The sequence below is a fragment of the Python bivittatus genome, unplaced genomic scaffold, assembly GCF_059951505.1.
Source record: "Python bivittatus isolate LINGU-HERP-01145 unplaced genomic scaffold, Pbiv_v1 ctg000430_np1212, whole genome shotgun sequence".
Taxonomy (NCBI): Eukaryota; Metazoa; Chordata; class Lepidosauria; order Squamata; family Pythonidae; genus Python; species Python bivittatus.
In genome coordinates, this window is record NW_028277071.1 from 3,938,349 (window position 1) to 4,010,172 (window position 71,824).

Below are 71,824 nucleotides of genomic sequence, written 5' to 3' on the forward strand. Positions count from 1 at the left end.
CCATTTCAAATTTCAGCAAGAGTTTATACATTATAGGAATTACATACCTTCTGTTTCTTTTCTATAAAATGCTTTTTGTGCTGAGACCCATAAAGGCATTTTTGGGCACTGCCTGGGTTTATATCTATGCCATATTCTCAATATGGCACTTCTAAGATAGTGATTTCTAAAATCGACATTAACCTTAACTTTATTGTGCCATAGAAAATCTTGCCATCCAAAGCTCAGATTGTGCCCTTCTAGTTCTAAATTTATTTTATTTCTCAGTAACACCCACTCTTTCATCCAAACCAAACAGCAGGCTGCAAAATACAACTTCAAATGAGGCAATCCCAACTGTCCTCATTCCTTTGCATCTTGGAGGACTTCGTTTTTAACTGTTGGCTTTTCCCTTGCCATACAAACCTAGTTATATCTTTCTGCCATTGCTTCAGTAGTGCATCGGTTGTCAAAATAGGTATTGTTTGAAACAAAAACATTATTCTAGGCAATACATTCATTTTTATCATAGAGATTCTCCCCAATAATACATCATTTATTTGTTTGTTTGTTTGTTTGTTTGTTTGGTAGGGTTTTGGCTCAGAATTACCAACATATCCTGGCTTTGACATTTGCTGTAAAAGAAATCAATGAAAACCCACACATTTTGCCAAACATCACTGTAGGCTTCCAGATCTACAACAGTCATTTGAGTGCAAGCTGGACTTATCTTGCCTCGATGGAACTTCTCTCCACCTGGAAGAGGTTCATTCCAAACTACAAGTGTGATAGCAGGAACAATGCAGTTGCAGTCATCGGGGGACCTGACTCAAATGTCTGCCTCCATATGGCTCCCATCCTAGGAATCTACAAGATTCCACAGGTAGGTTCTTTTAGGTTTCCCTGGGCTTTCTCAGTGCCCAGCTTTGCTTCCTCAGTAACTGTATGTCACCACTCCTAAAAACTTAATTTTAACTGTTCTGTATTCATGCTTTTCTTTCCTTTCTCATGCATTGTTTGATTATGCATTGCTAGTTATACATGTTAATCATTACACTTTAGCAGTTGCATTGTGGATTTTTGTTTTGCTGTAATTTTTGTTGCTATTACATTTTTTTTTAAAAAAATTGGTTACTATGTTCATTTTGTACGTATAGTTATTTGACTACATTAAGTGGAAAAGCAGGATATATATTTCTGGAATTCATTAAAAACATAATTAAATAAACTATGTTTCATCACAAGCTTGCCATCTGAGCTTTATCTGAGTGGACTTTAAATATGAAGTGGACATTTGAGTTGGGTTAATATGTTCTGAATGCAAGGAGTGATCTAAAAGAGCAGGAAAATCTAGAAGGCAGAGTATAGTTCCACCTTGATCTAGTCAAGCAGTGTTTTGTAAGTAGGATTTTTTGACCCAAATATAGGTCCTGTAGTGGTGGGTTGAGGGCTGGAAAGCTATTCTGGGAGTTTTTTGTCCTGACATGTGGAAATATTCTCTTTGTCTCTGTCTCTATTTAGACTAGGAACTGCACTTACTATTGAGCACTCTACCAAGGATCACATTCCCCAGACTAAGACATAATGTAGTGTAACTTTAATTAACCATAATTTTAGTACAGTAATATGATTGCTTTCCAAGTAGTTAATAATCTCTCACTTAGTAGTTTTCCAAGTAGTTAATACTTTCCCCCTCTCTCAGTGAGTAAATTTCTCACAATCACATTTTAAAAAATACAGTTCAGTACCATTTTCTGAAGTGGTTCTGAGTATTGCAACCAGGCTGTTAAATTCCTGGTCTTCAATGCAAGAACTGCAGTGAAAGATTATACAACGCTATCAGTTGATTTCAGTCAGATTGGCATATATATAAATATATATATCAAAATTATTCTTCCAAACTTTGGAGAGGTTGTCAAAAAAAAAGGGGGGGTCATTTTTTTTTTTTCATTTGTGGTGTTCATGCTTTTGATGTAACAATTTTGGGGAAATAAGTATCATCACTTAACAAATAATTGAATGCTCCCCAGAGTTAGGTTTACTGCATTTATTTACAGGACCACACCACAAGCTTAAAAATAATTAACTTATTATCTATTTAATTTCAGCAGCTAAAATAATAAATGTCCAACATTGGAAAACTTTAGATAACGTAACAGTTGAGACGTGGTTTAACAAGGCTTCTTTAATTGCCACATTAGGGGAAAAAAACACAGATAAAGTTAAAATAATGAGACATCAGAGGGAGACACCACAATTTTATCAAATTTGGATGGATTTTATGATTTACCTCAATAGCAATAGATTATAATATGATCATACTTTACATATATGGTAAATGTTTACATGTACAGTACCTGCCTCTTTATTTACATTTTAGTAGATTTTTTTCAATTTTTTTTCTCTATGCATCTTGGATAGATGTTAATTTCTGTATGTGTGTGCATATATACATACACACCCACATACATACATGTGTATTTTGCAAACCTGCTCTCCTTTTCAAATCTCCTTTAGCTCGTGTATGGTTCTTCTCCAGTGTTGGACAACAAATATCAGGAAGCTTTTGCCCAACAGATGTTTCCAAACTGGAGCCATCAGTACAATGGGATTCTTCACTTACTTCTGTATTTCAGGTGGACATGGATTGGGGTGCTTTATATTGATGATGACAATGGGAAGAGGTTTGTGAAGAATGTCCTTCCCTTTTTTTCTCAGAATGGCATTTGCTTTGATTTCATTCAAAAATTCCCCAAACACAGTTTTTCTAGTGACACACTTAAACTTGTAACAAAGGGGATTGAAACATATAAGATAACTGAGCGAAACACCTACAATGTCTTGTTCATACATGGCGAACTACAGACAATGCTAGTTTTCAGAGTCCTGATAGCATTTTCAGAATATGATAGATCAGTTAAGTCTGAAAGTAAAGTTTGGATCATGACAGCCCAGATGGACTTCACATCCCTCCCTTTTCAGAGGAATACAGACATAGACTTCATCCATGGTGCTCTTGCTTTGGCAATTCACTCTGAGGAGATATTGGGATTCCAGAAATTTCTTCAGACCAGAAAACCTAGCTCAGAAAAAGAAGATGGTTTTCTCCAGCTATTTTGGGAAAGTGTATTTGGATGCTCCTTGTCTACCCCAAACCTGAAAGATATATCTGAGAGCACCTGCACCAGGGAGGAAAAACTGGAGACTCTCCCTGGATCTGTTTTTGAAATGAGGATGACTGCCCACAGCTACAGTATCTACAATGCGGTCCATGCTGTGGCACATGCCTTGCACGTCATGCATTTGATGAATTCCAAACAGCACACATTGTTAAAACAGCAGAAGCTTCTCAATCAACATTCATGGCAGGTAAAACCCAAAGGGGAAATAAATGTGTAACACATTTGAAGCTATTTAGAAAATAAGGTGTTAGAATGCATGAAGGTCTTTCTTCCCTTCTATTTCACCAACAGTCTTCCATGGCTTTGGACTTCAAATGCTTTGGTGATGCCTGTTGACAGCATTTGCTGTTGTATTGCTTTTGATTTAATTTCTTATGCCTAATGGATGAGATACGGTTGAGTACAAAGAACAGTTCACTCCAGTTCTCAGATTCATGTTAAATGATGAGTAGAATGTTTATTATGTCTACTTTAATGGCTTAATGAACATTAGCAATTCTAGCCCTGTTAGGAATGCCATATTGGGTTGGCTTCCTTCATGAATTGTTAGGATCAAGAAAGGTGACCTGTTCAGTTTGTTTGTTTTTTTCCTTCTCTCTGAACTTGATATTATTGAATGAAAGCTAGAGCGGAATTGCAACCCTAACCAAACCAAGGATAAAGTTTGCCATTTTTGTTTAATGGAGAAATATTAGCCATTGCATCATCATCATCATCATCATCATCGTCATCGTCATTGTCATCATCGTCGTCATCATCATCATCCCTTAATTAATATGCTGCTCACCTCCAGATGGCTTTAAATTGTTCACAGCAAGAAAAGAGAAGTTAAAAACAACAAAACAGTAACAAGCAATACACATGATCATGGCAAGGGTAGATTCTAACCAGCAGAGTAGATCCTAAAGCAAAGAAGAAGAAGAAGAAGAAGAAGAAGAAGAAGAAGAAGAAGAAGAAGAAGAAGAAGAAGAAGAAGAAGAAGAAGAAGAAGAAGAAGAAGAAGAAGAAGATGATTTTAATGCACTGCCCAGGATGCATTCCAACTGTAATAAAATATGATCAGATAAGATGTGAACAGCAATGAAAATTACATGAAATAAAACAACATGAAATGAAACATGGAATGAAAACAAGAATAAAATCAATCTGTACCACAATATATTTACAATCACGACTAATATAATCTTTTACGATTATAAAAACTTAAACCTACCTGCCATATAACTTTTCTAATAACATTTATACTAAAACAGCCTTACTGTGATGGAATGGAATTATGAAGGCCAGGCTCAGGGAAATAAACATGTTCTTAGTCCCCAGAAGAGCATGGGAGGAACAAGAGGATGAGACTGGCACCTCCCTGAGGAATTCACACTGTTGTGGCTGGCTGACTTGGGAGATGGGGTTTGAGTCTGGGAAGATTGATGTCAGGCCTAGCCCAAGGAACTCCAAGAGACAATCCAAATTCAGTTCATCTATATTATTAGTTACAACCTTTTGCAAGAATCTTCCCAGACTCAAACCCCATCTCCCAAGTCAGCCAGCCACAACAGTGTGAATTCCTCAGGGAGGTGCCAGTCTCATCCTCTGGTAGCTCCCATGCTCCTCTGACGAGCTAAGAAAATGTTTATCTCTCTGAGCCTGGCCTTCATAATTCCATTCCATCACACCTATCACCATTCTCAGCATCTATTTTCAATCCCTTCCCCCCAAACGGTATGCTTGATTGAATAAACACAGTTTCAGATCCTTCTTAAATATGTCTAGGCATATGTGGAGCCAAATTAACCTAATTTCCCCTAATGCTGTCTCCCAAAGCAAAAGTTTTACTTCTTTATGGAAGCTCATTAGGGAGAAGTAGTTTTTATATATGAGGGCCAATTGTTCCATGATACAGGGGATGCCACTGAGAAGGCTGTGCCACAAGATCCCTATATCTGAAACTCCTTTGGAAAGATCCTTAGCAAGACCTGTCTCCCAGATCTTCCTCAACTGGGAATGAGAACACTTGAAATGTTTAGGATTCAGAAAAGCTACAAGTTTTATCTAATTGCATGGATCTGATATCTGTAACAACTTGGATGTCCTTACAGTCATAGAGACTTCCGGTGCTACAATATCAAGACAGTTTAGTAGAATGCATCTCATATTTGCCTGACAGGCTCAACCCATCCCTGGATTAGTTCCTGAAAATCCCATACTGAAACCTCCTCAACTGGAAAATCTGTCAGAATGACACAAAACAAGACAATGTGGAAGCTTTATTTCACTCTTTAGAAATGAGAGGCTCTGTGGCTTCAAAAAGGGTGTTTTTCTGAAAGCATAACCAATGCAAAGGACCCCTTCAGTGTTTTCAGTAATGAAAGATTCAGTAAAGCTATTACTATTGATCATGGAGACATGGTTTCATTAATGAACAACAGTAGGTGATCACCTCTGTTTGTACCTCTTGCATTTATTCTTTCTTTCTTTCTTTCTTTCTTTCTTTCTTTCTTTCTTTCTTTCTTTCTTTCTTTCTTTCTTTCCTTCCTTCTTTCTTTCTTTCTTTCTTTCTTTCTTTCTTTCTTTCTTTCTTTCTTTCTTTCTTTCTTTCTTTCTTCCTTCCTTCCTTCCTTCCTTCCTCCCTTCCTTCTTTTGAAAGAAATAGTTAAATATAGCATATGCATCTCTTACTAAATAATGATCCTTATGAATTTTCTTGCTTTATATCCTAGTTGCATCACTTTCTAAGAAAAGTTTCATTTAACAACAGTGCTGGAGAAAAGATTTCTTTTGACCAAAATGGTGAAAGAATAGCTGCATTTGATATTATCAACTGGGTGACATTTCCAAACCAATCTTTTCTTAGAGTCAAAGTTGGAAAGATAGACCCACATGTGTCCTCAAATATGTCATTCACTATCAATGAGGAAAACATTGTATGGCCTAAGAAGTTCAATCAGGTATGGGTTAATGCATTTGTTCTGGTGTTTCCAGATGTTTTCACCAAAGGGAAAAAGTGGTTTGCTCAAAGCCCGCCCTAACATTAGTCAGCGTGACTGTAGTAATATCTCCCAAGTGTCAGTCCTGAGCTCCCCAATTGTTAGTTGAGGACAAAACTGGTTATTCTTTTTTCCAATAGTCCTAAAACAACAATCCATCTTGGTTGCAATAGACAATATTATCTCATTACTAGGGTTCAACTATATTTTCCTTGTGATTTTTGCTGGCTTAGGTACCTCAAATGGGAAATTGAGGACAAGACGCTGTCACAATCTTTTCTCAAAATGAAAATGTCTTGGGCTAGCCCTGAGATATGAATCAAATCTGGTGTTGGTAATATCTCTCAGACTTGTCAATTAAGCAATATTTATTCAGGCCATGATTTTCTATTTTTAATATTCATCTAGCAAAAGAATTGCAGCTACCCTTTGGCATCAGATTCCTCAAGATTTTCAGAAAGTAAAAAAGAAAAAAATGCAATGGCAAATTCTAATGGGATATAGTTTTAAAAAATGAAAAGTAGTATAAGATGAGGAAGAATAGCAAAACAGAGCCAAACTATAGTCAGCAATAGATTCAAAAAACACACCATTATTGTGTTGTAGTTAAGCCTTTGGACTAGAACCAGGTTCTAGAGATAAAGGTTCAAGTCCATACTCAACCACAAAACCCCACTGGATATACTGGATATTCTCTCTCAGTCCAATCTATCCTACTGGCTTGTTGCTATGGGGATAAAATGATGTATGATCCACATGTAAGTCACTTTGAACTTCTGGAGAAAAGGTAGGATATAAAAAAATGAAGGTAGATAAATCCTTGAGAAAATTCCTGGAGTGGAAAATGGATTTATCAGCATGTAAAACTCAAACTACGGCAGAACTATCAACACCCTGCTACATAAATGATACACTTTTAATATTTACTACATCCAGTTCCTAACTATACATCTGAAAATACTACACAGGCTCTCTACACATATCATTTGCATGTTACTGCATTCTACTTTTTTTTTTTTTTTTTATGCATAGACCAGCCCTATTTCAACATGCAATGACAACTGCCTTGAAGGTTTTAGTAAGAGAAACAAGGAAGGGCTGCCATTTTGCTGCTACGATTGCTTTCGTTGTCCAAAAGGGAAGATTTCAAATCAGAAGGGTAAGACCCATAATGTTTGATTTGTTACAAATATTTGCTGTGTGAGACTGAGATAGATACAGATACAGATGCTCAGGGAGGGGTAGTACCTCTGGTGGAGGGGCCTGCCATGCCCTTTTTAGGGCTGGTCGTTCACCTTGGGTCCCCATCTGGTGCTCAGATCCCACCTGTCGCTCCAAGTAGCTGTAACATGCACAGCAGCCACACCATGGTACACCGTTTCAGCAGATAAGCCAAACCAGGTGAGGGTAGCCAATGGTCTTTGACCCTCTCAAAGTAGAGGATTTGTCTAACCCGGTGTGTGAAGTCTGGCCCTGGCAGATTGAGTGAAGGAGACTGATCAATAGTCCAATAGTCAAGAAGGCCGGCCAAGCAGGTATTGTAGAGTGCTAAGAGCACAAGACCCTTAGATGTCCTGGTCATGCACTGCAGTGGAAGAGGACCCCAGCCGTAACAGTTGGCCATGCCACTGGCCTAAGATCTCTTATGTTGAGAGAGTGGGGCTACTCCTGTGCAATGACTCCTCCACTTAAAACTCCATCACGCACAGGTTTCTGTTGTGCAATTCATCTTCATCTACAACCCATCTGCAATTCATCTGTCCAAACCTATTTCGCTGAGCCCTGTGGAGATGGTGGAGTGGCAAAACAACAGGTAGAGGTGATCACTGGTAGTTGTAGTCACAAACCTGCACATGGCAACCTTTGGACCGGTGGTCATTCGTCTGAGTTCCCAAGGCAGCAGAGATGTCCGGCAGCATCCAAGGTGACTGAGCAGCCCTTCTAGGATAGTACTGTCCACCCTAACATGAGGGAGGGGATTAGAAAAAGTATCCTAAACATTGCCTGACCCACAACATCTGGCCAGCTAACTACAGTTGGCAGATCATCTCCTTGGCAGTTGAGTATCAAGAGAATCAAATCAAAGAAAACTCATCTTTGGAGCTGGAGCCTGGAACGTCCACACCTTGCTGGATAGAGACCAGGTGTCAAAGACGAACAGCACTCATAGCAGCCAAACTTCACTGTTATAGCATTGACATCACTGTACTCAGTGAAACCAGGTTTGAAGATGAGGGTTACAGAAAGCAGCAAGTGAATATATGTTCTTTTGGAAAGGGAAAGCACAGACTGACAACAGTACTCATGGAGTAGGTTTTGCAATCAAAGCTATTCTGCTAAAGAACATCTCTACTGTTCCCACTGGAATAAATGAATGTATTATGAAGTTCTGCTTTCCTCTCAGCAAGTCCCGGTACATCACCTTTGTCAGTGTCTATGCACCAACTCTCATGAGTGCAGACAAAGACAAGGAAGGTTTCTACAAGTACCTGGGCCAGATTATTTGAACGACCCTCACCAGCAACAAACTCATCATACTAGACAACTTCAGTGCTAGGGTGGGGACAGACAGTGGCAACTGGAATGGAGTCTTGGGGTGGAAAAACTAAACAGCAACAGCCTGCTGCTTCTGAGCAAGTGTGCTGAGCACAACCTGTGCATCACTAACGTGATGTTCAGACTTGCAAAGAAGTACAGAACTAACCCAGGTCCAAACTCTGGCACCTATTTGACTATGTCATAGGACATCAGCGTGACCTTAAAGATGTCACCATCATCCAAGCCATGCGAAGTGCTGAGTGCTGGACAGATCACAGGCTGGTCTGGTTGGTCCTCAACCTGCACATAGCCCCTTTATATCGTAAGCAACCAAGAACTGTCAAAATGTCATTCAACATTGGCGGAATGCAAGACCCCAAGCCAAGTCTAATGTTTTCAAGATGTACTTAATGAAAAACTCTCCAGCAATTTACCACTTGTAGGAACCTGTTCTGAAAAGTGGACACAGTTTAAAGATGTCATCATGCAGACTGCAACAACTGTACTTGGACGAAAAACATGGACACGTCAAGACCGGTTTGATGAAAACCACAAGACCCTTTCAGCAGCCCTCCAGTCCACGAACAAGGCCTAGGCAGTCTGGCAGAATGACCCATCATCTGACTCAAAGAAAGACAAGTTTAAATACCTGCAGTCCAAAGTACAAGCAGAACTGTGAGAAATGCAGGACAAGTGGTGGCAGAGAAAGGCTAGTGGAATGCTATGCAGACATGCCTGCCACCAGAGAGTTCTTCAGCACTGTAAAGTCAGTTTATGGCTCTTCTAAATCAGGATGCTCCCCCTTGCTATCATCTGATGGGTAAAGCCTGATCAAAGACCAGGAAGGACTGAAAAACCACCGGGTTGAACACTTTTCCAACCTATTCAATAGGCCGTCTACAGTTGATCCTGATGTCTTACAGCAGATTCCTCAGCTGCCAGTCTTGGATGCCCTAGACCTGCCACCTTCTACTGATCAGATCAAGAAAGCTATCTTGTAGATGAACTCAAATAAAGTAACAGGGCAGGATGGCATTCCTGCTGAGATCTACAAAGCACTAGACCCAAACACCTTACAGGCATTCCAAGACATCTTGGAAGACATCTGGTTCACAGAGGAGATGCCTTTCGACTTCCACAATGCCCTAATCATGGGTCTCTATAAAAATAAGGGAAGCAAATCAGACGGTGGAAACTACAGGGGTATCTCACTGCTGTCCATCTTAGGCAAGATTTTGCCCACATTCTCCTGAACAGACTTGTCACTGTCTCTGAAATGAACCTCCCAGAGGCACAGTGTGGCTTTCAGCCAATACAAAGTACAGCAGACATGATATTTGCCATGAGACAAGTTCAGGAAAAGTGCATTGAGCAGGATAAACCTTTTTATTCTGTTTACATTGACCTGAAGGCATTTGACACTGTAAATAGGGAGGCTCTCTGGACTATCCTGAGATGTTATGGATGCCCAAGGAAATTTGTGAAGTTGATTCAGCTACTGCATGACGGAATGACAGGACAGGTCCTTTACAATGGTGATACGTCAGTTGTATTTGCCACTTCCAATGGGGTGAAGCAAGGTTGTGTGCTAGCCTGTTCAATACATTCTTCACTTGCATGTTGTCATGTGCTGTCCAAGGTCTAAAGAAGGGAGAGTATACCAGGTGCTGATTGGATGGCTCTCTCTTTGACCTTCACCATTGGAATACTGGGAGGAAGTGCCTCCATACAGTCATTCAATAAACTCTCTTTGCTGATGATTGTGCACTCCTGTGATTTACAGTTAATGCTGAACAATTTCTCAGATGCTACTATGTTCTTTGGCCTGACTATCAGGCTGAACAAGACTGAAATACTTTACCAGCCTGTGTAAACAGCTTCAGATACTTGGGAAGCATCATCTTGAGTGATGGGTCTTTGGACAAAGAAATTGATTCCAGGATCAGCAAGGCCAGTCAGGCTCTGGGGCAGCTGTATACTAGAGTGCTCAATCAACACAACATTCATATCTCCACAAAGCTGAAAATCTACAGAGCTTTGCTTTAACTCTTCTCTCCTATATGGATATGAGTCCTGGACTCTGTACTGATGTCACATCAAACAATGAGAAATTTCATATGTGCTCTCTCCGCTCCATCCTTGGCATTCATTGGCAAGATTATGTCTCCAACATGGAGGTCTTGGATATGTCAAAGTCCATCTGCATTGAGTCCTTCATTATCAGAGCCCAGATGCGGTGGGTGGGACACATCATCAGAATAGACAACCACTGTATGCCTTGCCAGTTGCTCTACAGTGTACTGGAGGCTGGGAAGAGACCTCAAGGTTGCCCATACAAGTGCTACAAAGATGCTGTGAAGGAAACCCTATGCTACTGAGACATCCAACCAAGGGAACTAGAAGCTATGGAAGCTGACAGAACCCACTGGCGAGCCCTGTGCTATGAAGCCTCCACCAGCTTTGAAGACAGGTGCTACCAAAAACTGATAGAAAACTGTGAGCAGCATCACAGAACAACACCCACAGCTATTACAACAATGGACTTCCAGACTGCAGCTGCAAAGCCACCTCCATGTCCACAGACGAACTGCATAACAGCGTGTCTTCTTTGAACCTGGAGGACTACAGATAGATAGATAGACATAGACATAGACATAGACATAGACATAGACATAGACATAGACATAGACATAGACATAGACATAGACATAGACATAGACATAGACATAGACATAGATGTAAGAGCCAGTTTGGTGTAGTGGTTAGGGCACCAGGCTAAACCCCAGGAGACTGTGAGTTCGAGTCCCACCTTAGGTATGAAATCAGCTGGGTGACTTTGACTCTCTGAGTCTTAAGAAGAAGGCAATGGCAAACCTCTTCCAAAAATCTTTAGCGACTAGTCCAGGCAGTCACCAGGTGTCAACACTGATTTGAAGATACTCCCCCTCTTTCACACACACACACACAACGCACACACAAATACATACAATATATTGATAAGATATATGCAAGGTACAATGTTGACCTTCTATTTGAACAGTTGTTCAGTTAAATCATGCAGATGAAGATATAGTCCTATAACCTTTGACATATGAATGGTTTTGTTTTGTGTGTATTGTTAAAGCCAGGTTACAAATATAAAATCAAGAAAATGCATAATATAAAACAGACAGAAGAAGATGTCAAGGATATATGTCCTTAAGAATTCATGAATTTTCCCCTGTGGCATTGCAGAAATATGATAGTGACTCATACAATGGGGTTACTAAGTATTCAAATTTCTAAACCAATAGTTCCCAGCCAATAACATGATTCAGTGATGGAGAAGGCTGAAGATGTCTGTTTTATATGCATCCTAATTGATTTCATTAGGACTTTTGCAATTTTACACATTAATTGCAGCCATGAATTCTCTTTCAGACATGGTTGATTGTGTTCAGTGCCCAGAAGGACAGTTTCCAAACCATGACCAGGATGGATGTCTTCTGAAAGAAATAACTTATCTGTCTTACAAAGAACCTTTAGGCATTAGTTTGGCCATTCTTGCTCTCTTCCTTGTTTTAATCACAGCATTGGTGCTTGGAATTTTCATGAAGTACCAAGACACTCCCATTGTCAAAGCCAACAACCGGAATCTCACTTATGTTTTCCTTATTTCTCTCCTGCTCTCATTCTTTTGTGCTTTACTCTTCATTGGCCAGCCCAAGAAGGTGACATGTCTTCTTCAACAAAGTGCTTTTGGCATCATCTTTACAATTGCTGTGTCATGTGTCTTGGCCAAAACTGTCATTGTGGTTCTAGCTTTTAAAGCCACCAAGCCAAATTCCAAAATAAGGAAGTGGGTGGGGAAACCCCTGGCCAACTCCATTGTGTTTTCCTGCTCTTTTGTTCAAATAATTATTTGTATGACATGGTTGGCTACTGCTCCTCCATTCCCAGATTTTGACGTGCATTCTTTACCTGAAGAAATTCTACTTGAATGTAATGAAGGTTCAAATGTCATGTTCTACTGTGTCCTCAGCTTTATGGGTTTCTTGGCTGTTGTGAGCTTCATAGTAGCTTTTTTAGCCAGGACACTGCCTGATACTTTTAATGAAGCCAAATTTATCACCTTCAGCATGCTGATTTTCTGCACTGTTTGGTTGTCTTTTTTCCCAGCCTATTTAAGTACCAAGGGGAAATATATGGTAGCTGTGGAGATCTTCTCCATCTTGTCCTCCAATGCTGGGCTACTGATTTGTATCTTTCTTCCAAAAATCTATATCATTTTGATGAAACCTGAGTTAAATAATAGGGAACAGCTAAGAATAAAGCATTAAAGACTTTAATATTTATGGCATTCAGCTAACTAATTCAAAAAGCATATAGATTCTAACCAAGGAATGGGATAGATCAATCATAATTAGTTTTTTCTTTAGCTTCAGTGAGTTTTTGACAATAATTTATGTAGTCAGTTCTATGTATATAGATGCCACTTCTAGCATCTAGCTGCCTATATGAAAGTTTAAAATTAATACAAAATGGGATGCCTGTACTAGGTTCACCTCTTTTACTCCCTAGCCTTAGAGTGTTTATATAGCAGGTATGCAGTGGTGGGAGGATATAATTGTCCATAGATACAGTTTCTTATGTGAGTCTAGATTTAAAGTCACAGATCATGTGAACAGCTTCAAACTGGATCAAGTGACTGTGGCTACATTGGTCTTATAGACTTCCCAGCTAAGTACCTGGAGATCAGGGGAGGAAAGAAACAGACTTATGTCCTTGGATCTATTATCTGTGCAGTTTTAAATATTCACACAGATCAGGTCTTATGAAGTCAATGGGCTTTACTCCAGGAAACTATTGATAAGACTGTACCTTCAGCATGTTTGTCCAGTGTCCATTTTTTTCCTGTTGTGGTTGATTATTGATAGCTTGACTGATTCATTCATTCATTCATTCATTCGAGTCAATAAGTGACTCATTTTGCTTTATTGAAATGTGACACTCAATTAACAATCCTGTATTTATTTATTTAGACTAACAAAGTGTTTAAATCCCAGGTGGCTGTAAGTGGCATATACTCCAATACAGTAATAAAAAATTAAAACAAAACAGATGATGATGATGATGATGATGATGATGACCATCACATTCAGCACCATGCTGAGGAAATACACTCTCAGTAACAATCAACCACCCACCATTTTATCAGTGCCCAAAGGCTTTCTGAAATAACCAAGAGTTAGTGGCTTTCTTAAATGCCAGCAGAGTTCATGCTGAGTAGGATGGAATCCTGTTCCAAAAGAGAAGGGTTTTCTGAAACTATTCCTGGAGGAAGGAGAGAACTATGGCAAAAGAGTGTCCCCATTCTTAACTCCCGGAGGTGGTCCAAAAGGCAGCTAAGAGATCAAGTAGGCCATTCAGAAGAACAACAAATGTGGTCTTGGTTTAATACCCTAGCCTGATTCCCAGACAGAAATTGGTCCTGATAATCTGTGTCTTCTAGGGCTTTCATAACTGCATATCTACAACTTTCCTCAGAAAGAGGAAGTTGGAGATTCTTTTATAATTATCCAAAACAACTGGACTGAGCAATGGCTTCATGAGGAAGGGCACATATTTACTTTCCGTTCTCCACATTATGTCAAAAATAAATGCAATAATAGATCAAAAGTTTTCCTCCAATGTAACAACCATAGACCTTCTGCCACCTTTATATTTTGTTTCATAATTCCATCAAATTTTATACATTTACTCACCATAATATTTATACAACTAATGCCTAACTACAATACAGCCAAGCAGGAGATGCCATGCATTCTGCACATACACTATTTGCTTCCAAAGAATGTAAAAGACTAGATATAAAATGAGGAGCTGACTATCTATAATTCCATTAAAATATAAAGGAACCAAAAAACAACCAATGCCAAAGAAACAAAGAATAAGGTGATAAAGGATGAAAAATACAAGAGTCCAAACCAGAAAAAAAAGTAAGCTTGCACCACTAGAAGATCTGAAGGACCAGGTTTGGGACAGATCATTATGGAGAAATTCTATTTATGTAACCGCTAAGCGTCAACACTGATTTGATACTGCATCATCATTATTAATCTTAAATGCCAGAGGCTATCAACTGTCAAAAATAGCTTCAGTTTTAGTATTATAATACTTTACTGAGGAGTTTCAACCAGGTTGGCACTCATTTTTTGGCAATATATAGGGGCTTGCAGTTAGTGGGTGAGTCTGAAGTGAAACGGTTGCAAACCAAAGATTCTTAGGATTGTAAAACTATAGATGCTGTCCCCTTCACCTGAGAGGCAGGCATGGGAGTCAGAAAGGGAAATACTTTCTTTGTTTCTAGAGATTCTTGGTTGGAGGTCCTAAAAGAAGTAAGCAATTTATATAACTGGAGTTCAGTTTCAGGCCCTCTGCTGCAAACACCTGAGTGAATGGGAACCAACAAGAGAAAGTTGGGATGAAAAACCATAGAGAGACACACTGAGATTTTGCATTTCTTCTCACTGCAATCTTTGTCCCACTTCTTGGCTCCTCTGTCCTCTAATTACATGCTTTCTCCCTTCCTCAGAGAAATGATTTAAAGACTACCACTTTGATGTCAGGTAGCTGACATCATAACAGCTACCAAAATGTGAATTCAAGAGGTTTCCTAAGTGCCTTTCTATTATTTAAATTTTCTTGCGTTCTTATGTTGCTTTCAAGAGCATTTTTTTCTTTTTCTGGACTAGTGCAAAATTATTGCATGGGAATCAACCCAGGAATGTAATTATAAATCAACTCTGTAATTATGAATTGTGAATTGGCCTGCAGCTTCTTTAGGTCTATGGAGAGTTCAGGTGGCTGTTAATGACACTACAGGTCAAAGTAAAGAATATCCCCTGGGCACTTCAGAATTAAGGATGCTACAGAGAGAGACTGTATTAACAGGCTAGTAAGAGATGGTTTGCCTGATGCTTCCTGGACTTAGGATCTGCAACTTGAGGCTACCTGAACATTAATGGGCCAGATGGAGAAATGTCCTTTTACAGGGAGATTTTCATTCATGATGATAATATTCAGATTATTGGTATTAGGGCCTCTTCCTAAGAGTGTCAGCAGGGTTCCAGTGCTAATATGCCCCAGGACCCAGCCCATTAGTATCCTTCATAAATATTATCAGCCAGGAGACCAGATCATTGGGGGCATCTTCTCACAGACTTTCATTTCTATTATCGCAATGGAGTTCAGAAGACACCCATTCCAGGACGTAGTTTCGGATCACATGTAAGGAGCTGTGTATTTTAAAAGTACACACTAGTTTTCTTTTCTCCTTTTCCTTTTGAAAAAGATATTCCACTCCTTCACACTCACTAAAAACAAATGGCATGAACAGTTCCTCTTGAAGAAATACTTTTAACTTTATGGAGTCTACCATTCCTAGTAAACTTGTAATACAGCATAAACATACAAACTGAAAAGAGCTGAATGACCAATATTACGATTTAAATATGTATCCTCAGTAAATATTATATGCTGGAGAGGGGAAAGAAATGGTCTTTTAAAACCAAAAGAAAAATGCAGGGTAATACTCACTTGAGCTTAGCCAAAAGACTGAGAAGTCCACTTTCTTGAAATGCATCTTGGGAGTGGACAAATGTACTCCAACTCCAGCAGTAAGGGCAGAGCTGGCTATATCCCCTATACAAAGCCATTTAGTAATTAAAGTATTCAACTATTGGCTGAAGATCTTATCTATGGACCCAGATAGATTACCCAAGCTTTGTTTTGAAGCGCAGTTGTATAATATGCCTTCTTGCGCTTGAGTTGTCCAACTCTCAAATGCTGTATCACAATGTGGATTCTCCATCCAATTCCCAGTCCAATCAGATCTGAAGGCCAAGAAAAGTTTCAAAAGATGTGGCTGCCTAAGAGGATACTGTATCCCTTAAAGTCCTTGAAGTGGCTGGCTCAGCACAAATCAGCCTCCCAGCTAGAAAAGTATTTAACAGCTTATATCCCCAACATCTTAGGAGAGCTTTTTCAAGCACTCGTGTTGAACAACTAGATTCCATGGTTGGAAATGGTAGATTCCATGGAGTTCCATTGCAAGAAAGATTGTATACCTATGGTGCACCAGTTGTTGAAGACACTGCACATATCCTCTTTAATTTCAAACTATAGATAACAGAAAGGACTGTTTACTTAGATTCCTACTTAAAAACTAAAAATCACTGGTGAAACCAAGAGAAATTGTCTTACTTTTTGCAGGGGATGAACCTGCATATCACTAGTAAGACTGCACTTTTCATATGAAAGGCGATTTTGAAGAGGACAGAATATTTAGATCACATTGAGGTTAACTATAAGGCTGATGACTTATTATGAAATTGTTCTATTGTGTGTGTGTGTGTGTGTGTGTGTGTGTATCTATCGATATAGATATAGATAGATATAGATATACATACACACATACTTGTATTGGTTTTATACTTTTGATATGGTCAGATGACTAAATCAATTAAGTTTATGTATTGACCTGTTCTGTTCTGCAGCCTAATATGTCATTTGGAAGAACTCTATCAGTTCTGCTAAGCTTGCATATTCTACTCTAATAACACTAGAACTTCTAACCCCAGAAATGATTTTAGGATTACTTTAATAAAGTATAAATAAAGTGAAAAAAGGTTTAATGACCAATATTACAATTCAAATATATATCCTCAAGTCAATATATGCTGGGGAGGGGAAAGAAATGGTCTTTTAAAACCAAAAGAAATATGTCATTTGGAAGAAGTCCATCATTTCCGCTATGCCTGTATATTCTACTCAAATAGCAAAAGCACCTCTTACCCCACAAAAAAATTAAGGATTAGTTTAATAATAGAGAAAGGACATAAATATTCATACTAGAATCTATCACTCCTCATAAACTCATTATACTTCATTAACAGGGAAGAGGAAAACCTCTCCCTCTGCAACAATTGCCGAGAGAATCCTACTGTAGTGATTTTCCATTTTCTTCCAGATTGCTGACTCAGAGCTATCAGCACGTCTTGGCTTTGGTGTTTGCTGTAAAGGAAATTAATGAAAATCCCCAGTTCTTACCCAACGTCAGCCTAGGCTTCAACATCTATAATGACTATTTCAGTCCAAGGTATACCTACGTAGCTGCAATGGAACTCCTCTCCACTCCAGATAGATTCATCCCTAACTATAAATGCAGTCTCCAGAATCATCTGATCGCAACCATTGGGGGACCAAGTTCTATTGCTTTTCTTGATACAGTCACCATCATGACACCTTACAAGTTTGTGCAGGTAAGTTCTTTGTTACCAAAAGAAAAAAAAAGGGAATATTTTTTAAAACCTTGTACTGGGTTTCTAACATTCCATTTTGTCCAATGACTTTTCATATATACTTTGGAGACTCACAATAAAATTAGGTTGGATGACCTCACTTGAGGTTTGGAAGGTGGTATTGAAATATAGCAAGGATATTAATGCAAAATAGACAAAGAGAGAGGGAGAAAGAAAGAGTCACAATTCACAGAGGATTTAATTGTTTTCCTTTCTCATTTTTTTCTGTGGTCTAGGTTGCATATAGCTCTGCCCCAGAAATCGATACCCAAACTCAATCTCATTTCCTTTACTGGATGCTCCCAAATGCAAACCATCAGTACAAAGGACTTCTCCAGCTTTTTTTGCATTTTGGATGGACGTGGATTGGGGTATTTTACCTTGATATTGGCAATATAGCAGAGAACTTGCTGCGGAATATTATTCCCACGTTTTCCAAACAAGGTGTCTGTTTTGAATTTATAGAAAAACTACCAGATGGATTTCTCAGTGAGGATGAAAAAAGTGTTCAAAGATCACATGCAATTTTAAACACCGTTTTCAATAGCACCACGAATATTGTGTTGTTTCATGGAGAATTTCAGAGTATTTTAAATTTAAGGTTTATCCTCCACATTTTGGAATTTGGTGATGTGACAACTGACACAAAAGTCTGGGTTATGACAGCAGATGTCGATTTCTCCTCTGTTATCTTTCAAAGAACTTGGGGTGTTAATTTCATTCATGGCACTCTATCTCTTGCAATTCAATCAAAGGAAGTATCAGGATTTCAAAAATTTGTTCAGATAAGAAACTTGATTTTGGACAAAGGAGACCGTTTTTTAACAGAGTTTTGGCAACAGACATTTAATTGTATTCTTTCAACTTCTTCCAGAGACCAAGAGGATGAGAATATCTGCACTGGGGAGGAGAAAGTAGAGACTCTCCCTATGACTGTGTTTGAAATGAGCATGACTGCCCACAGCTACAGTGTCTACAATGCTGTCTATGCAATTGCACATGCTGTGCGTGCCATGTACTCACCTCAAGGCCAGCAAAGATCAGTGATGAGACAGACACTTCTTAGTCAACAGTCATGGAAGGTGAGCAACGAATATAAGATATCTCACCATACATTAGGATGTAATGATAAAGATTATCTGTCAGCCTTTTCATCTTGAAGCCTATCAGATACTTTATGATATCCTGTAGTTTCCAACATTTCTGACCAATGGCTATTTTTTGTGGGTATTTTGCTAGTTACAATCACAGTGCATTGCTGGTCACCAGCTATGGAGGAGGGTGGATGGGCTTTGTGACTTTCTTTCAACATAGAAAATGGGAATGTGTGATGGAATGTATCTAAAAGGAGGAGAGTGATGGTTGAGATCAAGGCTATCAGGAGAGAGGGGGTGCATTCCAGCAGGGGAAAGGAGATGCAGTCCTCAAGGGGAGCGTGAAAAGTGAAAGAGGTTCAGGATAGACACTCCCTGGAATCTCCCAAGGTACATCTACTAGCTGCTGAGGTATAAATTTAGTTTGGCTACATTCTGTCTATAAGTTGTAAGCCATTAAAGGAACTATATTCAACTGGACTGTTTCATGGTTGCCCTTGAGCTGGGCCTGACAGAATGTTTGCTTATCTGCTCCAGAGTTTATCCCAGTTTCTAATTAATACTGTTCAGAATAAGTAAATACATTGATTAAACATGATGTCGTATCTCTTGGTTATACACATTCTAGTATCGCTTCTGCTGGTGTAGCAATGCTATTTTCTCATGTATTTATTGCATTTGTTGCATTCATTTTCAAATTAGCAATTTATGGTGATTGCATCAATAAGGGATTAAAATTGTGAAGCATAGTTTTAGTTTGGAAAGGTCAAGCTTGGTTATTTATAAGTTATTGTGGACTTGATTAATCATATAGGCTTTTCTGTTGCAACATAAAGCACCATATACTAAAAACAATGTCACTATTTTCATTGATGAAATATGGAATTTTTTTTTGGTAATTGTTACATCTGTAGAAAAAGTTATTTTCTTTTGGTTATCTGTATACGATATTATTCACTAGTAATAAAGTAAATGGCTTACCTCGTTATTGGATATTTAGTAAAATTTACAAATTATATGTAGAATGATATAATAATGATTGTTCCTAAATATTTTACCAGCTGTGGCATAAATTGATTGGGTGTTTTATTTGCTTAATTGCCAGCATCCATAAGGGTGGCATACCAAAAGCATTGAGAGACAATTAAGTACAGTTTGGACTTGGAAGTTAATTATCTGAATTTCCATTATTTTAACTTTCTGTATCTTTTTTTCAGCTCCACCACTTTCTGAAAAGCATATCATTTAACAGTAGTGTTGGAGAAAAGATGTTTTTTGATGAAAATGGGGAATTAGTTGCAAGATTTGATATTATAAACTGGATCACATTCCCAAACCAGACGTTTCTTAGAGTCAAAGTTGGAAGGATAGATCCAGGAGCAGCCTCTGAGAAACAGTTGACTGTTTCTGAAGAGATCATTTGGCCCAGCCGATTTAATCAGGTGAAGTTCATCTCATTTTAAAATGGGCTGATTCACTTTCATTATGGCCATTGATGAATATTCAAGTTTATACATCAATAGACAACCACAACGGTGTAATATATTGTATTCCCGAATTTCTAAGCATATTTGCATTTTTGATCATGGAAATGCATTGTTTTCTAACATTTTTGCTTTAATGAGACTTCCTACTAAGCAAATTTAATAGGATACATTGAAATATTCCAGGTAGGTAACTAGTAAGTTAGTTCTCTTTTGCAGCTATCCTATGGTACACATGTACAGACTTGTGTAGATGCAAGATTTGCCTTTCTCTCTCAGAAACTTCAAAATTACTTATAATTTTCATTATTTAATGTGGCAGAGAATGGAAATAATCTCAAACTGGGTGAGTGATGATCTTTGTAGTTAAACTTCAAAATGAACTGAATCAAAGAAAATTCTTGGCTTTAGAGTAGAACGGGAAGCCAAAAGCAAACAGATTAACATAATATCAGTTCAAAGCACTGGCAAACCACATCAGCATTTTAACTAACAAATCAAAAGGTGTAGGGAGTAAGCAAGATGACCTTGACAAAGATATGCAGTAGCTGTTGCCTACACAAAAGGGGCTGAAGCATTTCTTAAGTCCAAAACAGCCAGATAACGTTCAGAAGTGCCTCAAACTGATCCTTCCCTTACTCACTGAACTATAGGATGAAGAAGGAAGTACAGCATAGTAAGATTTGCAAGATGCTGTTGTTATAGCCAATCTCAATAAAAGCAGTTTTAGTCTTCCTACTGAACTGATTTCCTGGTGCGATCCATCTAGTGGGGCTGAGAGGAGGCCCATGTAGTCATCAGGCATTCAGCTTGATTCCTTAAGTGAAGAAGAGAGGAAATCCCATAAGATTGTTATATCCAGAGTCTAAATTCTTCTAATTGCACATGACCTTTAACTGCTCTGCCAAACAGTTTGCTTCTGTCTTTGACTATAGGTGACCAATCAGGCTTAATTTCTCTAACTGCACATCCACTTTTTAGTTCATCTGTTTTGCCTCTTCACTTGATTCAAGAGAAGTAATAGGAGGTAATAGGAGCATTTTTCTCCTCTGAGGAATCCCAGTAATGTAAATGTGTGACCATTTTCAGCTAAATAAGAGAGAATGGGGAACTTTCTCATTTAAATGAGAGACAGAAAGAGAAACATACATACCAAAAAATATGCACAGCTTTACAGACTCGACCTTTGAAAACTCATAATGTAAACGGCAGGCCATCTTCTTTCATTCCTGGACAGGAACAACCTCTTTCGCTCTGTAATGAGAAGTGCCATTCGGGTTACAGGAAGGCCAAGATGGAAGGGCAATCATTCTGCTGCTATAATTGCACCACATGTCCAGAGGGAAAGATCTCAGATCAATTGGGTAAGAGATGCTAAGAAAGATAGACGAGAGAGAGTGACAGATAGACAGACAGACAGACAGATCTTTACAAGCTGTTCTGATGAAACGGCAACATTTGGATGGAGATACACCTGAGGGACTGTCTGGTTTGGCTTGGCTTGGCTTGGCTTGGCTTGGCTTGGCTTGGCTTGGCTTGGCTTGGCTTGGCTTGGCTTGGCTTGGCTTGGCTTGGCTTGGCTTGGCTTGGCTTGACTCAATTCAAGGCAAAGGTATTCTTAAAAAAGGAGCTTGGGAAATATCATTTTGCAACTCAAGTTAGAAATGATGGTCCTCTTCAGATGTATATTATGGATGAAATATTAATGCTATGAATATGATTATGGTAGTTTTATTAGAAAAGGAGGGTGGGAGGGAGGGAAGGAGGGAGCATGGAAAATTGAATTATACAGTCATGCTTTTCCTAAAAAGCAGAAAGTAGTAGACAGTATACAATATCATGGTACCATGTTCATCTTCAATAACTGTGTGTTCCTCTGTATGAAATTTGGGGTCAAGAAAAAACCATACTAGTGCACTCCACCCATAACTTTTACTCATAAGAATAATGTCAGCAGGGTGCACGATTCTACTCAAAAAGAAATATATATATATTAAGAGCTCTCTGGTACATCTTCACTTAAATATGTACATCTGGTTTTTCAGATATGGATGATTGCTTCCAATGCCCAGAAGATCATTATGCAAACTATGACCACAATTTATGCATCCCAAAGAATGCAAGTTACTTATCCTACAAAGAAATGTTGGGGACTGGCTTAGCTACCTTGGCTCTTGTGCTTTCTTTCATCACAATATTGGTGCTAGGAATCTTTCTGCAGTATCATGACACTCCGATTGTCAAGGCAAATAACCGCAGCATCTCCTATGTCCTCCTCATCTCTCTCCTCCTCTCCTTCCTCTGTTCTCTGCTTTTCATCGGTCGACCCATGAAGGTGACATGTCTGCTTCGACAAACTGCTTTCGGTATCATTTTTTCAATGGCGGTTTCTTGTATGTTAGCCAAAACCATCACTGTCATTCTAGCTTTCATGGCCACCAAGCCAGGATCAAGGATGAGGACATGGGTTGGGAAACAACTATCCCTCGTTATTGTTGTTTTCTGTTCTTTCATTCAAAGTATTCTTTGTGCCGTGTGGCTTGGCACTTCTCCCCCCTTCCCAGATTTTGATATGCACTCCATACTCAACGAAATAATTGTTGAATGTAATGAAGGATCAGTTGCAATGTTTTATTCTGTTTTAAGTTTTATGAGCTTCTTGGCCCTTGTCAGTTTTATTGTAGCTTTCTTAGCTAGGAAGCTACCGGACACTTTCCAGGAAACCAAGTCTATTACCTTCAGCATGCTTGTTTTTTGCAGTGTGTGGCTGTCCTTTGTCCCTGCCTACATGAGCACCAAGGGCAAATACATGGTGGCTGTGGAGATCTTCTCCATCTTGGCCTCCAGTGCTGGGCTTCTGGCTTGTGTCTTTTTCCCCAAATGCTACATCATTGTGGTGAGGCCTGATCTCAACAGAAGGGAGCATTTAATAAAAAGAGTGAATTAAACTGTATTGTCAAGAGACTTTTCTTTGTGTTTTCCTTTTCCACTGATGAACTAAACTATCATTTGAAAATTGCAGAGAATCACCCCTGGCAGCAAATTTGAGAGTGACTTTAAGGATCACAAGACGAGTCTTTATAATTCCTTTCGTTATATGAGGGTTTAAAGACAAACTGGTATAAAGTTTTAATTGCTGCAGCAGTTGATGATGAACTGGTCGTTCTGAGACGAGTACATTTGGAGTCAGGGCAGCTACACTAAATACTGTAAATTAATTTTCAAAGCTGGCGGTGATGATTAGAGTAACAAAGGATATGATTAACACAATTTGAGGCACCCCTGCTTGAAATCCCCTTGTTCATTTACTGGATCTCTTGCTTAGGAGGGCATATGTATGTAATAAGTGGTGGAGGGAGCAAGGGAGGGATATCCTATAAGGATAAGTATAGAACACTAATCAAATATGTAGACTAGGGATATGCAAAACTTAAAAGAGGTGTTAAGATTTTATGGTTATACAAAAGAATTCCCCCACTGAAACAGATCTGCAAAATGGGATTGTGTAACGAGCTGCCACCTGTTGATCCCAAATCCAGTAACTTTCCTTGCAATCAATATTGATTCAAAAGAAAGTTCATTTATTGAGAATAAGTGTACAGTTCCAAAGCATTGCTAAGACTGAGCAAAAGCGTGCCAAAAGTTGTTTTTCTTACTCCCCCCCCCCCCTTCACCGCCCTTAATTCTTGGTCTTCTGATTCCCTCACTGGTATGACCTTGCACATTCAGTGCCTGTGATAAGGAGCCATCTGGTTTTAACGGTTTCTCATTCCTTCTCCCCCTGCCCCTTTTACAATGGCAGAACCGCAGCATGTAAAAAGCAATTTCTAAACTAGCCATATAATAATCTATTATGAAATCTTGTGAGGATTCTGACAGATTGTTTTTAGGCTGTTAGGCCTACACTCCTCTTTGCTCTGGGCAGTTCTTTGGCTCTTCTATGTGCAGAACCACCTGCCTCGCCTATAGGCAGACTACAGTACAGGAACTGCCTTCAGCATTCCCAAATGGAATGTCACCTCCAGTACTTCCCTTTGAGAAGACTGATGAATTGTGTCACTTCTGATTTCCTAGGTAAAATGCTGATGCAGATCATAACCTGAACTCCCAAAGGAAATAGGAAAGCAAGATCCATAGGTAACCTTGGTCAAACTTTTGACTATTTCTAAAGCTGACTTTGGCCCAACCAGTTCAATCATTGAGTCCACATCATTTCAAGTTTTGTTTTCTTTCTTTACCCAGTGTTTCAAAATAGTTATAAAGCTTGATGATTTATTTATTTAATGTAAAGCATTGCAAGGTTGCTTGGTGTCAGAGAAACAGAAAGAACAATTCTGCTTCTTTGCATGGAGCATTCAGGATATGTGTGGACATACATATGTATGTATGTATGTATGTATGTATGTATGTATGTATGTATGTTCCAGAGGATAGGTAGTCCTCGCTTAGCAACCACAATTGGGACTGGCAACTCTGTTGTAAAGTGGCATGAGTGCTAAGTGCAGAACCAGATATCTGCAACAGGTTTATGACCTCACTTCCCCTTCAGTCATTAAGTGAACCATCCAATGACTGCGACTTATGATGTTATTTCTACCTTCTTTATTAATTCTGTTTATTGCAAGCCAGCTCCCCACAAGTGAAGTCAATGGTTTAGCCAGCAGGGTAGGTTGCAAATCACTCTGGTAAGTCCCCCTGGCTTTCTGTCACTCACACCCCACTGGAATCTCCATTCCCAGCTTTCCTGTGCTAGTGCCCCACCCTGCCCCACTATCCATCCTCCGACCTTCCTGCACTCGCTCAGGGCCTATGGTGGGCCTTCCAAGCCCTCCCCCAGCCTCTGCCAACTCATGCAGAGGCTGGGGAGGGGGGTGGGGGAAGCCAGGAGAGGCCCTGGGAGGCCACCCCTTGTGAACCCCAGTCTCCTTACCTGGGACTCCTGCCACTTCCTGTTTCATGACTCATGCATCATGGGGTTACGATGGCAACCTGGAGTACCAGGATTGCCAGCTAAGTGATGCAGTCAGATGGCATGTTGGTTTATGACCACATCGTTTAGTGACATCAGTCCAAATCCCAATTGGCATCCTAACCTAAGGAGTAATCCAGGATAGCAAATTCAAGACATACAGACATTCTGTACCAAAACATTCATTATATATTTTATGTCCTCTTAAAATACTTGAGCCCCACATATTTAATTTGGTTTTCCTCAAATTTCCATTTTTAAATATTCCCCTTACTCTCCCCCAACACTTGCATTTGACTCAAGGTGGATGACATTTTGATTTTGTTGTTCACACCTTAGATGACATAAAGAGAACATCAATACATATAATTTATTTTTGATTTAATATCCTATTCTAGGCAAATGGTTTTCCCATCTCAGTAAAAAAAAAAAGGTCTCAGGATCCCAGGATTTTTCATGTATTGTATGCCTTGTTTCAGTTAAATGAGAGAGAATGAGAGGGAAGGAAGGAAGGAAGGAAGGAAGGAAGGAAGGAAGGAAGGAAGGAAGGAAGGAAGGAAGGAAGGAAGGAAGGAAGGAGGAAGGAAGGAAGGAAGGAAGGAAGGAAGGAAGGAAGGAAGGAAGGAGGAAGGTAGCGGGACACTGGCATTTGACAGAGGGACACTGGGGGCTGGGTGAAGCTAGGGTTTTCTTGTATTTTCTCAATTCAACAGGAAATTGAATTGTGAAATATGGGATTAGGGAGATACCACCTCTCAACTGGACCTAAGAGCAATTCTGATTGTTAGAATAAAGCAGTTCAACAGTGAAGTTGATTATGCATAAAATTTGGTTCTCCTTGATTACATGTGCAGAAGCAGGGGATAGACAGCTACCTTACAGATATGTGTTTATGTGAATTCCTACTCTGAGCAGGGTATGGATTGGCCTATACTCTCCCTTCCATCTGTGTTAGTATAAGGTTTTAACAAGCTGATGATCCACAGCTCACCTTCCCCATAACAGTTCAATCAAGAGAGGCTGGGAATATTCAGTCTCAGTGCCTAAATGCAGTGATTGGTTGGAGGAAACTCAGATTGAATCCTGCAAGACAGAGACCTTGGTACAGGAATTATAAGCTGTGTCCTAAGGGATTTCCTTGGTCTTGGAATTGAAGGCTGACCATTCTAAATAAGGTTTCATGCTCCAAGAAAGGGTAGACATGTCCTTTTGATATTCTATTAGATTTATTGATGCCACTGGAGGTACGAGTAATCTCTTTGGCCAGGATCATTTAGTACCAGCTATTTTTTGGTATCCCAGTCAGTGCTATTACCATTGTTCAGACACTCAAGCCCTGAGATATGGATTCCTGTAATGTACTCCATCTGAGGCTTACTTTTCAATGGATTCAAAAGCTGCAGATAATGAAGAGTGTGAGGATCAAATTGTTGAGTGATCAGTTGTTCCTGATTTGTGCAAAGAAGTTGCACTGATACAGAGTACCTGGAAGACAGTCTCCTCCTTCTCTTTCTCCTCATTTCTTTAATAATTTACTCTAACCTAAACATTGTTACACACCCATGCACTGGACTAAAATAAATAAATAAATAAAAACAAAAAACAAAAAAACACCAAACTGTCATCTACACACACATAAACTAAAATTGGATATTTCAGAATAATTTAGGGAAATATTAACATTATCCTGAAAAATTATTACAATCTATAGTGGAAGGAAGGAAGGAAGGAAGGAAGGAAGGAAGGAAGGAAGGAAGGAAGGAAGGAAGGAAGGAAGGAAGGAAGGAAGGAAGGAAGGAAGGACTAGAGGGAGGGAGAGAGGGTGGGAGGGAGAGAGGGAGGGAGGGAGAGAGGGAGGGAGGGAGGAAAATATGTAACTGTAATTTATCTAAAAGAAACAAGCTGATTGGTTCTTCACCTAAGTAACTCTAGTTTTCATTTCCCCAAATTATCCCATAGACATATTAACTTACTACTGTATGCTTATGATGCAGTAATTCTGTCATTGACTTCCACTGGCCTTAAAAGAGTCTTGAGATCACTTCCATATTATTGTACTGTGAAGGAATTAATACTAAATGATTCCAAGACCAAAATTCTCACTTTCTCCAAATGCCCAAAACAGAGAAGCTGGAACTTAGGTGGGCAGTCCATTGAGCAGGTTATGATCTTTAAATATTTAGGGATAGTTTTTCAAGCTTCAGGAAGGAGAAATGCCCATCTCTATTATGTATCTCGTAATGCACAGAGATCTGCTTCAGCTATTCAAAATTATTCTTTTGCCAGAGAAGCAGTTTGTCCATGATGCAATTAAGTTGCTTGCAGCTATAGCCCAAGCACGACTGCTAAATGGGACCATCAATTAGGACCCTCTAACAGCATGATGACCTTAGAAAGAATTCCAACAAAAATTTTGAGAAGCATCCTTCAGGTTACCCACTGTGTCCCAGATGCAGTACTTTGACGCAAAGCAGGAGTCAGTAAACTTGAATCCAGTCTCTGGATAAATATCTTTACCTGTTGGCTAAAACTACACCACAATCCTGGTGGATGGAGCCATCTAACATTGACAGACCATTTTGAATCATCTTGGGAAACAGCTGTCCAAAAGAAACAGCCACTATGGCTTTTCCAGTGGTGCCAATTTAACTTTAGGGCTAGATCAATATTAAGGCAAAGGATCTTAGACATAGAAGGCCAAAAAGAAATTGCTGTTTTCTCTCACAAGATATTTGTAAATAACAACATTTTAGCTCGTATACCAGCTTCATATTTATACCACATCACAGTTCCCGAACTCAGGAGAGCTTGATTTAATGGTCTCTCCCGCAGCTGTTTTGGAAGAGAAATATAGGAAAAGCCTTTACGAAGCTCAGTGCTGCCCCTGTGACTTGGGTGCTATAGAAACCACAGCCCATGTTCTTTTCTACTGCCAGTTCTATAGGGATATTCGCCAACAGATGATTACCCCTTTTTTATCTAAATTTCCAAGGCACTTTGATAATTTTTATTCGCATTATTTATTAGATAACCAGGATAAATCTATTTCTCTAAAAGCAGCAAAACTTTGCTCCATTATGTGTAAGCTTCACCCACAAATGGTTGCCAGTAGTCATTGAGGTCAGGGGTTAACTTTGCTCTGTTAATTTTACTGAATGTATTTTTATTGGTCAATGACCAAAATAAAGTTTTTGTCTGTCTAACAACAATATGTTCTTTAATATGAAATCTGGATCACTGGAAACTGTTTCCACTGGAGCTCAATCATAACAGTTACACTGTTTATATAAATAGGTGCACCATCATATACAAAAAGATTTTCTTATCATGCTATGTACTAAGGGCTTTCTGGTATATTTTGACTTAAATATGTAAGCTTGATTTTCTAGAGATGGATGACTGCTTCCAATGCCCAGAAGATCATTATCCAAACAATGACCAGGATTTATGCATGCCAAAGCACGTAAATTACCTATCCTACAAAGAACTTTTGGGGACTGGCTTAGCCACATGAGCTCTTGTGCTTTCTTTTATCACAATATTGGTGCTAGGAATCTTCCTGAAGTACCACAACACTCCCATCATCAAGGCCAACAACCGCAGCCTCTCCTACACCCTCCTCATCTCCCTACTCCTCTCCTTCCTTTGTTCTCTACTTTTCATGAGTTATCCTACGAATGTGATATGTCTTCTTCGACTGACGACTTTTGGGATCATCTACTCAGTGGCTGTTTCTTGTATGTTGGCCAAAACCATCACTGTGGTTCTTGCTTTCATGGCCACCAAACCAGGATCTCAGATGAGGACATGGGTTGGGAAAAGACTGGCCATTTTCATTGTTCTTTTCTGTTCTCTCACTCAAACTACATTTTGTACAGTTTGGCCTGCAACTTCTCCCCCTTTCCCAGACTTTGACATGTGGTCCATAAGAAGTGAAATCATTTTAGAATGTAATGAAGGATTAGTCACAATGTGATCCAGTTTATAATATCAAATCTTGCAACTAATTCCCCATTTAGTTTTTGCCTGTCAACAACAATTTGTTAGAATGTAATGAAGGATCAGTCACAATGATTTATTCTGTTTTTATGGGCTTTATGGGCTTCCTGGCCCTTGTCAGTTTTATTGCAGCTTTCCTGGCAAGGAAGTTACCAGACACCTTCCAGGAAACCAAGTCAATTGCTTTCAGCATGCTTGTGTTTTGCAGTGTCTGGTTGTCCTTTGTCCCTGCCTACATGAGCATTAAAGGGAAATATGTAGTGGATGTGGAGATCTTCTCCATCTTGGCCTCTAGTGCTGGGCTTCTGGCTTTTGCCTTTTCCCCCAAATGCTACCTTATTATAATTAGGCCTGATCTTAATAAAATGGAGCAATTTATAGAAAGAGTGAATTAAAAAATATTGTCAACAATATTTTCTTTCTCCAGTGGTGGAAATACAGTGTTACCTGGCATTTAAATTGTATTTGACATTGCAGTATTCTGAAAGCATACCACTCCATACATTGTCATTGTTATTGTGGCAAAATCAAGGGCAGTTGTGTGTCTTCTTTTTCTTTTTTTAGTCTCTGAGCTGGACCCTGAAGCCAAACACTCTGGCACAGACCACACTCAGTTTTGTTCTCATACCATAATGTAAATGAAATGTTGTCTGTGTGTCCTTGATTGGTCATTGTCCAGTATGACTAGGAATCATCCCTAGAGGACCCTGTCTGTTTATCTGGGTTGAAGAAAATTTGCTCTGACTTCCTTTACCATTACACAACATGTACAGTTCAGTCTCCTACTGTCAGGATCTACTTTCAAGCTGAGATACTACATTTCATTTTCTGTGGCCTAATTACTGTGAGAGAAGTTCAAATATTTCTTATGTGGGCACTTTTTAAAAAAAATGTAAGCCTTCTCTGCAAAAAAATCACTTTAAGTAGGTCCCTTTCACAAGCAACCCATTTCCATCTATAATAAAACAGTGTTCCCTTTTAAATTTTACTACGTAGCCTATTAATTTGGCACATTTTACTGACATTAAAGGAAGATCTGAAATTTCAACACAGAAAGCATCTTTAGTAATCAGTTCAATCAGTTTTCTTTTTTCATATTTGCACTGCATCTTTTCCTTTCAGTAAAGTCATTTTCCATAAGCTAGTTCAATTTGGGCTTTCACACCTGGGTGGCAAAGTCCAGATGAAAGAATAGCAAAAGACAAGGAGAAATGAAAGGAATGTTCTGCATCTCTGCATAACTGATATGCATGAATCTGTGTGCATGCATGTGGGCCCAACTACCATCTTACACTAAATAAACGCTTCTTTGGTTCACAACCCTGTACAACTTTGCACTGGGCACTCATTCTCCAGATAGGAAGGAAGGAAGGAAGGAAGGAAGGAAGGAAGGAAGGAAGGAAGGAAGGAAGGAAGGAAGGAAGGAAGGAGGGAGGGAGGGAGGGAGGGAGGGAGAGAGAGAGAGAGAGAGAGAAGGAAAGAAAGAAAGAAAGAAAGAAAGAAAGAAAGAAAGAAAGAAAGAAAGAAAGAAAGAAAGAAAGAAAGAAAGAAAGAAAGAAAGAAAGAAAGAAAGAAAGAAAGAAAGAAAGAAAGAAAGAAAGACAGGCTTACAGTTAGTGGGTTAGTGTAAAGAAAAAGGCTTGCTTGCAAGCCAAAGACACTTAGGATTGTGTAACTACAGTCACTGCCTCTTTCTCTGAAGGCTGGCAAGGGAGCTAGGAAGGGAAATACTTTCTTTATCTCTAGATAGTCTTGGCTTGAGGTTGTCAAAAAAAGGGATTGATATAACTGGATCTAACTCTCTGGCCTTTGCTGAGAAACACCTGAGTGAATGGGAAACAATAAGACAAAGCAGGCATGAAAAAACATAGAGTTCCTAAGTGCCTTTTATTATTTAAATTTGGGTGCTTTCTTATGTTGCTTTCAACAGCATTACATTTCTTTTTCTGAACTAGTGGGAAATTATTGCATGGGAATCAACCGGAGAATGATTACCTACCCTGTAATTATGAATTGCGAATTGGCCTGCAGCTTCTCTGGGTCTGTGGAGAGTTCAGGTGGCTGTTAATGACACTACAGGTCAAAGGAAAGAAGGCTTAAATATCCCCTGGGCACTTCAGAATTAGGGATGCTACAGAGAGAGACTGTATTAACGGCTAGTAAGAGATGGTTTGCCTGATGCTTCCTGGACTTAGGATCTGCAACTTGAGGCTGCCTGAACATTAATGGGCCAGATGGAGAAATATCCTTTTACAGGGAAATTTTCATTCATGATGATAATATTCAGATTATTGGTATTAGGGCCTCTTCCTAAGAGTGTCAGCAGGGTTCCAGTGCTAAAATGCCCCTGGACACAGCCCACCACTATCCTTCATAAATATCATAAGCCAGGAGACCAGATCATTGGTGGGATCTTCTCACAGACTTTCATTTCTACTATCCCAATGGAGTTCAGAAGACACCCATTCCAGGACATAGTTTCGGATCACATGTAAGGAGTTGTGTATTTTAAAAGTACACACTAGTTTTCTTCCTGTTCCTTTTGAAAAAGATATTCCACTCCTTCACACTCGATGAAAAAAAATGGCATGAACAGATCCTGTTGAAGAAATACTTTTAACTTTATGGAGTCCACCATTCCTAGTGAGCTTGTAATAAAGTATAAATAAACAAAGTGAAAAAAGGTTTAATGACCAATATTACAATTCAAATATATATCCTCAGTCAATATACAGTATGCTGGGAAGGGGAAAGAAATGGTCTTTTAAAACCAAAAGAAATATGTCATTTGGAAGAAGTCCATCAGTTCCGCTATGCCTTTATATTCTACTCTAATAGCAAAAGCACCTCTTACCCGACAAAAAAATTAACGATTAGCTTATTAATGGAGAAAGGACATAAATATTCATACTAGAATCTATCACTCCTCATAAACTCATTATACTTCATTAACATGGAAGAGGAAAACCTCTCCCTCCGCAACAATTGCCCAGAGAATCCTACTGTAGTGATTTTCCATTTTCTTCCAGATTGCTGACTCAGAGCTATCAGCACGTCTTGGCTTTGGTGTTTGCTGTAAAGGAAATTAATGAAAATCCCCAGTTCTTACCCAACGTCAGCCTAGGCTTCAACATCTATAACGACTATTTCAGTCCAAGGTATACCTACGTAGCTGCAATGGAACTCCTCTCCACTCCAGATAGATTCGTCCCTAACTATAAATGCAGTCTCCAGAATCATCTGATCGCAACCATTGGGGGACCAAGTTCTATTGCTTTTCTTGATATGGCCACCATCATGACACCTCACAAGTTTGTCCAGGTAAGTTCTTTGTTACCAAAAGAAAAAAGACGGGGAATATTTTTTAAAAGGTTGTAGTAGGTTTCCAACATTCCATTTTGTCCAATGACTTTTCATATATATTTTGGAGACTCAGAATAAAATTAGGCTGGATGATTTCAACTGAGGTTTGGAAGGAGGTTTTTAAATGTAGCAAGGATATTATTAGCAAAAAAAAAAAAAAAAAAGGAGGGAGAAAGAAAGAGTCACAGTTCACAGCGGATTTTATTGTTTTCCTTTCTCATTTTCTTCTGTGGTCTAGGTTGCATATAGCTCTGCCCCAGAAATCGATACCCAAACTCAGTCTCGTTTCTTTTACTGGATGCTCCCAAATGCAAACCATCAGTACAAAGGACTTCTCCAGCTCTTTTTGCATTTTGGATGGACCTGGATTGGAGTATTTTACCTTAATATTGGCAACATAGCAGAGACTTTGTGGAGGAAGATTCTCCCCATGTTTTCCAAAAAAGGAGTGTGTTTTGAATTTATAGAAAAAATACCACCTTTCTTGCTCAGTGGGGATGAAAAAATTGTTTGTAGATCACATGCAATTTTAAACACCGTTTTCAATAGCACCACTAATATTGTGTTGTTTCATGGAGAATTTCAGAGCATTTTAAATTTAAGGTTTATCCTCCACATTTTGGAATTTGGTGATGTGGCATATGACACAAAAGTCTGGGTTATGACAGCAGATGTCGATTTCTCCTCTGTTATCTTTCAAAGAACTTGGGATGTTAATTTCATTCATGGCACTCTATCTCTTGCAATTCAATCAAAGGAAGTATCAGGATTTCAAAAATTTGTTCAGATGAGAAACTTGATTTTGGACAAAGGAGACCGTTTTTTAACAGAGTTTTGGCAACAGACATTTAATTGTATTCTTTCAACTTCTTCCAGAGACCAAGAGGATGAGAATATCTGCACTGGGGAGGAGAAAGTAGAGACTCTCCCTATGACTGTGTTTGAAACGAGCATGACTGCCCACAGCTACAGTGTCTACAATGCTGTCCATGGAATTGCACATGCTGTGCATGCCATGTACTCACGTCAAGGACAGCAAAGATCTGTGATGAAACCAAAACTCCTTAGTCAACAGTCATGGAAGGTGAGTAAGAAATATAAGATACCACACTATACATTATGATGTATACATTATGATGTATACATACTATACATATGTATACATACATATCAGATACATTATGATATCCTGTAGTTTCCAACATTTCTCACCAATGGCTATTTTTTGTGGGTATTTTGCTAGTTACAATCACAGTGCATTGCAAGGCACCAGCTACGGAGGAGAGTGGGTGTACTGTTATATGCTTTGTGACTTACTTTCGGGATAGAAAATGGGAATGGGTGACGGAATGTATCTAAAAGGAAGAGAGTGATGGTTGAGAACAAGGCAATCAGGAGAGAGGGGGTGCATTCCCGAAGGGGAAAGGAGATGCAGTCCTCAAGGGAAGTGTGGGAAGTGAAAGAGGTTCAGGATAGACACTCCCTAGAATCCCCCAGGATATATTTACTAGCTGCTGAGGTATAGTTTAGTTTGGCTATATTCTCTCTATACGTTGTAAGCCATTAAAGGAACTATACTCAACTGGACTGTTTCATGGTTGCTCTTGAGCTGGGCCTGACAGAATGTTTGCTTATCTGCTCCAGAGTTTATCCCAGTTTCTAATTAATACTGTTCAGAAGAGTTAAATACATTAATTAAATATGATGACATATATGTTGGTTATACACATTCTAGTATCGCTTCTCCTGGTGTAGCAATGCTATTTTCTCATTTATTTATTGCATTTGTTGCATTCATTTTCAGATTATCAATTTCTAGTGATTGCATCAGTAAAGGATTAAAATTGTGAAGCATAGTTGTAGTATGGCAAGGGCAAGCTTGGTTATTTGTAAGTTATTGTGGACTTGATTAATCATATAGGCTTTTCTCTTTCAACATAAAACACTATATACTAAAGACAATGTCACCATTTTCATGGATGAAATATGCAATATTTTTTTTTCTGGTAATTGATGACAATAGTATGTTACATCTGTAGAAAAAGTTATCTTCTTTTGGTTATCTGTATGCGAAATTATTCACTAGTAATAAAGTAAATGGTTTACCTCTTCACTGGTTATATAGTAAAATTTACAAATTATATGTAGAATGATATAATAATGATTGTTCCTAAATATTTTACCAGCTGTGGCATCAATTGATTGGATATTTTATTTGCTTAATTGCCAGTATCCATAAGGGTGGCATACCAACAGCATTGAGAGACAATTCATTACAGTTTGGACTTGGAAGTGAATTATCTGTATTTCCATTACTTTAACTTTCTGTGACTTTTTTTCAGCTCCACTACTTTCTGAGAAGCATATCATTTAACAGTAGTGTTGGAGAAAAGATGTTTTTTGATCAACGTGGGGAATTAGTTTCAAGATTTGATATTATAAACTGGATCACATTCCCAAACCAGACATTTCTTAGAGTCAAAGTTGGAAGGATAGATCCAGGAGCAGCCTCTGACAAACAGTTGACTGTTTCTGAAGAGATCATTTGGCCCAGCCGATTTAATCAGGTGAAGTTCATCTCAGTTTATAATGGGTTGATTCATTTTCATTATGGCCATTCATGAATATTCAAGTTTATACATCAATAGACAACCACAACGGTGTAATATATTGTATTCCTGAATTTCTAAGCATATTTGCATCTTTGATCATGGAAATACATTGTTTTCTAACATTTTTTTCTTTGATGAGACTTCCTACTAAGCAAATTTAATAGGATACATTGAAATATTCCAGTTAGTTAACTAGTTGGTTAGTTCTCCTTTGCAGCTATGCTATGGTACAGATGTACAGACTTATGTAGATGCAAGAGTTGCCTTTTTCTCTCAGAAACTTCAAAATTACCTATAATTTTCACTATTTAATGTGGCAGAAAATGGAAATAATCTAAAAGTGAGTGGATGATGATCTTTTTAATTAAAGTTCAAGATGAACTGAATCAAAGAAAATCCTTGGCTTTAGACTAGAACGGGAAGCCAAAAGCAAACAGATTAACAAAAAACCAGTTCAAAGCACTGGCAAAACACGTCAGCATCTTAACTAACAAATCAAGAGGTGTAGGGAGTAAGGAAGATGACTTTGACAAAGATATGCAGTAGCTGTCACCTAGGCAAAAGGGGCTGAAGCATTTCTTAAGTCCAAAACAGCCAGATAACGTTCAGAAGTGCCTCAAACCGATGCTTCCCTTGCTCACTGAACTATAGGAAGAAGGAGGAAGAACAGCATAGTAAGCCTTGCAAGATGCTGCTATTAAAGCCAGTCTCAATAAAAGCAGTTTTAGCCTTCCTACGGAACTGATTTCCTGGTCTCATCCATCTAGTGGGGCTGAGAGGAGGCCCATGTAGTCATCAGGCATTCAGCTTGATTCCTTAAGTGAAAAGAGAGGAAATCGCATAAGATTGTTATATCCAGAGTCTAAATTCTTCTAACTGCACATGACCTTAAACTTCCCTGACAGTTTAAGAATGCTTCTGTCTTTGACTATAGGCGAGCAATCAAGCTTTATTTCTCTATCTGCACATCCAGCTTTTATTTCATCTGTTTTGCTTCTTCACTTGATTCAAAAAACGTAAGAGGAGCTTTTTTCTCCTCTAAGGAATCCCAGTAATGTAAATGTGTGAGCATTTTCAGCAAAATGACAGAGAATGGGGAACTTTCTCCGTTAAATGAGAGTCAGAAAGAGAAACATAAACACCAAAAAATATGCACAGCTTTACAGACGCAACCTCTGAAATCTCATAATGTAAACGTAAATGGCCATCTTCTTTCATTCCTGGACAGGAAGAACCTCTTTCACTCTGTAATGAGAAGTGCCATTCAGGTTACAGGAAGGCCAAGATGGAAGGACAACCATTCTGCTGCTATAATTGCGCTGCATGTCCAGAGGGAAAGATCTCAGATCAAATGGGTAAGAAAGATAGACTTAAAGAGAGAGAGAGAGAGAGAGTGGCAGACCTTTACAAGCTGTTGTGATGAAATGGCAACATTTGGATAGAGATACACCTGAGGGATTGTCTGGTTTGGCTTGGCTTGGCTTGGCTCAATTAGACGCAAAGGTATTCTGAAAAAGGGAGCTTGGGAAATATCATTTTGCAACTCAAGTTAGAAATGATGGCCCTCTTCAGATGTATATCACAGTGAAGGAAACCAAACCTTTTTTCTCCAGATTATGAAGTGTACAAAGCTGATCTGGACAACCAACTCAGAGGGATCCTTTGATTTCAGCTCCTCACCTGAGTAGTGCTTGGACTTAGCCAAATGGTCCCTTTCAACTCCACAGTTCTAAGCTTTTAACCTGCTGATGATCTTCAATCTACTTCTTCATAACTTCTCAATAAAGTGTGTCTGGGAATATTCTGAGCCAGTGATCCGATCAGTGATTGGGTGGATGGAACCAAAAGATTCACATTGAATCCTGATGAAACAGAAGCCTTAGAGATGAGAATCACCTTTGTGTGGGAACTCGATAATTTGTTAATTTCAAATAAATTTTATGGCCCTGGAGAGATCAGATGCGTACTTTTGATATTCTCTTGCATTTATTATTGTCACTGTTGACTGGCATTACCTCTGTGGCCACACCAGATTATTTTGGTGTACCACCAACATCATTTCTTGGAAAGGGGAAGGCCCAGTAGTATTCTTCACACACTGATAACCTGAGAAATAAATTATGGTAACATACTTTGTCTGGGGCTTACTTTTTAATGGTTTAAAAAGCAGGAGACAGTGAAGAGAATGAGGACCAGATTACTTGAGCAGGAACCTGGTCAATATCTGGGAAAATATGCAGAGACACTGTTGCAATGCAAACAGGTGAACTGGAACACAGTTTCCTCTTCCTCCCACCTTCTCCTACCTAGGTTATTTTAATACTTTAAATTAAATTAAACCTCTCTTTCACACAAATATATGTACATACCTACATAAGTTATGAAAAATTGTAAGTTTCAGTATCATGATTTTGTGGAATATTAATGCTATGAATATGATTATGGTAGTTTTATTAGAAAAGGAGGGTGGGAGGGAGGGAAGGAGGGAGCAAGGAAAATTGAATTATACAGTCATGTTTTTCGTAAAAAGCAGAAGGTAGTAGACAGTATGCAATGTAATGTTCATCTTTAATGTACCATGTTCATCTTTAATAACAATGTGTTCCTGGGTATTAAATTTGGGGTCAGGAAAAAACAACACCAGTGCACTCCATCCATAATTTTTACTGATGAGATTAATGTCAGCAGGGTGCACAATTCTACTCAAAAAGAAATATATATATTAAGGGCTCTCTGGGATTTGCTCATTCCAAATAAATGTTGTGCCCCTGCAGTGATTCGGTGGATGGAACCAAAAGACTAACATTGTATCCTGATGAAACAGAGGCCTTAGAGATGGGAATCACCTTGACATGGGAACTAGAGAATTTGCTCATTCCAAATAAATGTTGTGCCCCTGAATATATCACTGTCATTGTTGCCCCACATTATCTCTGTAGCCACACCAGATTATTTTGGTGTACCACCAACATCATTTCTTGGAAAGGGGCAGGCCCAATAATATTCTTCACACACTGATAACCTGAGATATAAATTATGGTAACATACTTTGTCTGGGGCTTACCTTTTAATGGTTTAAAAAGCAACAGACAGTTAAGAGAACGAGGACCAGATTACTGAGTAGGAACTTGGTCAATACCTGGGCAAATATGCAGAGAAACTGTTGCACTGGAAACAAGAAAACTGGAACACAGTTTCCTCTACCCCCACCTCCCCCTACCTATCTTACTTTAATACTTTAATCTAAAATAAATTAAGCCTCTCTTTCACACAAATACATGCATACACCTACATAAGTTGTATAAAATTGTAAGTTTCAGTATCATGACTTTGTGGAATATTAATGCTATGAATATGATTATGTTAGTTTTATTAGAAAAGGAGGGAGGGAGGGAGGGAGGGAGGAAGGAAAATTGAATTATAAAGTCATGTTTTTTCCTAAAAAGGAGACGATAGTAGCCAGTGTGGAATGTCATGGTACCATGTTCATCTTTAATAACTATGAAATTTGGGGTCAAGAAAAAAACCACACTAGTGCGCTCCATCCATAACTTTTACTCATGAGATTAATGTCAGCAGGGTGCACAATTATACTCAAAATATATGAATGAATGTATGCATGTGTGTGTGTATGTATACGGCTAGCCCCATAGTGGCTAGCCCGATTTTCCATTTTCTTGGATTTTCCTTTTTTAATATTGTTTTTAAATTTTAGATGTATTATGTATTTTATATATATTTATGGTTTTAATGTTTTTTGTAACTCACCCAGAATCCCCCATTGTGGGGACATGGGCGGGGGAGAAATTTGATTAAATAAATGAATATATATATATATATATATATATATATATATATATATATTCATATGAATACACACACACACACACACATATACACATGCATGCAGACATTAAGGGCTCTCTGGTACATCTTCACTTTAATATGTACATCTGGTCTTTCAGATATGGATGATTGCTTCCAATGTCCAGAAGATCATTATCCAAACAATGACCACAATTTATGCATCCCAAAGAATGCAAGTTACTTATCCTACAAAGAAATGTTGGGGACTGGCTTAGCTACCTTGGCTCTTGTGCTTTCTTTCATCACAATATTGGTGCTAGGAATCTTTCTGCAGTATCATGACACTCCGATTGTCAAGGCAAATAACCGCAGCATCTCCTATGTCCTCCTCATCTCTCTCCTCCTCTCCTTCCTCTGTTCTCTGCTTTTCATCGGTCGACCCATGAAGGTGACATGTCTGCTTCGACAAACTGCTTTCGGTATCATTTTTTCAATGGCGGTTTCTTGTATGTTAGCCAAAACCATCACTGTCATTCTAGCTTTCATGGCCACCAAGCCAGGATCAAGGATGAGGACATGGGTTGGGAAACAACTATCCCTCGTTATTGTTGTTTTCTGTTCTTTCATTCAAAGTATTCTTTGTGCTGTGTGGCTTGGCACTTCTCCCCCCTTCCCAGATTTTGATATGCGCTCCATACTCAATGAAATAATTGTTGAATGTAATGAAGGATCAGTTGCAATGTTTTATTCTGTTTTAAGTTTTATGAGCTTCTTGGCCCTTGTCAGTTTTATTGTAGCTTTCTTAGCTAGGAAGCTACCGGACACTTTCCAGGAAACCAAGTCTATTACCTTCAGCATGCTTGTTTTTTGCAGTGTGTGGCTGTCCTTTGTCCCTGCCTACATGAGCACCAAGGGCAAATACATGGTGGCTGTGGAGATCTTCTCCATCTTGGCCTCCAGTGCTGGGCTTCTGGCTTGTGTCTTTTTCCCCAAATGCTACATCATTGTGGTGAGGCCTGATCTCAACAGAAGGGAGCATTTAATAAAAAGAGTGAATTAAACTGTATTGTCAAGAGACTTTTCTTTGTGTTTTCCTTTTCCACTGATCATTTGAAAATTGCAGAGAATCACCCCTGGCAGCAAATTTGAGAGTGACTTTAAGGATCATAAGACAAGTCTTAAAATTTCTTTCATTATATGAGGGGTTAAAGACAAACTTGTATAAAGTTTTAATTGCTGCAACAGTTGATGAACTGGTCATTCTGAGATGAGTACATTTGGAGTCAGGGCAGCTACACTAGATAATGTACATTAATTTTCAAAGCTGGCGGTGATGATTAGAGTAACAAAGGATATGATTAACAGAATTTGAGGCACCCCTGCTTGAAATCCCCTTGTTCATTTACTGGATCTGTTTCTTAGGAGGGCATATGCATGCGATAAGTGGTGGAGGGAGCGAGGAAGGGATACCCTATAGGGATAACTACAAAACACAATCAAATATCTAGACTAGGGATGTGCACAACTTAAAAGAGGTATTGTTATGGGTATAGAAAACAATTGTCCCACTGAAACAGATCTGCAAAATGGGATAGTTTTAAGACCGTTAGACTAAACCTTTCTCTTTGCTTTGGGCAGTTCTTTGGCCCTTCTTTGTGCAGAACCACCTGGCTTGCCTATCAATCATTGTGTCCACATCATTTCAACTTTTATTTTGTTTCTTTACCCAGTGTTCCAAGAGAGTTATAAAGCTTGTTCATTTATTTATTTAATTAAAAAATTGCAAGATTTCTTGGTGTCAGAGAAAGAGAAAGGACAATTCTGCTTCTTCGTATGGCGTATTCTGTATATGTGTGGGAATATATATATATATATATATATGTGTGTGTGTGTGTGTGTGTGTGTGTGTGTGTCCCCTTCATGGATCACTGCCTTGTTGTGGCGAAGGGGCTTGCGTAATTCAGTGAAGCCATGAGCTATACCGTGCAGGGCCACCCAAGACGGACAGGTCATGACAGAGAGTTCTGACAAAATGTGGTCCACTGGAGAAGGCAATGACAACCCACTCCAGTACCCTTGCCAAGAAAACCCCATGGACAATGTTAAAAGACTAAAAGATATGACGCCGGAAGATGAGCCCCTCAGGTCGGAAGGTGTCCAATATGCTACTGGGGAAGAGCGGAGGGCAATTCCAAGTAGCTCCAGAAAAAGTGAAGCGGCTGGGCCAAAGCCGAAAGGACGTTCAGCTGTGGATGTATCTGGAAGCAAAAAGAAGGTCCGATGCTGTAAAGAACAATATTGTATAGGTACCTGGAATGTAAGATCTATGAACCAAGGCAAGCTGGATGTGGTCAAACATGAGATGACAAGATTGAACATCGACATCTTGGGAATCAACGAACTGAAATGGATGGGAATGGGTGAATTTAATTCGGGTGACCATTATATCTACTACTGTGGGCAAGAAACCCTTAGAAGAAATGGAGTTGCACTCATAGTCAATAAGAGCGTGGGAAAGGCAGTAATGGGGTACAACCTCAAAAACGACAGAATGATCTCAGTGCGTATCCAAGGCAAACCATTCAATATCACAGTCATCCAAGTCTATGCCCCAACCACTGATGCTGAAGAAGCTGAAGTTGACTGCTTCTATGAAGACCTACAACACCTTCTAGAACTAGCACCAAAAAAAGATGTCCTTTTCATCATAGGGGATTGGAATGCTAAAGTAGGAAGTCAAGGAGTAATCGGAATAACAGGCAAGTTTGGCCTTGGAGTACAAAATGAAGCAGGGCAAAGGCTAATAGAGTTCTGTCAAGAGAACAAGCTAGTCATAGCAAACACTCTTTTCCAACAACACAAGAGACGACTCTACACATGGACATCACCAGATGGTCAATACCGAAACCAGATTGATTATATACTTTGCAGCCAAAGATGGAGAAGCTCTATACAGACAGCAAAAACAAGACCAGGAGCTGACTGTGGCTCAGATCATGAGCTCCTTACTGCAAAATTTAGGCTTAAATTGAAGAATGTAGGGAAAACCACTAGACCACACAGGTATGACTTAGATCATATTCCTTGTGAGTACACAGTGAAGGTGATGAATAGATTTAGAGGATTAGATTCGGTAGACAGAGTGCCTGAAGAACTATGGACGGAGGTCCGTAACATTGTACAGGAGGCAGCAACTAAAACCATCCCAAGGAAAAAGAAATGCAAGAAAGCAAAATGGCTGTCTGATGAGGCTTTACAAATAGCTGTGGAAAGAAGGAATGCGAAAAGCAAGGGTGAAAGGGAAAGATATAAGCAACTGAATGCAGATTTCCAGAGAATAACAAGGAGAGATAAGAAGGCCTTCTTAAATGAACAATGCAAAGAAATCGAGGAAAACAATAGAATGGGGAAGACTAGAGATCTCTACAAGAAAATTGGAGATATGAAAGGAACGTTTAGTGCAAAGATGGGCATGATAAAGGACAAAAAAGGCAGGGACCTAACAGAAGCAGAAGAGATTAAGAAGAGGTGGCAAGAATACACAGAAGAACTATACAAGAAAGATCTTAATGTCCCTGATGTCCACGCTGGTGTGATCACTGACCTTGAGCCAGACATCCTAGAGAGTGAAGTCAAGTGGGCCTTAGGAAGCATTGCTAACAACAAAGCTAGTGGAGATGACAGTATTCCAGCTCAGTTATTTAAAATACTAAAAGACGATGGTGTTAAACTGCTGCACTCAATATACCAGCAAGTTTGGAAAACGCAACAGTGGCCACGGGATTGGAAAAGGTCAGTTTATGTTCCAATTCCAAAGAAGGGCAATGCCAAAGAATGCTCAGACTATCACACAATTGCACTCATTTCACATGCTAGCAAGGTTATGCTCGAAATCCTATAAGCTAGGCTTCAGCAATACATGAACCGAGAACTACCGGATGTACAAGCTGGGTTTCGAAGAGGCAGAGGAACTAGAGATCAAATCGCCAACATTCGCTGGATCATGGAGAAAGCATGAGAGTTCCAGAAAAATATGTACTTCTGTTTCATTGACTATGCAAAAGCCTTTGATTGTGTGGATCACAACAAACTGTGGCAAATTCTTAAAGAGATGGGAGTACCAGACCACCTTACCTGTCTCCTGAGAAATCTGTATGCGGGCCAAGAAGCAACAGTTAGAACCGGTCATGGAACAACCGATTGGTTCAAAATAGGGAAAGGTGTACGACAAGGCTGTATACTGTCACCCTGCTTATTTAACCTATATGCAGAGTACATCGTGAGAAATGCCAGGCTGGAAGAATCACAAGCCGGAATTAAGATTGCAGGGAGAATCATCAACAACCTCAGATATGCAGACGATGCCACCCTAATGGCAGAAAGTGAAGAAGAACTAAAGAGCCTCTTGATGAGGGTGAAAGAGGAGAGTGCGAAAGCTGGCTTGAAACTCAACATTAAAAAAACTAAGATCATGGCATCTGGACCCATCAATTCCTGGCAAATAGAAGGGGTAGAAATGGAAGCAGTAACAGACTTCATTTATTTGGGCTCCAAGATCACCGCAGATGGAGACTGCAGCCATGAAATTAAAAGACGCTTGCTCCTTGGGAGGAAAGCTATGGCAAGCCTAAAGAGCATATTAAAAAGCAGAGACGTCACCTTGCCGACAAAGATCCGCATAGTCAAAGCTATGGTTTTTCCAGTAGTAATGTATGGCTGTGAGAGCTGGACCATAAAGAAGGCTGAGCGCCGAAGAATTTATGCCTTTGAACTGTGGTGCTGGAGAAGACTCTTGAGAGTCCCCTGGACTGCTAGGATGTCAAACCAGTCAATCTTAAAGGAAATCAACCCTGATTGCTCATTGGAAGGATCGATAATGAAGCTCAAGCTCAGATACTTTGGTCACCTAATGCGAAGAGAGATCTCTTTGGAGAAGACCCTGATGCTGGGAAAGATCGAAGGCAAAAGGAGAAGAGGACGGCAGAGGATGAGATGGTTAGATAGCATCACTGAAGCAATGAGCATGAAACTGAGCAAACTCAGGGAGGCAGTGAAGGACAGGAAGGCCTGGCGCAATATGGTTCATGGGGTCACGAAGAGTCGGACACGACTTAACGACTAAACAAAAATATATGTGTGTGTGTCTGTGTGTAAGTATGAATGTATGCATGTTCCAGAATACAAGTATTCCTCACTTAGTGACCAAAATTGGTACTGAGAACTCCATTGCTAAGTGGCATGATCGCTATGTGGAAAACTGTATAAACTGCAATAGGTTTATCACCTCACTTCCTCTTCAGTCATTAAGTGAAACATCCCATGACCATGACTTATGGTTTTACTTCTACCTTCTTTATTAATTCTACTTGTTGCAAACCAGTTGTGAAGCACATAAATGGAAATCACATATCTGTGGGACACTACAACAGTTATAAATGTGTGCTGGTTGCAAAACACCTGAATGGCAATCAAGTGAATGTGGGACACTACAATGGTTATAGATGAGAGGATTGGTTGCAAAGGTTTTGTTGTTGTTGTTACACCATTGTAACTTTGAATGGTCACTAAATAAGGTAGTTGGTTAGTGAGGTCTGTGTGTGTACACTTTGGGCAGTTTTCAAATCACTATCTAATACAGCATTCATAAAGCACTTTATGTGTACTCTTGTACTGTGATCCATAATTCCCCATCCTAATGGAACAATATACTTAAGGAAATAAAGGGTTTTCCTACAATGATAAATACATACCAAATCTGGAACCAAGGGACACATAATATACAGTTTATTAGATATACAGAGTCCTCACTTACCAACCACTCATTCAGTAAGTGTTCAAAGTTACGATGGTGCTAAATGAATGGTACTTACAACCAGTCCTTCCTGCACTCACTCACAGCCTTTGCTGGGCCTTCCAAGCCCACCCCCCAGCCTCTCCCAACTCATGCACCACCTGCAACGGCCTTCCCAGGGCTTCTCCCAGCCTCCCTCCCCCCGTGGACCCCACTCTCCTTCTCTGGGACTCCTGCCACTTCCTGTTTAATGAGCCATGCATCTTGGGGTTACGATGGCAACCAGGACTACCAAGATTGCTGGCTAAGTGATTCAATAATATGACATCATGCTTTATGACTACATCACTTAATGAGGTCAATTCCAGTCCCAGTTGCCATCATAAACCAGAGGACTACCTGTATAAACTATGGTCCAGGATAGCAAATTCAAGACATATAGTACCATTCTGTACCAAAATATTCGGTATATATTTTATGTCCTATTAAATTATTTGGACCCCACTTATTTAATTTGGGTTTCCTCAAATTTCCATTTTTAAGTATTCCCCTTATTCTTCACCAAACACTTGCATTTGACCCAAGGTTGATGACATTTTGATTTTGCTACCAATGATGTTCACACCTTGGGTGACATAAAGAGAACATCAATACATATAATCTATTATTCCTTTAATTAATTTAAGGGAAATTAACAGCAGCTGTGGAGATCTTCTCCCTCTTTGCCTCCAGTACTGGGCTTCTGGCTTGTGTCTTTTCCCTTAAGTGCTGTGTCATCATTGTGAGGCCTGATCTGAATAAAAGGGAGCATGTAATAAAGATAATTATTTAATCAAGATTGCCTTTTGTCTTTCTCAGACATGGGATTAGCATTATGAGGTGAATCTTTTGAGTCATCAATTCTGAGATGAACTTTAGAGATCAGATAATCCATTTTCATGGTTCTTGAAATAAGTCCAGTGATCAACCAAAGATATGTAAATTATGCAATGGTGTTTGTTGTTATTGGCCCTATCTATGTAATATTCTGAATCAGATAAACTTAGCAGCTGCATTCTCAGACATAATAAGCTTATTTTGTGTTAAACTTAATAATTTTAGAGGTTAACATTATATTACATTCTCTAATTATAATATTGAACCTGATATTCCCCATGGCTTACAGAGGAGTTGAGGGTCCTGAAAAGGATTAAGAGATGTCTAGAGCACCACTGGAGGAAAACAAGGAACAAACACAAGCTAGAGCCACTATTAAGTCCTATCTTGTTGCAGTAAGATTGGCAAAACACCAGTATTTCTCCACTCTTATTGCATCTGCAGAATGTTGCCCAGTGATCCTGTTTACGATCACCCAATCTCTTTTGTCCCAGTGACCCACCAGCAGGGCCACACAGAGGAATTTTCTGAGCATCTGGATGATAAAATTGCTCAGTTCTGTTCCCAGTTGGATACCAACCATGCGGCATGGCCTCTAGAGATGCCTGTGGATCATGGTTACCCTGTTATCTGAGAACAGTTTGATCCCGTTGGGCCCAAGGAAGTAGACAGGGTCCTCCAGTCTGCAAATGCCACTACTTGTCAATTAGATCCATGCCCCTCCTGGCTGGTTAAAGCAGCTTGGGAGGTGATATGTGGGTGGGTCCAGGTGATGGTGAATTCATCCCTGAGGGAGGGAGTGTTCCCAGCTGCCTTTAAAGAGGTGCTGGTGCATCCCCTCCTCAAAAAGCCACCACTGGATCCCACCATGTTGGACAATTTTCATCCAATCTCCTACCTCCCCTTTTTAGGGAAAGTGGTTGAGAAGGTAATGGCATCGCAGGTCCAGAGGATGCTAGAAGAAATGGATTATCTGGACCCTATTCAGTCAGGTTTCAGGCCTGGATTTGGTCACACTCATGGATGATTTCTGGCAGGAGTGGGTTGGGGGTAGTGTATCCATCCTTGCTGTTCTTGACCCCTCAGCACCATTGGCCATGATATCCCTTTGGGTCAGTTTGGGGAGTTGGGGTGGATGGTGAAGTTTTGCACTGGTTCACCTCCTTCATTCAAGGCCGGTCCCAATTGGTGTTGATAGGGAGCAAGAGGTCCAGCCTGCGGAGCTTGTGGGGTGCCACATGGTTCAGTACTCATTCTGCTCCTTTTTAACACGTACATGAAACCACTTTGCGAGATCATCTACCACGATGGGATGAGGTTTCATCACAGATGATACCCAATTATACATCTCCATCCCAAGTGCTTTGAGCGATGCTGTGATGACACTTTTGTGGTGCCTGGAGACTGTGGGGGTCTGTATGGGGAACAATAGGCTTCAGCTGAACCCTGGTAAGATGGAGTAGCTGTGGGTTAGGGGCTCCTCTATCCAGGACTTTACCATCTATGGTTCTGAATGGGGTGGCACTGCCCCAGACACACCCAGTGCAGAATCTGGGGGCCCTCCTGGACTCACAACTCTGCTTGAGGAGTAGGTGGCAGTCATGGCCAGGAGGGCCTTTTTCAACTTTGTGTGGTATGCCAGTTATTCCCTTTCCTGGATCAGGAGGCCCTCCAGTCTGTCACTCACGCCTGGTCATCTCTCATTTGAACTATTGTAATGCACTCTGTATAGGATTACCCTTGAAGAGTATCCAGAAGCTGCAGCTGGTACAAAAGGTGCCACGCAGGCAATTTTGGGTGCCCAAGGATAGCACATGCATCACCTTTATTGTGGGAACTGCATTGGTTGCCAGTTTGCTTCCAAGTCCAATTCAAGGTGTTAGTTATCACCTTTAAAGCCCTACATGGCATGGGACCAGGCTACCTGAGGGACTGTCTTATCCCCCTTATGTTGCCCCTTCCCACCTGATCAGGCAGAGAAGGTATGTTATGGACCCTTTCTATGAAGGAATGTTGACTGGCAGGGCCCAGGAGCAGAGCCTCTTCTGCTGTTGCCCCCATCCTATGAAAAACTCTTCCCTTACTTTCCTGGCCTTCTGGAAAGGGGTGAAGAGCTGGCTCTCCCAACGTGCATGGGGCATGAGGAGATGTAATATCTGAGAGCATTGTTGCTTTTGAGGAGGTCACATTTAGAAGACATCCCTTGGAAGTGATGTTTGTTGAACTCATGTAAGGAGGTGGATATTTTAGAACCGTATTAAGCATCTGTCCTGATAATAATCTGAAAACAAATGATCGTCCTGTTTGCTAATACTTTCAGGGGGGTGGGAAATCTCTACCCACAAATCTTTCTCTTTCAATTCATCAGCTGTTGCTACTAACCATTGTATTAGAGGAGAAGTAACTGTAGCATGAATATAGGATGAAAACCATTAAAGTTCATATAGAAGTAAAGTGATCAGTGTATAAGCTGTAAAGGGAAGATCAACAATTTGGGTCAATATCTTTCTTAGACGCTTACAGTCTTATCCTGAAGGAAATCCTTTTGAATGGAAGTTTATTCTGAAATACTTTTCTTTCTTTTTTTTAAAGAAAAAAAATAGTGTGCTTTCAAACTAATGGTTTTAATTATCTATGGAAGCAATTCATGTAATACCATACAGATATTATGTATGCATGTGGAGGTGAAAATTGTTTTAAATATTATATACAGATAGTCCTTGAGTTACAATGGCAATTGAGACCAGAATTTCTGTTGCTAAGCAATGCAGTCATAAAGCTCAAAGTCACATGACCACTTCACTTAGTGACAGCAATTCTGGCATTCCCCATTGCCATTGTTAACTGAATCCCCCGGTCGACAGCCGAGGACTCACCCTGATCCAAGCCATTCCCAGCTTAGTCCCTCCCAGCCCTGATCCTCAGTTCTTTCAAAGTAGGGGACTGTCTCCCCTTCAACTCCCCCAACTGCCTATCCCCCCATCTCTGCCCTTTTGGCTGCCATGCACCCTGCCTTGTGGGGCAGCAAGCAGCCCCAGAACTGCACAGCTCTGCAGCTGCAAGAAGCGCAGAGCCACAGCTACCCCTGCAAGCTGCAGCTGCACCAGCCTGACCCAGCCCAGGCCCATCCACCCTTGCTGCCCTGAACTGACCTTCACCATCTTCTTGCTCCAGCTGCTGACAAGTGCGCCTGGCTAGGCCCTTCACGAGGCAGCTGCTGGTCACATGAGCCCTTCTTCCCCAGGTCTTGCAAGGAAACCTCTATGCGTGACCTTCGGAAGAAAGCCTCATGCAACCAACACAATATATAAAATGTTTTACTGCAAAAGAAAGAAGTCTAAACCATAATTTCTAATGGAACTAACTCTTCTGTTCTCTTGCTGCCCTTCTTCTATTACTCTCAAGTTCTCTTACTTTGCCTATACTTCTGCTCCAGAGACAAATAGTTCAAATCAACCAGTTTTTTCCTACTGGATGTTTCCAAATGCTGATTATCAATATTCTGGCTGGATTCTCCAGCTATTACTACATTTCAAATGAATATGAATTGGAGTTTTTTATATGGGTATTGGCACTCAAACAGAATTATGGCTCCAGAAAGTATTACCCTTCTATTCACAGCACAGCATGTTTTGACTTCATTGAAAAGTTCCCTGGTGGGAGGATAAGAGAACTTGATGTGGTTTGGGAAGCTACCCATGCAAAAATAAGCCTGGCCTTGAACAGCACAAATCTTTCATGGAGACTTTCAGAGTATAACATTTTTGTTGGTGATTCTCAAACTCTCAGGCTTTGGTAATGTAGCATAAAAAACCCCAGACAAACCAAGATCTGGATGATGACAGCTGATGTGGACTTCACATCTGCTTTGTTTCAAAGAAGCTGGAACATTAATTTCCTCCATGGTGCTATATATTTGGCAACCCAATCTAAGGAAGTGTCAGGATTTCAGAAATTTGTTCAAACAAGAACCCTCTTTGGCATAAAGGAGATGACTTCTTGAAAGCTATTTGGTAGCATTTAATTGTCTGCTTCCAAACTTTACCATTGACCCAGTGGAGAAGAAGCTGGAGACTCTCCCTGCAATTCCTTTTGAAGCAAGCATGACTGCCCACAGTTACTGTGTCTACAATGCTGTCTGTGCTGTTGCCCATGCTTTGCATGACCTATGCCTACCCTTACACAAACCAGGATCAGTGCTGATGTGGAAACTTCTTGCATGAAAGTCATGGAAGGTAATCTCTTGAGTGCAGTACTGCAGGACCTCTCACCGTAACTTGAAGAGATGGACTTCAAAAAATTTGGCTAGTAAGATAGCAATGTTCAGATTTTACCAAAACATTTTCTGATCATAACCCAGTGACTTAAAAAAAACCCCTATTACCTTCAGATGAATATTAAATAAGATGTTATTACAAAAAAACTGGATAGTGAAAGATTGCAAAAAAACAAAAATATTAGAATTTTTTGAGAATGATTTAAATAAAGACATGTTTAAAAACAGTTTGGGATACAAGTAAAGCTTCTATTAGAGGTCATTTTATTCAATATGATACTGAATTGAAAAAAAAGGCACAAATAAAAGGCATTTTACAGGCATTGAAGAGAAAATAAGAAGAGTTAAAGAAATCACCTACAAGCATTTTATATCAAATTAAATTACTACAGCAACAGCTGTCTATGTTGTCAGTAAGAGAAATGGAAAATAAAATGAATTATGTAAAACAAAGGAATTTTGAATTGAAAACAAGCAGGAAAGTGGTTAGCCTATAAGTTAAGGAAGGAGAAAGAAAAGAGGATGATATTGAATCTCTAAGATGGAAATATGGTTCTAACAGATAATTTGGTGATACAAAAAGCCTTTCATCAGGATTTGTATAAAAGACAGGATATTTACCTGGAAAGAATAGATGATTATATAAAATTTCAAAACTTACCATGACATACAGATACACAAAGACAAATAATGAACGGACCTATAACAATAATGTAACTTTTGGAAGCTATAAAAAAGATTAATCTAGGAAAAGCACCCAGGCCAGATAGATTACAAGGGTCTCATAATTGCTTTGAGGATGAAATTTTACAGCCACTTCAAAATACAATGAATTTTATTCTACAAGGAGATAGTCTTGGAAGAAAGCGTTAATACCCAAAGAAGGACAGGACTTAAACTTAACTAAAAATTATAGACCAATATCATTACTAAATAATAACTATAAGTTATTTACAATGATTTGGAAAATAGACTAAAAATAATTTTACAAGATTTCGTTCATGAAGATCAATGTGGATTTTTGCCTAAGAGACAGTTAAAAGATAAGGTTAGAACAGTCCTGGACATTATAGAAAATCTGGCACAGCACAATGAAAAACAGGCTGCACTGATTTTTTTTTTTTTTTGGATGCAGATAAAGCTTTTGATACTCTTAATTGGCATTTCCTGTTTAAAATTATAGAAGCGAAGGACTTTGGTGGGAAGTTTATAACATCAGTCAAATGAATATCTATCTATCAATCATCTATCTATCTATCTATCTATCTCACAGCAAGCACAAATTATTGTCAATGGAGATTTAACAAAACCATGTGAGATTCAGAGAGGTACAAGACAAGGTTATCCACTATCCCCACTTTTGTTTATCTTGGTCTTGGAAGTTTTAAATAGACATATAAGACAAGATGAGGGGATAATGGGAGTAAAAATCGAGAAAGAGACTTATAAATTGAGAGTGTTTGCATAAAGAATTAATGCCTGCTTTTGTTGGGCTCACTAGCTGGATATTTTGTTTCTCATCCTTTGGAAAATTTAGTTGGAACATTATTATAGGGGGAAAATCTCCTCTTATGTCTTACGGAGAGCCTGACCTCACAATGAGTTTCTGCATCCCCTTCTCATTCAACTTATTGATGACTACACATTTTTAAAAAATATATATTCTGCAATTTCACTTTTTGAACTGAAAGAATGTAGATTTTATCCAGAGAAGTCAGTCAGTATCAATCTTTCTGCGATTTTAGTCTTTATGATCAGCAGATAGGACTATGAATTCTCTCTAGAGGTCCCTGTCTCTCTTTTTGTTTCTGCTGAAGAAAAGTGGTATAAGATTCCTGTTATAGACCAATTCTGGTAGCCCTAAATACATCGGATTTGGAAATCCATGTACAGTTCAGTGAATATCTCCATTTGTTTATTTTTCATGATGGGTTGCATCATTTATAGCACATTCAGAAACCTTTCAAGTTATTCTGGGAATCTCTATAAAATTTATGCAGGCAAGAGTGCTCAAGATAGGAGCCATCTTGAACTTCTAGGCTTTCTGATTTTTAGCATCTCATGAACATGCACAGATTTCAACTTAACGCGAATCTCATGAAAAACATTCTTCAGAAATTACTCATCTGTTTTTACTACTGTTTCCCCACTGGCATCCTTAGGGATACGTCATTACAAAATGTGGACTAACTGCACCCCAGGAATAAGCTGACAAACCTCTGTGCAATACCAGAAAAAACATTTTCTTTCCTCACTGTTTTGAATAAGGAAGAACTCTGGTGAGGTAATCATCTGCCCTGTCCTTATAATCTTGACTGACATCTCCTTTCAGTTTGACAATTCCCTGTAAAAGACAACAGGGCATTACCAGTCTGCAACTTTAAGGCTAAAGGATGCTTCAAACATCCCCTTTGAAATTAATTCAATAGGTAGAAGTTTGTTGTCAACTTCCTTGGCTTTAGAGTTGAATCCTGGCTATTCATTTGGAGAATATTCCAACAGTCATGGGGGAAGTGAACAGCTTTTTTACAGGAAGATTTTCATATATTACAGTTGGGATGTTGGTATTAGGGATGCTTCCTATGAACGTTTGCAAAGTTTCTTTTTCAAAAGGCACTAATAGTGACTCCAGTCCATTTGTTCACAAATACCATGAACCAGGGGACCTCATTCTTGGTGGTATAATTTCTCACAGCTTTGTAGTTTCAGAGAAGATCATGTTCAGAAGACACCCTTTTGAAGACATTTTTGTTGAATTTATGTAAGGAGTTGATGCTTTAGACCTCTATTGTATCTCTGTCTTGGTAATCATCAGAAGTGATGAGAGTGCAATTTGCTTCTTGTTTTCTGGGGGAGTGAGATGGGGTGGGGTGGGGAAGTTCTGCTTCCAAATGATGCTTTCTTTCTTGTTTCACCAATATAGAGGAGGAGAAGGAGGAGCTGGAGTATTAACATTGGAAATAACATTTAGAAGCATGTATACACACACACACACATACACACAAACACAAACAGACATATATCCATATCCATATCCATATCAGTTCTTGTAGATCCACATATACAAGATTTAAAACTCTTAAACCATTTTAACTTTTAGAAGTCAAAGGGTTTGAAATCTTATATCTGGATCATTTGTCTATAAAACACTAGAGAATTGAAGGCCCAATCTCTTTCATTGTCTTCTTTCCAAGAGATAGATAGAGGTGATAGATAATATTTATTTCAGTCAATGACCAGATAAAAGAAAACATATATGAACTAATTACTGCACAAAGCTTTCCAAGAGAAATTTCCAACTTGTCAATTATTTAACTCTACAAAGGTAACCATTTCTTACTACCTCTGAAAAAATCACCAAGTATTTTATTTTACAAATACCAGAAGGGTTTCTCATGTCTACAAACTGTCCCTTGGAGAACCTGAAGTTTGCAGAGAAAGGACAACTGCCTTCACATTAACTCCTTTTTTTTTTTTTTTTTTAGGGCATGATGAACATGATCCAAATTTTAAAATGGCTAGCTATAATTTTACCATGGATCTGCAGAGAAAAATTTATACAACACATTTTGTACAAATAGGATTAATGGTGGAATTGTATTTTTAACATTTAGGTCTTACCTTCCAAAACAATGGTAGTATATACTGTATGTGGAAAAATTTCCAATATATTTTATATAAAATCAGATAGTAATGAAGTTCAGAGTTATTAATATTGCAAGCGGGTCTCTCACCAAACGATTGTATTAAAAAGATTTATTATTTTTCAATTGAATTGCAGGTTACTAACTCAGACCTATCAACACATCTTGGCTCTCGTATTTGCTGTAAAGGAGATTAATGGAAATCCCCAGATCTTAACCAATGTCACCCTTGGCTTCAACATCTATAACAACTATTTTCATCCAAAACTTATGTATGCAGCTACAATGGAACTTCTCTCCACACCAGACAGGTTCATCCCAAACTATAAATGTGATTTCAAGAATAATCTGGTAGCAGTCATTGGAGGACCTAACTCAAATGATTTTCTTCACATAGCAACTATTCTGAGTCAATACAAGATTGCACAGGTGGGTTTTTTCCATGAACAGCAAAAAAGAAAAAAAATGAAGAAATTGTCCAGAATTCCCTTTCCTTTTAGATAGGAAAGTGTTTAAGATCTGTGCGGTGGGTATTGGTGGGCTTCTATTCTTTCTCCAGGAAACCTGGGTAAATGCCACATTCCCCTTTTCTTCACACTAACATATCCCTAACTACTCTATTAAGAAGTGGTCATTGGATGTGAAAATTTCAATAAAAACAGGACCCCGTGATCCCAGTCTATTTCCAGCAACACAATCATAGGAATAAAAACATGCAGTGTTTTACTGGGAGGGAAATGCATTTCTTGTGGAACAAACCCTTCTGCTTTTTTTCTTTGATTCTGCTTTTCCAATTGCGTTCAATTAGCTTGCATATACTTCTGCTCCAGAAGCGAATGGACAAAATCAAGCAATTCCCTTCCATTGGATGTTCCCAAATGCTGATTATCAGTATCATGGGATTCTCCAGCTGTTATTATATTTCAGGTGGACATGGATGGGCATATTTTATAATGATATTGGCAGTCAAACAGAGTTATTACTCCGGAAAGTGTTGCCTTTCTTTTCACAGCATGGCATCTGTTTTGACTTCATTGAAGAGATATCCGGTATGATATTAGATGAGACCGAACTGTATTTGGAAACAGCCCAGACCAAAGCAAGCCTGGCCGTGAAGAGCACAGCTAATACAGTGATATTTCATGGAGAATTTCAGAGTGCAGCATTTTTATGGTTTTTATTCAAACTTTCAGAAAGTGATGATATGGCAGGAAAAAAAGCAAAAGTCTGGATCATGACAGCGGATGTGGACTTTTCATCACTTCTGTTTCAAAGAAGCTGGAGTGTTCATTTCCTCCACGGTGCTGTATCTCTGGCAATTCACTCACAAGAAGTGTCAGGATTCCAGAAATTTGTTGAAATGAGGAATCCTTTATGGCATAAAAGAGATGGCTTCCTGAAAGAAATTTGGCAGCAGGTCTTTAATTGTCTCCTTCCAAACCCTACCAGTGACCCAATAGAAGGGAATGTCTGCACTGGAGAGGAGAAGCTGGAGACTCTCCCTGTAACTGTGTTTGAAACAAGGATGACTGCCCACAGTTACAGTGTCTACAATGCTGTCTATGTTGTTGCACATGCTTTGCATGCCCTCTATTCATCCATAAACCGGCAAAAATCAGGGGTGACATGGAAACCTGTTCAAGAGCAGTCATGGAAGGTAAATTTCCTCATCAGATTAATGCAAGATATCTCACTCTATCTGTTGATGCAAAGCAAAATTATAAACCTTCATTGTTTAACTTATCCCTGTCAGATGTTTGTGACCTGAGATATTCATATTTTCATGAAGAACCAATTTCTTCTTCATGTTGGGTGCATATGTTAAAATCTGTGGCTCAAGTGTATCTGCAGAGCAAAAAGTTGGGCTGAGCTGCCCTATGCTTTGTGTCCTACACATCTTTAATTAGTTGTTGTTGTTCTTTCTACAATTCAACTTCCAGTTCCCAGCTGTTACAACAGCTTGTCCCATAAAAGATATCTTGTCCCATCATCTTCCTAAGAATGGCTGATATTCATTGCAGATTCATTGCAGATTTTGATTTTTTATAATTTTTCACCAAGAAGAGATTGTGCAGAGGAATGTATCTTGTCTCATTCTCATATTAGTCCCATGATTAAAACATGTTTAGTTTTTCAAAGAGTATCTCCTTATAAAGTCGCACCAACTAGATCTGTGACCTTCTGAGTATGTTGTCTGCCAGATATATTGGGATCATGACTCATTTCCACTCAGAAAGAGATATTGTTGTAGTTCAAAGGGGCTTTATAAGGAATCATTTCATAGGATCTTCCTCTACTGCAACTTCTGTATATTTGAATTTTAGTTTTTGAGTTCTCAGTTCTAGAACTAGCCAATTTTCCTGCTTTCTGGCATCTTACTGGTAGCCCTGCAATTTGCAATATAACCGAGATGCTTATATCTTACAATTATAATCACATACCCATCTCACTATATCAGCATGAAGTTGCATAAAGCTGTTTGCTCATCCTTATTTAGTTATCTTTTCCTTTTTTCTTTTTCCTACTGGCATGATATATTTTTGTAAAAAAAAAAAAAAGGGGGGGGGGGTGGAGGGGAGATGGTGAAAATGATGCCAGCCTCATTTTGACCCAGAACTGTTACAATTAAGATTTTTCAAACTATCTTTCCATAAAAAGTAATTCTGTAAGTATAGTAAGTGTTCAAAGTCCTTACATAGACACACAGTGACTTGGAGGGTTTTAATGCATTACATCATACATGTTAGGTTTGTAGAAAAATATCAGGCATTGTCCATAAGAAATAAACAAAGATTTTATAATCTGTGTAAAATCTATTGAGAGATTAAGTTGGCAAAATATTATTAATCATATTTTTAGAATGATAAGAAGCTAAAGATTCCACTTCCATCAAGACAATGATGCAATCTTACGTCTAATGTACTATAATAGTGCTGAGTACGTGTTTTCTTATTTGTTTATTTAATTTCTATGGCCACCATCTCAAACAAGTGACTCAGGGTGGTGTCCAATCATAAAATCAATTAAAACTGCATGTAAACTCAATACCAAAAATAAATATATATATAGCAGCTGAGAAAATCCTAACTTAGATGGTAATTTAACCAGGAAACGGGGCCCTTAACACACTCAGGAACCCAAGCTCAGGCACACAACCAAATCTTCAAGGCCTTATGAAAGGCCAACAGGGTCGGGACAATTCTAATCCCAGGCCAGGAATGGGCACAACTGGTGCACAACCCAAAGGTGCACTATGGCCCTCCAAGCCATGGCTGGTACCTGCTATTCCAGCAGGAACCGTGAGTCCAAGGGTAGCCCCAGATTGTGCACTGGGTCCATTTGGGGAAATGCCAACCTATCCAGAATTGAAGGTGGAAAAACCCTGACACCAGAAGGCCCAAGTACTCAAAGCCACTCCATCTTGCTTGAATTGAGTTGAAGCCCATTGCACTCCATCCAGGCCCCTATAGCCTCCCGGCACTGTGATAGCAGATCTACGGCATCCCTCAGGCAGTGTGGGGTAGAGATATAAAACTGGGTATCATCAGCATACTGATGATTCCTCACCCCAAACCGTTGAATCACTTCACCCAGCAGCCTCATGTACATGATAAAGAAGAGGAGAGAGAGGGCTTCACCCTGTGGCATCCTACAAAGTAGGGGCCATGGGATGGATCTCTCCCCCCCCCATCAACATTGACTGGAACTGATCTCACAGGAAGAAGGAGAACCAGCACAACACCAAGCCATCCAGCTGCAACTCTCAAGGGTGGTGCAGTAGAATACCATGATTGATGGTATCAAAGGCCACTGAAAGTTAAAAAAGAGAAAGCATGGATGCATGATCCCTATCCCGTTCCTGCCAGAGGTCATTTGATAGAATGGAGTAGAGAACCAGGTTCTGAGGAAGGAGAGAGTGCACTGCAGGAAGGGAAGGGGGGAGGGTGACAAGAGGCAACACAGTCCAGAGCAAGAGCATGGGAAAAGGAACAGACATAGGATATATTGTCGAAGGCTTTCATGGCCGGCATACGATGGCTGGTGTGGGTCTTCCGGGCTGTGTGGCCGTGTTCTGGACTTCCAGAACACGGCCACAAAGCCCAGAAGACCCACACCAGCCAGAAATAGGATAGTCACTCCGTACAATCACCCAGTGTCTATCCATTAGGTTAGCATACTACAGATTTGCTGTAGTCTGGCAATGGTGTATCTGTGGTGTAATCAGTAAAAAACTGACTTGGTTGGACTGTATACCTGTTGTTCCTGGGCTGAAACCAGTAAGTCATTAAAGAGTGTGACCAATGCTGTCTCAGTCCCATTACATGGCCCAATCCAGACTGAAAGGGGTCTAGTTAAACTGCTTCATCCTGCATCCTTTGAAGGTGCCATGTGACCACTTTCTTGACAACCTTCCCTAAAAAGGGGAGATTGGAGACTAGAGGAAAGCTGTCCAGACTAGTTGGGTCAAACAATGGCCTTTTGAGGAGAGGATGTACCACCACTTTTTTCAGAGCCAGTGGGACCATCCCCCCCCCCCCACGGAGGAATTAACCACTGCCCAGACCCAATCAGACGTCTGTCCCAGGCAGCCTTGATGAACCAGGAGGGGCACAGTTCTAACACAGAAGTGGTTGAATTAGCAACTACAAGAACCCTGTCCACTGCCTCGGGTTCAACAGTATCAAACTCCTTCCAGAGAACTGTGCAAGATTCAGCCCCCATAACATTCACTGGTTCTGCCTTAAGACTGGAGTCCAATGCAGAGGGAATCCAAGGAACTTTATCCGGTGTGTGCTGGCATTTATCATATTGGTAACATAAACATTTAGCAAACCATTAACAATAAACGGTTATATCACACTTTTATCTCTTTTCCAACATTTTCATCCTTGCTGTTTAGCTTCACCATTTTCTGAGAGGCGTCTCATTTAATAACAGTGCTGGGGACAAGATTTCCTTTGACCAAAATGGAGAATTTGTAGGAGGATTTAATATTATAAACTGGGTCACATTCCCAAACCAGTCCTTCCTTAGAGTTAAGGTTGGAACCATCGATCCAGAAGGACTTTCACATCAGATGCTGACCATTTCAGAGGATGACATCATCTGGCCCACCTGGTTCAACCAGGTAGAAACCATCTCATGTCAATACTGATTTACTACTTTATCCAATATTCCAAGGATGTTCACCTCAAGCTAACACAGTTGCATTCTTTTCTGTTGAGTATTTTTATCTTAAAAAAAAAAAAACTTACCAAAAGCTGAGCAAATCAGACCAATTAGAACATGTATTTATTTCGTATATTGTCAAGTGACTATTCTCATAAAATATATTGCATGCAACTGCTGAAACATCCAGGTGATGCATGGAGTAACAAAGAATCTGAGGGCATCTTCCTCTTGGCCTGATCACAACACTGTTATCAATCATGGGCCCAGAATTATTTATGTGTCTCTGTGCCATTTCAGCTGAGTCAGGGAATAGGGGAAGGTGCTCTTCAGCACCAAAATCTCAACATGTTGCAACCACAATCTCTGAATGTTATTTCCACTATGTTAACATACTTTTTTTTTTTTTCCCCATGGGCAGGTATCACCTCTCTCCCTGTGTAATGATTATTGTCCTTCAGGGTACCGAAAGACCCCAAAAGAAGGAGAACTATTTTGCTGCTATGACTGCCTTCGATGTCCACAGGGAAAGATCACCAATCAGACAGGTAAGAGATGTTATGAAACATAGTGGATGTTCTTCATCATTTAGACATTGCACTGAATTTCCTAAACTTGTATAACATTCCACAACAAATTACACACTTTTACTGGACTCTATGAGCCTGCAAATAGTGGTTACAGGAATAGTGAATACATCTTATATTAAGGTTTTTTTGGGTCTTCTGCCTTAAAGGCATCTTGGAAATCCTTCCAAGCTTTAGCTGAATTTGAAAAAAAAGTTGATAAGCATTTTTATATATATACTGTAGGATGGTTTCATAAATATCTTTGAGATATTTATTTTTTGAAAGAAATGTTTGCAAAAAATAAAATGGACATTTGTCCATTATCATAATCCAAGCAGAAACGAAATCCACATGAGGATACTATGTCATTTTTTAAAACATAATTTTATAATATATGTCTCTTATCTTCTCAGATTATTGGCCTCTCAACTATCTCTTGACTTTCTACTTCTGTTTGCTTTTTCAGATATGGACAAATGCTTCCAGTGCCCAGAAGATCAGTATCCAAACCATAACCAGGATTTCTGCCTTCTCAAGTACATCTCTTACCTCTCTTATGAAGAAATGTTAGGAAGCAGCTTGCTGACAGTGGCCATTATCCTTTCTTTGACCACCATTTCTGTATTAGGCATCTTCCTGAAGTACCACAACACTCCCATTGTCAAGGCCAACAACCGCAGCCTCTCCTACACCCTCCTCATCTCCCTCCTCTTCTCCTTCCTTTGTTCTCTGCTTTTCATTGGTCGACCCGTGAAGATGACTTGTTTCCTTCGACAACCTGCTTTTGGCATCATCTTCTCACTGGCTGTTTCTTGTATCTTGGCCAAAACCATCACTGTAGTTGTAGCTTTCATGGCCACTCAGCCAGGATCTCGTTTGAGGACATGGGTTGGGACAAGGCTAGCCCTTTCCATTGTTCTCTCTTGCTCCCTTATTCAAATTCTTCTTTGTAGTGTGTGGCTGGCAAGCTCACCCCCTTTCCCAGACTTTGATAGGCACTCTTTCATTTCAGAAATCATTGTGGAATGCAATGAAGGGTCAGTTGTCATGTTTTATTGTGTCTTGTCTTTTATGGGCTTCCTGGCTCTTGTCAGTTTTATTGTAGCTTTCCTGGCCAGGAAGTTACCAGACAGCTTCCAAGAAACCAAATCCATCACGTTCAGCATGTTGGTGTTTTGCAGTGTGTGGCTGTCCTTTGTCCCTGCCTACATGAGCACCAAGGGGAAGTACATGGTGGCTGTGGAAGTCTTCTCCATCTTGGCCTCCAGTGGTGGACTCCTGGCTTGTGTCTTTTTCCCCAAGTGCTACATCATCATGGTGAGGCCTGACCTGAACAAAAAGGAGCATCTAATAAAGAGAATTATTTAAACCATCTTTTCTTTGTGTTGTTTTTGTCAAGAGCATTGTGAGGTGGCTCTTTTGAGATAGCAACTTTGAGAGATTCTTCAATGGTCACATAATCCATTTTCATCATGGTTGAAATAACAGAAGAGAGCTGGGGGAGGACATTCTGTACAGTAATTTTGCAGTGAGTGCCTAAAGCAATGGTACATCTAGCAGCTGCAATCTCACAAGATATTAAGGTTGTTTCTTGTTAAATTTCATTATTTTGGAGCTTGGTGTGTCATTTGATTCAAATTCCCTTTGTTATTGTCTTGTTCTTATATAATAGAGAGGTCCCCATTTCCTTATCTAATCCTCAGGTAATGGATTAATTCATTTAGCCATGATATATGAGTGAACGCAGCTCTAGAGCAGTTGAGAGCAAAGAAATAAGAATCAGGTTTCTACTCAAGATAAAAGCAAACAGACATCTCAGTTTTCAGCTTCAATTTGGAGACCTGGAGATTTACCAAAGGTAGTTTGCACACATGAGCATCATGAGGAAAGTGAAGGAGAATCAGCTGGATTGCACAAAAGAGAGATCAGAATGCCTTTTAAAAATGAAGAGTTTAAAGAAATTGCCAGCCTTCTCAGACCTCACTTTTGGGGGGGGGGGGTTGATGGTTAACCCCCTAAACTAGGCACAGGAGCCCTGACATAACTTGAAAAACTACTCTCCTTTTTTCTGGCTATTTTCTCCTTAAAAAGGAGAAAGCCAGAAAAAGCCCTTTAAGCCCTTTAAGCCCTGGGATTCACAGAGCTCACTCCCTACAGAAGCTCAACCCAGAACACACTGTCATCTGCTGGATGTGGACCCTGGAAGGAAGAAGGAGTTGTTGTTGTTGTTGTTGTTGTTGTTGCCTTCAAGTCAGTTTTTGTCTCATGGCGATTGCCTAGGAATTCACTGCAATTTTCTTGGAAAGGTTTTTCCAAAGTGGTTTGTCCTTCCCTTCTTCTTCCTACAGCTGAGAGAGAGGGACTGTCCCAAGGACACCCAGCTGCTTTCACGTCCAAGGCGGGACTAGGAATCTTGAAAATCTTCTGAAATCTTTCCAGGGAAACTGCAGGGACTTGTCCAGGCAGTCGCCAGGAGTCAACACTGACTTAAAAGGAAAAGACAAAAAAGTACTCAGAATATTACTGTAAGGAATCTGGATGTAACAACATCTAAGGGCTTTGAGTTATATATGTGCATCTTGGAGATGGATTGTGGTTTGAAGAGGATGATGGCAGCAGGCAGCATACGTTGCTTCTTTCAGTACGAAAAAGGCCCAGAATGTCCTTAGCATTCTTGTTTTCCTTTTCAGAAATAGATCTAAATGGTTCCTTGCAGATTCCAGAGAGTTGGGATACTACTCCAAGATACTGAAAGAAGAAAAGCTTCCTGTATTATTGTTGTTTATCTGGCAATGATGCTTGAGGCATCTAAGTCCCTTTAAAAGAAAAAGAAAAACACAAAAGGGTTTTGGAAGAGTTTATGATGAGCCTTTCTTCCCTACAGACCAAGTAGATTCAGAAAATCATGGCCACATCACCAGCCGAGCAAAGCAGAGCCAGTTGCCCACTGTTAATGCTAGACAGCTGGCATTCTTCTTTGGTTCAGGGGGTGAGGATCAGTAGAGATCTGTTCCTTAGTGCAATTTTAGTCTTTATGGTCAGCAGATAGGACTATGGATCCTCTCTAGAGGTCCCTGTTGTGAGAGATGGATAAAATATGTTATTATTGACAAAGAAATAATAGCTTGAGCATGCTAAGAGTGCAGCTGTTTGAGAGATAAGGAAGTAGTGTTAAGGGTTATGGTTATCAAATAGTGGCAGATGGAGAGGAAGTTGTCTCCTTGTGTGGGACAATGTAAATACAAATTAATTTGGAGCATTCTTTATTAGTATAATGCAATTAGCTGAAACCTTGAGCAATTACCATAGATGAGGTGGGAGAGACCAGGAAGAAATCCTAGAGCAGCCGGAAAGACTGTACACCCAGAGTACCTTAGCCAATGGGGAAAAGGGGAAGGACTTGCGATCAGGAATGTATATAATTATGCCGGAGTGTGTATGTGGGTGTGGCTTCTTATTTGCAATGAAGTCCAGCAGCCTTTGCAAATGCTTCCAATAAACTTTACTTCTGACTAACCCAGAGGGATTTGTGATGCTTGTTTCACACACTGTCTCTCTTTTTCTATCTGCTGAAGAAAAGTGGTGCTAGATTCCTGTCATAGACCAATTCTGGTAGCCCTAAATGCATGGGGTTTGGACATCCATGTACACTTCGGTGAATATCTCCACTTCCTATTTTTCATGACCAGTTGCATCATTTATAGCACATTCAGAAAAGTTTGAAGATATTCTGGGAATCTCTATAAAATTTATCAAAGCAAGAGTGCTGAAGATAGGACCCAACTTGAACTTCTACGCCCTCTGACATTTAGCATCTCATGAGCATGCACAGATTTCAACTGAATGTGAATCTTATGAAAAACATTCTTCAGAAGTTACTCATCTCTTCTGATTACTTTTTCCCCCAAACCTCCTTTGGAATATGTCATTACAATAATTGGCCTCCTTGCACCCTGGGAATAAGCTGACAAACCTCTATGCAATACCAGGAAAAACATATATATTTTTTTTTCCCTTGCTGTTTTGAATAATAAAGAACTCTGGTGAGCTAATCATCTGCCTAGTCTTTCTTTCAGTTTGGTAATTCCCTGTAAAAGACAAGGGGACATTGCCAGTCTGCCACTTTAAGGCTAAATGATGCTTGAAACATTCTTCTTGAACTTAAGTCAATAGGTAGATGTTTGTTGTCAACCTTCTTGGCTTTCCAGCTGAATTCCGGCTGTTGAGTTGAGAATACTCCTCCAAACATGGGGGAAGTGAACAGTTTTTTTGCACAAAGATTTTCATATATTACAGTTGGGATGTTGGCATTAGGAATGCTTCCTATGAGCATTTGCAAAGTTAATTTTTCAAAAGGAGCTAGCAGTGACCCCAGTCCCTTTGTTCACAAATACCATGAACCAGGGGACTTGATTCTTGGTGGTATAATTTCTCACAGCTTTGTAGTTTCAGAGATGATCATGTTCAGAAGACACCCTTTTGAAGACATTTTTGTTGAATTTATGTAAGGAGTTGGATGCTTTAGACCTCTATTGTATCTCTGTCTTGGTAATCATCAGAAGTGTTGAAAGTGCAATTTGCTTCTTTTTTTCTTGGGGGAGTGAGATGGGGTGGGGTGGGGAAGTTCTGCTGCCAAATGATGTTTTCTTTCTTGTTTCACCAATATAGAGGAGGAGAAGGAGGAACTTGAGTATTACTGTTGGAAATAATATTCAGAGGCATATCTACAGAAAAAGACACACACGTCTATATCTATATCAGTTCTTGTAGAAGTCAAAATTGTTTAACAATTTTAAATCTTACATGTGGATCATTTTTCTGTGAAAGACAAGAGAGCCAAAGGCCCAATCTCTTTCACTGTCTTCTTTCCAAGAGGTAAAGGTGATAGATAGGTAATATTTATTTCAGTCAATGACCAGATAAAAGAAAACATATAAACTAACTACAACACAAAGCTTTCCAGCAGAAATTTCCAACTTGACAATTATTTAAATCTACGAAGGTAACCATTTCATACTACCTCTGAAAAAATCATCAAGTGTTTTATTTTAGGAAAACCAGAAGGATTTCTCATCTGTACAAAATCTCCCTTGGAACTCCTGAAATTTGCAGAGAAAGACAACTGCCTTCACATTAACTCCTTTTTTTTTAGGGAATGAGGAACATGATTAAAATTTAAAAATGGCTAGCATTAATGGTACCATGGATCTCCTGAGAAAATTTATACAACAAATTTTGTACAAGTAGCGTTAACGGTGGAATTGTATTTTTAATATTTAGCTGTTACCTTCCAAAGTAATGGTAGTGTGTATGTGGAAACATTTCCAATATATTTTATATAAAATCAGTAATCAACTCCAGAGTTATTAACCTTGCAAGTGGGTCTCTCAGCAATCAATTGTATTGAAAGGATTTAGCATTTTTCAATTGAATTGCAGGTTACTAACTCAGACCTATCAACACATCTTGGCTCTCGTATTTGCTGTAAAGGAGATTAATGGAAATCCCCAGATCTTAACCAATGTCACCCTTGGCTTCCACATCTATAACAACTATTTTAATCCAAAATTTACATATGCAGCTACAATGGAACTTCTCTCCACACCAGACAGATTCATCCCAAACTATAAATGTGGTTTCAAGAATAATCTGGTAGCTGTCATTGGAGGACCTAACTCCAATGATTTTCTTCACATAGCAACTATTCTGAGTCAATATAAGATTGCACAGGTATTTTTTTTTTTTTTCATGAACAGCAAAAAAGAAAAAACAAATTGAGGAAAATGTCCACAATTCCCTTTCCTGTTAGATAGGAAAGTTTTTGACATCTATGGGGTAGGTATTGGTAGGCTTCTATTATTTCTCCAGGAAAACTGGATAAATGACACATTCCTTTTTTCTTCACACTAACATATCCCTAACTAACTCTATTAAAAAGTGGTCATTCAATGTGAAAATTTTATTAAGATCAGGACCACATGATCCCAGTCTATTTCAAGCAACAGAATGATAGGAATAAAAGTGTGCAGTGTTTTACTGGGGGCAGGGGGAATGCATTTTTTCTGGAAACCACCCTTCTGTTTTCTCGCTTTCATTCTGCTTTTCCAATTGCATTCAATTAGCTTGCATATTCTTCTGCTCCAGAGGCGAATAGACCAAATCAAGCAGTTCCCTTCCACTGGATGTTCCCAAATGCTGATTATCAATATCATGGGATTCTCCAGATGTTACTATATTTCAAGTGGACATGGATGGGGATATTTTATATCAATTTTGGCAGTCAAACAGAATTATTACTTCGGAAAGTATTACCTTTCTTTTCACAGCATGGCATCTGTTTAGCGTTCATTGAAGAGTTACCTGGTGGGACAGTAGGTGAGTCTGAACTGTTTTTGGAAACAGCCCAGGCCAAAGCAAGCCTGGCCATGAAGAGCACAGCTAATACAGTGATATTTCATGGAGAATTTCAGAGTGCAGCATTTTTATGGTTTTTATTCAAACTTTCAGAAAGTGATGATATGGCAGGAAAAAAAGCAAAAGTCTGGATCATGACAGCGGATGTGGACTTTTCATCACTTCTATTTCAAAGAAGCTGGAGTGTTCATTTCCTCCATGGTGCTGTATCTCTGGCAATACATTCACAAGAAGTGTCAGGATTCCAGAAATTTGTTGAAATGAGGAATCCTTTATTTCATAGAAGAGATGGCTTCCTGAAGGAAATTTGGCAGCAGGTCTTTAATTGTCTGCTTCCAAACTCTACAAGTGACACAAAGGAAGGGAATGTCTGCACTGGCAAGGAGAAGCTGGAGACTCTCCCTGTAACCGTGTTTGAAACAAGGATGACTGCGCACAGTTACAGTGTCTACAATGCTGTCTATGCTGTTGGACATGCTTTGTGTGCCCTGTATTCATCCATAAACCAGCAAAGATCAGGGGTAACATGGAAACTTCTTCAACAGCAGTCATGGAAGGTAAATCAGCTTCTTGGAATAGTGCAAGATTTCTCACTATTTCTGTTGATGTAAAGCAAAATTGCAAACCTGCTTCGTTTAACTGATCCCTGTCAGATGTTTATGACCTGAGATCTTCATATTTCCATGAAGAAGAACCAATGTCTTCTTCATGTTGGATGTATATATTAAAATCTGTGGCTCAAGTATATTTGCAGAGCAAAAAGTTGGTTGAGCTGCCCTATGCTTTGTGTTCTACATGTATTTAACAACAACTCCTCCTCCTCCTCCTCCTCCTCCTCCTCCTCCTCCTCCTCCTCCTCCTCCTCCTCCTCCTCCTCCTCTTCTTCTTCTTCTTCTTCTTCTTCTTCTTCTTCTTCTTCTTCTTCTTCTTCTTCTTCTTCTTCTTCTTCTTCTTCTTCTTCTTCTTCTTCTTCTTCTTCTTCTTCTTCTTCTTCTCATCCACATCCACATCCACATCCTCATCCTCCTTCCTACAATTCCAGTTCCAGTTCCTAGCTGTTACCACTGCTTGTCCCATAAAGGTTATCTTGTCCCATTATGTTTGTAAGAATGGCTAATATTCATTGCAGATCTTTATTTGGTTTTTTGTTTGTACTATTTTTCACCAAGAAGAAATTGTGCAGGGGAATGCATCCTCTCTTATTTTCATATTGATCCTGTGATTAAAACATTTTCAGTTTTTCAAAAAGTATCCCCTTATAAAATCGTACCAACTAGATCTATGACTTCCTGAGTATGATGTCTGACAGATGTGTGTGTGTGTGTGTGTGTGTGTGTGTGTGTGTGCTGAAAATGATACCAGCCTCTTTTTGACCCTAAACTGTTACAATTTAGATTTTTCAAGGTATCTTTCCGTAAAAAGTAACCTTAGCCATCTAGTAACTGTTCAAAAACCCTTATACAGGCACAAGCTGGTTTAGTGGTTTTAAATATATTATGTAAGTCAAGTTAGGTTTGTAGAAGATTGAAAGGTTTTGTCCATAAGAAGTCAATAAACATTTTATAATATGTGGGAAATCTGTTGAGAGATTAAGTTGGCAAAACGTTATTAATCATTTTTTTAGAGTGATAAGAAGATTAAGTTCCACTTCTATGAAGACAATGATGCAGTCTTACTCTAAAGTACTGTAATAGTGCTGGGCATCTGTTTTCTTATTTATTTATTAATTTATTCATTCATTTATGTAATTAATTAATTTCTATGGTCACCCAATACAAACAAGTGATTCTGGGTGGCTTCCAATAATAAAATCAATTTAAACCAATTGCAAGCTTAATACAAAAAAGAAATATATATAGCAGCGGTAAAAAGTCATAACCGTACATGGTAATTTAATGAGGAAACAGAAGCCTTAACACACTTGAAATTGAAGGCTCTGCCACAGAACCAAGTCTTTAAGGCCTTATGAAAGGCCAACAGGGTCAGGCCATTCTAATTCCTGGAGGGAGAATGTTCTGGAGGGTGGGGCGATGGCAGAAATGGCACAACTCCATTCCTTGGCTGATGGGACCTGGAGCACGCCCAGACTACCAGACAAGTGGAAACAGCTGGGAGCAGACAGTCTCCCAGTTCCAAGCCATGAAGGTCTTCAAAGCAGAGACCGGAAAGCCCAAGTACCCAATTCAAACCTTGAATTGCCCCTGGAAGCATATGCAGCTCACAAATTAGTGGTGCTACATGTGCTGAATATCCGACACAATTTGCTACCCATGCAGATGCCTTCTGCACCTGCTGAACCTGCCAAATGCTCTTCTAGGGCAGCCTCATATAGACAGCACTGCAATAAACCAGACTGGAGGGCATGAGGGCATGAGAGGCTATGAGAGGAGCCTCATAGTCCATGAATGGGCACAACTGGTGCACAAACCAAAGGTGCGCAGAACCTCGCATAGCCATGGCTGCTACCTGCTGTTCCAGCAGGAGCTGTGAGTCCAAGACTACCCCTACAGTGTGCACTGGGTGCATCTGGGGTAATGCCATCCTATCCGGAAATAAAGGTGGAAAAACCTTGAGACCGGAAAGCCCAAGTACCCAAAGACACTCTGTCTTGCTTGGGTTAAGCTGAAGCCCATTGTGCCCCATCCAGACTCCTACAGCCTCCCAACACTGTGACAGAACATCCACTGCATCACTCAGGTAGCTTGGGGTAGAGATATAAAACTGGGTCTCATCAGAATAGTGATATCTCACCGCAAACCATTGAATTGCCTCACCCAGCATCTATGTATGTAGATGTTAAAGAATTGGAGAGAGAGGGCTGAGCCCTGCAGCACCCTGCAAAGTAGGGGCCCCGGCATGGACTTCTACCCTCCCCCCCATCAACATTGACTGGAAATGATCCCAGAGGAAGGAGGAGAACCAGCAAAACACAGTGCCACCCACCTGCAACTCCCAAAGCTGGTCCAGTAGGATCCCATGATTGATGGTATCAAAGGTTGCTGAATGGTGAAGGAGAGTGAGGATGGATGCATTATCCCCATCCCCCTCCTTCCAGAGGTCATGTGAGGAATGCAGTAGACAGCCAGATTCTCAGGAAGGAGGGAGTGCATTGCCGGAAGAAATGGGGGGAGGGAGACAAGAGGCAACACAGTCCAGAGCATCAGCATGGGAAAAGGAACAGACATAGGCGAATCACTCCCTAGAAACTCCCAAGGTTAGCATAGATTTAGTCCGGCAATCGTGTATATATAGTGTAAGCAATGAAAGAACTGAACTTGGTTGGACTGTATCCCTGTTGTTTTTGGTCATCAAAGAGTGTGACCAATGCTGTCTCAGTCCTGTCCTGGCCTGAATCCTGACTGAAAGGAGCCCAGATAATCTGCTTCATCCAGGGTCTTTTGAAGCTGCCCTGCGATCACTTTCTTTGCAACCTTCCCTAAAAAGGGGAGGTTGGAGATTGGATGAAAGCAGTCTAGACTAGTTGGGTCAAGCAATGGCCTTTTGAGGAGAGGGTGCACCACTGCCTTCTTCAGAGCCAGTGGGACCATCCCCTCCCTCATGGAGGAATTAAGCACCGCCCAGACCCAATCACAAGTCTGTCCTGGGCAGCCTTGACAAGCCAGGAGGGGCACGGACCTAACACAGAAGTGGCTGAATTAGCAACTACAAGAACCCTGTCCACTGCCTCAGGTTCAACAGTATCAAACTCCTTCTGGAGAACTGAACAAGACCCAGCCCCCGCAACCTCCACTGGTTCTGCCTTAAGGCTGGAGTCCAATGCAGGGCGAACCCAAGCAATTTTATCTGATATTTTCTGGCATTTATCATATTGGTAACATAAACATTTTGCAAAGTATTAACAATAAACCATCATACCATGCTTTTATCTCTTTCCCAACTTTTTCATCCTTGCTGTTCAGCTTCATCATTTTCTGAGAGGCATCTCATTTAATAACAGTGCTGGGGACAAGATTTCCTTTGACCAAAATGGAGAATTTGTAGGAGGATTCAATATAATAAACTGGGTCACGTTCCCAAACCAGTCCTTCCTTAGAGTTAAGGTTGGAACCATCGATCCAGAAGGACTCTCACATCAGATGCTGACCATTTCAGAGGATGACATCATCTGGCCCACCTGGTTCAATCAGGTAGAAACCATCTCATGTCAATACTGATTTATTACTTTACCCAATATTCCAAGGATGTTCACCTAACACAACTGCATTCTTTTCTGTTGAGTACAACTGACCAAGAGCTGAGCAAATCAGACCAATCAAAACATGTATTTATTTCGTATATTGTCACATGACTATTCTCATAAAATATATGGGTGTGCTAACAGGACCACTGCAGGCAACAGCTGAAACATCCAGGTGACTCATGGAGTAACAAGGAATCTCAGTCCATCTTCCTCTTGGCCTGATCACATCACTTTTATGAATCATGGGCCTGGAAGTATTCCAGTTTCTGCGTGCCATTTCAGCTGAGTCAGGAAACATTGGAGGGTGCACCACAATCTCAACATGTTACAGTCACAATCTGTGAATATTATTTCCAATACGTTAACATACTTTTATTTCTTTTATGAGCAGGTATCACCTCTCTCCCTGTGTAATGATTATTGCCCTTCAGGGTACCGAAAGACCCCAAAAGAAGGAGAAGCATTTTGCTGCTATGACTGCCTTCCATGTCCACAGGGAAAGATCACCAATCAGACAGGTAAGAGATGTTATGAAACATAGTGGATGTTCTTCATCATTTAGACATTGCACTGAATTTCCTAAACTTGTATAACATTCCACAACAAATTACACACTTTTACTGGACTCTATGAGCCTGCAAATAGTGGTTACAGGAATAGTGAATACATCTTATATTAAGGTTTTTTGGGGTCTTCTGCCTTAAAAGCATCTTGGAAGTCCTTCCAAGCTTTGGGTGAATTTGCAAAAAAGTTGACAAGCATATTTTTTATATAGTGTAGGATGGTTTCATAAATATCTTTGAGATATTTATTTCTTAAAAGAAATATTTGCAAAAAATAAAATGAACATTTGTCCATTATCATAATCCAAGCAGAAATGAAGTCCACAGGAGGACACTAGGCCAAAATTTAAAAAGATACTTTTATCATATATGTCTTTTATCTTCTCAGATTATTGGCCTCTCAACCATCTCTTGACTTTCTACTTCTGTTTGCTTTTCCAGATATGGACAAATGTTTCCAATGCCCAGAAGATCAGTATCCAAACCATAACCAGGATTTCTGCCTTCTCAAGTACATAACATACCTCTCTTATGAAGAAATGTTAGGAAGCAGCTTAATGACAGTGGCCATTATCCTTTCTTTGACCACCATTTCTCTACTAGGCATCTTCCTGAAGTACCACAACACTCCCATTGTCAAGGCCAACAACCGCAGCCTCTCCTACACCCTCCTCATCTCCCTCCTCTTCTCCTTCCTTTGTTCTCTGCTTTTCATTGGTCGACCAATGAAGATGACTTGTCTCCTTCGACAACTTGCTTTTGGCATCATCTTCTCACTGGCTGTTTCCTGTATGCTGGCCAAAACTATCACTGTGGTTCTGGCTTTCATGGCCACCAAGCCAGGATCAAGGATGAGGACATGGGTGGGGAAAAGACTGGCCTTTTCCATTGTACTTTCCTGTTCCCTTATTCAAAGTCTCCTTTGTACTGTGTGGCTGGGAATCTCACCCCCCTTCCTGGACTTTGACATGC

General features: G+C 39.7%; 6 protein-coding genes across 6 annotated transcripts in view; all 6 read left to right on the top strand.

The window, feature by feature from the left end:
• Nucleotides 1-718: 718 nt before the first annotated feature.
• LOC103050349 (vomeronasal type-2 receptor 26-like) lies at nt 719-12,999 on the top strand. Its single transcript, XM_088144027.1, has 6 exons — nt 719-862; nt 2,497-3,348; nt 4,649-4,696; nt 5,876-6,103; nt 7,175-7,301; nt 12,101-12,999. The coding sequence occupies exons 1-6, from the start codon at nt 719-721 to the stop codon at nt 12,997-12,999; spliced, it is 2,298 nt and encodes a 765-aa protein (XP_088000153.1).
• A 2,903-nt stretch (nt 13,000-15,902) lies between these two features.
• Nucleotides 15,903-20,578, top strand: LOC148215284 (vomeronasal type-2 receptor 26-like). The gene is made up of 4 exons (XM_088144028.1): nt 15,903-15,949; nt 17,691-17,982; nt 18,258-19,103; nt 20,333-20,578. The coding sequence occupies exons 1-4, from the start codon at nt 15,903-15,905 to the stop codon at nt 20,576-20,578; spliced, it is 1,431 nt and encodes a 476-aa protein (XP_088000154.1).
• A 1,276-nt stretch (nt 20,579-21,854) lies between these two features.
• Nucleotides 21,855-23,546, top strand: LOC148215285 (vomeronasal type-2 receptor 26-like). The gene is made up of 2 exons (XM_088144029.1): nt 21,855-21,963; nt 22,645-23,546. The coding sequence occupies exons 1-2, from the start codon at nt 21,894-21,896 to the stop codon at nt 23,544-23,546; spliced, it is 972 nt and encodes a 323-aa protein (XP_088000155.1). The 5' UTR covers nt 21,855-21,893.
• Nucleotides 23,547-39,509: 15,963 nt separating this feature from the next.
• Nucleotides 39,510-40,409, top strand: LOC148215286 (vomeronasal type-2 receptor 26-like). The gene has a single exon (XM_088144030.1). The coding sequence runs from the start codon at nt 39,510-39,512 to the stop codon at nt 40,407-40,409; it is 900 nt and encodes a 299-aa protein (XP_088000156.1).
• A 19,733-nt stretch (nt 40,410-60,142) lies between these two features.
• LOC148215287 (vomeronasal type-2 receptor 26-like) lies at nt 60,143-61,042 on the top strand. The gene has a single exon (XM_088144032.1). It carries the CDS (start codon nt 60,143-60,145, stop codon nt 61,040-61,042), a length of 900 nt encoding a protein of 299 aa, XP_088000158.1.
• A 4,218-nt stretch (nt 61,043-65,260) lies between these two features.
• LOC103050988 (vomeronasal type-2 receptor 26-like) overlaps nt 65,261-71,824 on the top strand; it is a 6,935-nt gene continuing 371 nt past the window's right edge. The window contains exons 1-4 of the mRNA XM_088144033.1: nt 65,261-65,404; nt 66,001-66,645; nt 70,681-70,807; nt 71,294-71,824. The exon at nt 71,294-71,824 is cut by the window's right edge and continues 371 nt beyond it. Of these exons, the coding sequence (XP_088000159.1) occupies nt 65,261-65,404; nt 66,001-66,645; nt 70,681-70,807; nt 71,294-71,824 (1,447 nt within the window). The remainder of the gene's footprint in view (nt 65,405-66,000; nt 66,646-70,680; nt 70,808-71,293) is intronic.

Excerpts from the sequence above, each read along its gene's own strand:
- LOC103050349 (XM_088144027.1), top strand. The coding sequence starts at position 719 with ATGGAACTTCTCTCCACCTGGAAGAGGTTCATTCCAAACTACAAGTGT. Across the intron at positions 863-2,496 it reads GAATCTACAAGATTCCACAG|CTCGTGTATGGTTCTTCTCC; the intron begins GTAGGTTCTTTT and ends AATCTCCTTTAG. Across the intron at positions 4,697-5,875 it reads ACTCAAACCCCATCTCCCAA|TTGCATCACTTTCTAAGAAA; the intron begins GTCAGCCAGCCA and ends TTTATATCCTAG.
- LOC148215284 (XM_088144028.1), top strand. The coding sequence starts at position 15,903 with ATGGAGTTCAGAAGACACCCATTCCAGGACGTAGTTTCGGATCACAT. Across the intron at positions 17,983-18,257 it reads CACCTTACAAGTTTGTGCAG|GTTGCATATAGCTCTGCCCC; the intron begins GTAAGTTCTTTG and ends TCTGTGGTCTAG. Across the intron at positions 19,104-20,332 it reads TTAGTCAACAGTCATGGAAG|CTCCACCACTTTCTGAAAAG; the intron begins GTGAGCAACGAA and ends TCTTTTTTTCAG.
- LOC148215285 (XM_088144029.1), top strand. The coding sequence starts at position 21,894 with ATGGAAGGGCAATCATTCTGCTGCTATAATTGCACCACATGTCCAGAG. Across the intron at positions 21,964-22,644 it reads AAAGATCTCAGATCAATTGG|ATATGGATGATTGCTTCCAA; the intron begins GTAAGAGATGCT and ends CTGGTTTTTCAG.
- LOC148215286 (XM_088144030.1), top strand. The coding sequence starts at position 39,510 with ATGGATGATTGCTTCCAATGTCCAGAAGATCATTATCCAAACAATGAC.
- LOC148215287 (XM_088144032.1), top strand. The coding sequence starts at position 60,143 with ATGGACAAATGCTTCCAGTGCCCAGAAGATCAGTATCCAAACCATAAC.